The 70,611-nt window shown below is 48.6% G+C and overlaps 2 protein-coding genes, 1 long non-coding RNA gene and 1 pseudogene across 5 annotated transcripts; 1 reads left to right on the plus strand and 3 right to left on the minus strand.

Annotated features, from left to right (window-relative positions):
- Positions 1-9,597: 9,597 nt before the first annotated feature.
- Positions 9,598-9,693, minus strand: LOC118726197 (annotated as a pseudogene).
- Positions 9,694-13,955: 4,262 nt separating this feature from the next.
- On the minus strand, positions 13,956-41,621 carry CERS4 (ceramide synthase 4). 3 transcript variants are annotated; one of them, XM_036450294.2, is made up of 11 exons: positions 21,988-22,079; positions 21,734-21,907; positions 18,914-19,031; positions 18,075-18,193; positions 17,879-17,936; positions 17,350-17,400; positions 16,966-17,058; positions 16,657-16,785; positions 16,209-16,315; positions 14,489-14,645; positions 14,088-14,399 (listed from the first exon to the last, which is right to left on the minus strand). In XM_036450294.2, exons 2-11 carry the CDS (start codon positions 21,904-21,906, stop codon positions 14,232-14,234), a joined length of 1,173 nt encoding a protein of 390 aa, XP_036306187.1. In that variant the 5' UTR covers position 21,907; positions 21,988-22,079; the 3' UTR covers positions 14,088-14,231. The 3 variants fall into 3 exon arrangements, with proteins under 3 accessions (XP_045441894.1, XP_036306187.1, XP_036306190.1); XM_045585938.1 differs by lacking the exons at positions 14,489-14,645; positions 21,988-22,079 and adding an exon at positions 41,312-41,621 and having other exon boundaries at positions 13,956-14,399; XM_036450297.2 differs by lacking the exon at positions 16,657-16,785.
- A 19,236-nt stretch (positions 41,622-60,857) lies between these two features.
- On the plus strand, positions 60,858-61,958 carry LOC123652867. Its single transcript, XR_006742406.1, has 2 exons — positions 60,858-61,637; positions 61,724-61,958. It is a non-coding gene; the product is annotated as an uncharacterized LOC123652867 (long non-coding RNA).
- Positions 61,959-62,074: 116 nt separating this feature from the next.
- On the minus strand, positions 62,075-62,404 carry LOC118725980 (40S ribosomal protein S28-like). The gene has a single exon (XM_036450303.1). It carries the CDS (start codon positions 62,371-62,373, stop codon positions 62,164-62,166), a length of 210 nt encoding a protein of 69 aa, XP_036306196.1. The 5' UTR covers positions 62,374-62,404; the 3' UTR covers positions 62,075-62,163.
- Between the last annotated feature and the right edge of the window lie 8,207 nt (positions 62,405-70,611).

Consider the following 70,611-nt stretch of genomic DNA (forward strand, 5'->3'; position numbering starts at 1 on the left):
CTGTTACTAAGTTTGCTGCTAGTGGGGTGGTCACTATAACAGTCTTTCCCATTAATTTCTTCCCCAGTGGGGTGCCATTCATAAGATTTTTTTACATAATGGCTTAGTGGGGGGATGTCTTAGTAATGTTACATTTTCTGTACCTCTTGGGGTTTTGGTCTCCTCACAAATTCGCTCAGCTTTCTGGACCGTCTTCTTCACCATCCCCAGGTGATCTCTACACTGTCTGTTGTCCATCTCATTCTCCTCCCACTCCTTATCTTCAGCGTGTTGCTTGGGACTACTGCTATCTGTGGTTGGAGTAGTGGATTGTCTGCAGCCCCAGGTACAGGATGAGGCTCCAGGTGCAAACTCCTCGTTAGTCTGGTCAGTTCCTCTCTCAGATCCATGTTGAAGTTTAACATTCCTTACAAGAATCCACATGAGCTGGAAAGATTTTTCTGGAAATACACAGGCATATCTTCAATAAAATGTTAACAGAGGGTCAAGGTCCTTCCATAAACCAGACTTGGGATTTTTCCATTTAACCAGACCATTTTCCTTTGGCTTATTCCGACACCAGTGCAATTCCTTAGGTGTCTTGCCACCAGGGTTACAAGTGAAAAAATTTAAAGTAATTAATGCTTGGTGTAATCTACTTATAGGAGTTTTCATCACTATTCCCCCATTTTGGTTTTTCAAGTTGGGATTTTAGCCACTGATGTTGGCGTTTTATAATTGCCTGTCCTTGGGAATTGTATGGTATTCCCGTAATGTGTGGAATTTTCCACTTTTTTACAAAATTGCTGGAAATGACAGCTTGTGTATGCAGGTCCATTATCAGTTTTAATGATTTTTGGAATTCCCATGACAGCAAAAGCAGCTAAGCAATGATTAATGACCTGTTTCGCCATTTCCCCTGTAGATGCAGTGGCCCATAGGACCTTTGAAAAAGTGTCTACAGGGACATGCAATGCCCTAAGGCTTGCCAGATATGGTGCCTATTAATCCTCGAGGATTAATTCCTGTATTAGGCCTTTGAGGCAGATGTAACATATAAGTGAGACATTCCTTGATAATCTGTTTTGCAAGCCGCTGAGTGATTGAGACTTGTTTAGACAACATTTTGGTAGGCTGATGTAAAAGCTGATGAGATTCTGTGGCCTGTTTTAATAAAGCAACCAAATTGATCAGCTTATGCATTTCCTTTTGTTAAAAGGCCAGGTAGGGTGGTCTGAGTCCTGATATGAATAATATAAAAGGGGTATTGTCTTTGCTGTACAATTTTCTGTACCTGTTTAAATAGTATAAATAGACTTTGGTTACTGAGATATTTTAATGGAGCAGTCTCAATTCTATTTATCAGGCCAGCAGCATAGGCAGAATCAGAAATAATATTAAGAGGCTCTTGGAAATCCTGCAATGCATCCTTGATAACTTCTAATTCAGTTCTTTGCACAGAAGTATGACTGGTTTGGATGACTCTGTCTGAATTCATTGCATGATAAGTAGCTTTACCATTAGATGAACCATCAGTAAAAACAGTTAATGCCCTAGGAATAATTTCCTGTCTAGTATTTTTTGGTAAAATAATAGGATGTAATATAAAAATTGTAGTAATTTGCTTTTTAGTAGGTGACAGCTAAGTTCCCCTGAATATCTACTTAGTCCAATTTGCCAATTCAAATCAGTCTGAAATAATATTTCTAATTGCTTCCCAGTGAGGGGAAGCTAGATGCATTGGGGTTCTTCTCCTCTAAGCTGTCTGCAGGGCTTTCTGAGTTGAGATATTAATTGAGCCATGAGTTCTATATATGTAACCACAGTTTTAGAGGATTGATGCCCTAGGTCAGTGATCGACAAATTGCGGCTTGCAAGCCACACGAGGCTGGAGAGCCTCAGTTTGCCGCTCTGTTGACTAATGAGTTTGCTGACCACTGGGATAGGGGCTTAATCACAAGATCTAGGCCTGTGTTTCCTGGAGTGGCTCGGTGAGGGAATCTACTGTGGGCCTTGCAGGGCGTTTACCCCCTGCTGTTGACGGGGCTGGGGGAAGCCCCTCTGGCGGTTTCCCTGTGGCTGGCCATTTCCTAGGTCTTAATATAATGGCTTCCCATTTCTATTAAATTTATGTCTACATTGACCGGCCCAATGATTTCCTTTTTGACATCTTGGCCATAAGGAGGTTGAACCTGCATTGTTTGAATCCGGAGGCGGAATGCTCACACCTTCCTCTTGGGTGCCACCCGGAGTCCTTTTTGGTTGCTTACATTCTTTTTTGAAATGTCCTGGCTTTCCACAATTACAACATTTTTTACTCCCCACTGTAGTGGCAGCTAGTAAGTGTGCTTGAAGAATGCCTGATTCCACATCCTGACATGCTCGAATCATTTCTGTAATGGTACTATTTTTTTCTTAGAGGTGTCCGAGGTTTCTTACAATCAGCATTGGCATTTTCATAGGCTAATTCCTGAATTAAAGTGTCTTCTGCTGTTTCATGTTGTACTTATCATCTCACTACTCCAGTGAGGTGAGCCACGAAATCAGAAAATGATTCTGTGGCCCCTGCATACACTTACGGAAAGCTCCCTCAGGGTCCCCTTTAGCTGGTAAATCCACCACCAGGCTTTTCTCCCACAGAGTCTAATCTGCTCTTCAGCTTGTTGCACACACTAGCTGATTCTGCAAGTCACTGTATTGTCCCCGTCCTGCTAACACTTCAAAAGTTATTTGAATATTCTGCCTGCAAATTAGTATGAGTCTATCTTGACATAGCCCTAAAAATTCTCCCTTCCATAGTAAGTAATCTCCTCCATCCAGGGCTACACGAGCTAAAAAGTTCCAATCAAAAGGAGGCAGGAATGCTTCATAAATGTTAGTCATAATTTCTCCGTTAAATGGAGTGGTAGACCATTTTGCACTATGCTATCACGCAAGGCTTTTATCATCTTTAAGTCAAATTTGTCATTCGGTCTTATTATTTGATTTGGAAAATGTGGGTTAGCTACCTATATAATAGAAAAAGCAAGTCTCCTCCAGAATCATGTCCTTTAATCCTTCTTGGATAGCTCTTTGCACAGTTGATTCTATTAGCGGCAAATTAAATATTTCAGGATCGGGACACGGAGGTGGGGGGGACATGAAGGCCACTCCTTCAATTTTTCTTTCTGCTTCTCTTAGGAGCAGAGATGTAAGGGGAGGAGGTTTATCCTCTTTTGCTTCTCTAAAAGGTTCTGGAAAATGCAATGCCATGCTCCACAAGGAGAAACAATATGGAGGCAAGTTTTTCTCCTGCTGAGGAGCTTTTTTCAAGTCCTGACCTACTCTTTCCCAACATTTAATATCTAAGGTCAGGAAACCAAGGATTATGTTCTATAATAATATGTAAAAACTGTAAGAGAGGACCTTCTGACACCTTAATTCCTTTATGCTTGAGCATGCAAGCCGAAAGTTTACAATAATATTTTTTCCCCTTTACTTGAATTCTGCCCCATTATAACCTGGCTGAATCAAAACATTCCCGTCCACTTATGGCCTTGACTTCGAAGCTGGCACAGGCTTTGTGTGCGATGAAGTTCCCACCTTTCCTGTGAATTTCCACTTTTCCTTTTTCACTTTGGTTTTTGCTCCAGCAAATCTTCTTCTCCAGTATCTTGTTTGAGGTCCCAGATGCTGCAACCTGCACGACTAGGGTTCAGGATCTGAAGAAGGGGGGGTCGACACACAAATGTCTAAATTCAATGCCTTCTAAATTCATATTTCTTATCTTAATGGAAACATTAGACAAGAAATATGAATTTATTTTTTTGTTTCCTATTAATTTTTTTCTTATTTTTTTTATTAAATTATTATCTGTGTGCATACCTTACCATTGCCCCCCCCCCATACATGCCCTCCTTCCCCAGAGTTTTATGTCCATTGGTTGTACTTATAAGCATGTATACAAGTCCTTCGGTTGATCTCTTATCTCCCCCAGATCTCCCTAACCTCCATGCTGTAATTTGACAGTCTGCTTGTTGCTTTACTATCTTTATATCTATCTTTTGGTTCATCAGTTTATAATGTTCTTTATTATCCATAAATGAATGAGTTCATGTGGTGTTTCTTTCATTGACTGGCTTATTTCACTCAGCATGATGCTCTCCAATTCCATCCAGGTTGCTGCAAATGATGAGAATTCCTTCTTTTTTATGGCAGCATAGTATTCCATTGTGTAGATGTACCATAGTTTTTTTGATCCAATCATCTGCTGATGGGCACCTAGGCTGTTTCCAAATTCTAGCTATTGTAAATTGTGCTGCTATGAACATAGGGGTGCATATATCCTTTCTGATTGGTGTTTCTAGTTTTTTGGGATATATCCCTAGGAGTGGGATTACTGGGTCAAATGGGAGTTCCATTTTCAGTTTTTTGAGGAAACTCCATACTGTTCTCCACAGTGGTTGCACCAAAGAAATATGAATTGAGAAGGCATTGGGGGGCCAGGTGGAGACTTTTTCCTGAAGAGGCACACTGAAACCTGGCCTTATCCGCTTTTTATTCAGTTTTAGATACACATCTTGCCCCCAGTAAAGCACGGCAGACAGGTAGCAGACAGACCGTCTCTAAGGTCGATAAAGATCAGGAAAGATCAATAAGGTCCAGTAAACATTTACTTTGAGGCTACTAGGTCAGGAAATTGCTTCAAGCCACCGCTATCTCAACACGAACAGTGCTGCTTGGCGTCAGTCCTGCTAATCGTCCAAGGTCCATCGGCCTTCCGCGTTCCCTGGTGCACTCTCATGATAGTATTGGCGGGGGGTGGCTTCCCGCACATGGGTGAGTCCTTACTTTGCTGCAGTTCCAATTACCCCAACATAAGGAGAGACACCCTCATTATCAGGTAACACCATCGTGGTAAGACCCCCTGCTCAGCCTGCTGCAGCGGTTTTAAATAGGCCATGGGTCACCCTAGATAACTTGGCTCAGTGGACAGAGCCATGGCCTGCAGTATGAAGGGTCCTGGAAACAGCCTAGGTACGTGCCCTTGACTGGAATCGAACCTGGGACCTTTCAGTCAGCAGGCCGACCCTCTATCTACCGACCCAAACAGATTTCGGCTGAACTTCTATTTTTAAAGTTGGATTCCTATTCCCGTATTTATTTATTTGTACGCATGAGAAATGTGCTAGTATTTTCTCAAGCTCCTTTCTGCTTTTGTTGGTGCTCTGCTTACAGATGGCACGGGTTTTGAGTGGCTGCCCCTGCCATGTGTCTGGATGAACCCTTTCTCAGGTCTGATCGTGGCAACAAGTATCTATAGAAGGAGGGATCCTGCCAGCAGACACAAGTAAATAACCCTGATCTTCTGAGGTTGACTCTTCTGTGTTTTTCTGGCCCAGTTGTACTTGTCATGATGGAATCAACCCAATCTGCAAGATTTGGGTGGCAGCCCTTTATTTAGGGTTTTTGTGTCTACGAACATTGTTGCAAATTGGCCTGAGTTTTTCGATCTCCCTTCATGCTCTTAAAAAAAAAAAAAAAAAAAAAAATATATATATATATATATATATATATATATATATATATATATATTATTGATTTTTTACAGAGAGGAAGAGAAAGAGATAGAGAGCTAGAAACGTCGATGAGAGAGAAACATCGACCAGCTGCCTCTTGCACACCCCCTACCGGGGATGTGCCCGCAACCAATGTACATGCCCCTGACCGGAATCGAACCTGGGACCTTTCTAAAGGCTGACGCTTTATCCACTGAGCCAAACCAGTTTCGGCAAGATACATGCTCTTGACCAGAGTCAAACCTGGGACTCTTGAGTCCACAGGCTGGTCCTCTATCCACTGAGCCAAACCAATGAGGGCTGTTTTTGTTTTTATCGAGGTGAAATTACATAATGAAATGAGCCATTTGAAAGCGAACAATTCAGTGCCATTTAGAACATTCACAATGTGGTGCAACCCCATCTTCTCATTCCAAAACATTTCCTCACCCCTAAAGGAACCCACTCCCTCCGATTCATTAAGCATTGCTCCCTTTACCCCTTCTCCACCCCTGGCAGCTCTTCATCTTCCTGTCTGTGGGTTTGCCTGATCTGGACATTGCCTATAAATAGAAGTTTACACTGTGGCCTTGTGTGTCTGGCCTCTTTGGTTGAGAATCTGTTTTCACGGCTCAACCATGTTGTAATCCCATCTGGTTTTGGTTTGTAGGTTATATAGCAACCCCTTCAAAGAAGTTGGGTGTTCTCTGAACTCGATCCCTTTTTTTCTATTCTTGGTGTCAATCTGAATAAAACGGGAATTATCTGCTACTTGAGAATCTGGTAAAACTTGATGGCTAAATCGTCTAGGTTTTTGTTTTGTGTTTTGTTAATCCTTACCTGAGGATATTTACTCCATTGAGTTTTAGAGAGAGTGGGAAGGAGGAGAGAGAGAAAGAGAGAGAGAGAGAACATGATGTGAGACGCATCGATTGCCTCCTGCACATTTCCTGACCAGGGCTCATGACAATGCTTTTTACTCAACCATGTTCTTTGCGTGGCTCAGTGGTTGAGCATGGCCTATGAAGCAGAAGGTCAAGGTTCAATTCCTGGTCAGGGCACACGCCCCCCCCCCCCCTGCTCCTTCCCCCCGCCCCCCTGCCACGGGCTCAGCTGCCTGTCGCAATGTCTAATCGTGAAGGCAGGGTTGAATCATATAAGGCATTTATTGAGAAGGCCAGCCAACCAAGAAGACAGGGAGCTTACAAACATCCAAAACCTGTCTTGACAGCAAGGTGCAGGGAGCAGGATTATATAGGAGAAACGGGCTGGGGTGGTTGGGAACAGAATGCAATTGCACGCAGCCCTGGACGGCAACAGATGTCAACCGTTGCTCTTGGTTGTCAGGCAATGAGATGACGGCTTGGCTCCTGGTGGGGTCGGCTGGTCATGCCTAGCAGTTCTGCTGGCCTGTTGGGTGCAGTGTACATTGTCTGCAGTTGGATCGCCTCCTCCGTCACGTTGCTCAGGGTCAAAAGGAGTCCGCAGGTGCACTGGCCCAAGAAAGGAAACTTAGAAAAGAAACTTAACCCTCGGTTCCCACACCTATATGTATTTCAGAATTTCCAACTATGATGATTATCTCTTAGATTAACTCAGGTGCTCTACCTATTAGATTATGAGTCCCCCCAGTCACTAAGGCACCAGAGAAAAGGGGGCTCTGGGGCCCTAACTGGTTTGGCTCAGTGGATAGAGCGTCAGCCTGTGGACTGAAGGGTCCCAGGTTCGATTCTGGTCAAGGGCATGCACCTTGGTTGTGGGCACATCCCCAGTAGGGGGTCAACTGATGGATGTTTCTCTCTCATCGATGTTTCTAACTCTCTTCCCTCCCTCTTTCTCTATGTAAAAAATCATATAGATAGATAGATAGATAGATAGATAGATAGATAGATAGATAGGAAAGAAAAGGAAAAGAGGGCTCTGGGGACAAGGTCAGGGGGTTAGCCTGGGATGAGCTGCTGCTGTCCATTGCTCCCTGATTGTAAGCTTCATGGGGTCCCTTAGAATTTAGGAGACACATTCCTGTGGGGGGAGAAGCAGAGGGAGGGAAAGGCAAGGGAATGCTCCTGGGAGGGAGATCACGCGCTCAGGGACCTGTTTTTTGTTTTTTGTTGTTGTTTTTTTTTATGTATATTTTATTGATTTTTTTACAGAGAGGAAGGGAGAGGGATAGAGAGTTAAAAACATCGATGAGAGAGAAACACCGATCAGCTGCTTCTTGCACACCCCTACTGGGGATGTGCCTGCAACCAAGGTACATGCCCTTGACCGGAATCGAACCTGGGACCTTTCATTCTTCAGGCCAACACTCTATCCACTGAGCCAAACCGGTTAAGGCCAGGGACCTGGTTTCTGAGCGTTTGTAAAGGCTGGGGTTTTAGGGTGATTTGGGGGAGGATCTCGATAGAACATGCATTTGTTTTATGCTGATGTGCCAAAATGAGATTTACTCCCTTAGCTTCAGCTGTCTGTGGGTGTGGTTGGCAAATGGCACATATTGGTTTTCTGCCATCTACCCGAGTAGGGCGATTTAAGCTCCTCTGGTTGGGAAGAAGTATAAACCATTTACTTTCTTAGTTTATTTTTTTAGGACACAAGTTTCCTTTAATTATTCTTTGGGGAAGGGACACCACACTTCCATCCAATTAAGAGAAACATTTTCATCAGCACAGAAGTCTTTTTTATTTTTCTCACTTCTCACGCCATGAATCATGGGGAATGGGTCCCAGCAGCCCAGGCTCCTTTCCTCTGGTTCTCACTGTGTTTCTCTGGGTGGGGCAGGCTGGGCTTCAGTTGAACCAGGAACCTTTCTCTTTGGTCCCCTTCTTTCTCTGGTCATTGTCCTTCACATGTTTTCTTCACATGGGAAGAGATCTCAGCTCTTAATATTGCTCAATACGTACATTAATTCTCTTGGCAAGAATCTTGCTTGTTCACAATGCCCACTGCATGCTGGGTGACACGGTAGACTCAGTTTTGCCATGGTAACATTTGTGGGGCATTCCTTATTGAACAGCACCCATTCCCTTGATGTTCAAACATCGCCTTTCTTGTAGATTCGCGTGGATGTGGCCAAAGGAGCAGCTCCATGTTTTCTAAAAGGCCTCGAGCACATGTAGCGGTGCCTCTTCTCTTTCCCTTCTCGTTAGTCATTTTGGCGAATTAGCCCGTCGAACCACGGTCGCCTGGAGCCATGTTCAGGGCCCACCTGGAAGATGGCAGATCCAGCCGAAAGGAATCATGGATCTTTTAATTGTCTCCATAGTTTTGCCTTTTCCAGAATGTCATACAGTTGTATCCATATGTAGGCTTTTCAGATTGGCTTCCTTCACTAAATAATAGTCATTTAACTTTCCTCTGAATGTTTATGGTAACTTTACTAATAATTTTCTAAAGAAATAAGCTATCTAGCCATGGAAAGACACAGGTTTTTGTGTGGAGGTAAATTTTCACCGCCTTTGGGTAAATGCCAAGGAGCTTAGCTGCTGGATCATATCCTAAGAATATGTTTAGTTTTGTAAGAAATCACCAAACTAGGCCTGGTTGTGTAGCTCAGTTGGTTAGACCTTCATCCTAATATGCCAAGATTGTGAGTTCAATCCCTGGTCAGGCACATACAAGAATCAACCAATGAATGCATAAATAAGTGGAACAACAAATCGATGTCTCCTCTCTCTCTCTCTCTCTCTCTCTCTCTCTCTCTCTCTCTCTCTCTCTCTCTCTCCCTCTCCCTCTCCCTCTCCTTCTCCCTCTCTCTCTCTCTCTCCCTCTCTCTCTCTTTCTCTCCTCTCTCCTCTCTCCTCCTCTTTCTAGATTCAATAGGGGGGAAAAAAAAACTTAAAAAAGAGATATTAAAAAAAAGAAAGAAATCACCAACCTACCTCCCAAAATTGAACCTGCAACTCTTCGGTGTGGCCAATGCTCTAGCCACAGAGACACATCAGCCAGGGCCCCGATGCCCTTAAGGAGGGAATGTTCTCTTTTAGGGTCCACACACTCCTGTAACTTGCCTGTTCATATCCTGTTTGTCCCTTTACTTTTGGTTGGCTCTTTTTCTTGCTGATATTTGGGTTTATTATTATTTTTAATGGGATGGTTTGAGAATTTGAGTGTCATCCTTGTGCAGGGACCACACCAATCCTCTCTGTATTCCAATTTTAGTATGTGCTGCCAAAGCGAGTATGGGAATTCTTTCTTAAGGCTCACTCAAAAAAAAATAAAAAAAAATCTCCCTACTTGTTAGTTATTTCATGTAGTAGCACATGGTGCTTTTTTTTTTTTTTTAAATCCTCACCCACAGATATGTTATTTTTAAAAAAAATATATTTTATTGATTTTTTACAGAGAGGAAGGGAGAGAGAGAGAGAGCTAGAAACGTCGATGAGAGAGAAACATCGACCAGTTGCCTCCTGCACACTCCCCACTGGGGATGTGCCCGCAACCAAGGTACATGCCCTTGACTGGAATCGAACCCGGGACCCTTCAGTCCCCAAGCCGATGCTCTATCCATTGAGCCAAACTAGTCTTGGCATGTGTTATTTTTTTTATAGAGAGGGAGAGAGGGAGAAAGAGAGAGAGCGAGAGAGAGATCATTTCCTTCCATAGGCACCCTGACCTGGGATCGGCCCTGCCAACTCTAGGTGCATGGGATGACATTGCAACCAACCGAGCCACTAGGCCAGGGCTGCTTCTTTTTTTGTGGCTGAACACTGTTCCATTGTGTGGATGGACCACAATTTGTCCTCACCGGTTGATGGTTTCCATCTTTTGGCTGTTATGAATGGTGCTACTGTGAACATTCATGCAAAATATTTTGAGTCCCTGTTTTCAACTGACTCATAGGTAACTATTTAACTTTTTGAGGAGCTGCCAAATTGTGTTCCACAGTGTTAACCATTTTGTTCCCAGCAATGTAAGAGCGTTGCTCCAGTTTTTCCACATCTTCACCAACACCGGTTACTTCACTTTTTGCCACATTCATCCTGATGGATGCGAAGTGGTGTCTTGTGGTTGTGATTTACATTGAACATCATTTGATTTGTTGAACATCTTTTGTGTGCTTGTTAACTATTGGTTAACTATTGGTTATCTTTGGAGAAATGCCAATTCAAGTCCTTTGCCTATCTTTTCTGTTGTTCGTGAACTGTAAGAGTTCTTCGTATTCTGGATACTAGGCCCTTTTCAGGCATAAGGCTTTCAAGTACTTTCTCCTGGGTTGCGTGCTGTCTTTTTGCAAATAGCCTTTAAAATACTTTTAAAAAATTAAATGTATTGGGGTTTAATTGGTTAATACAACCATATAGGTTTCAAGTGCATAATTCTGTGACACATTATCTGTATATTGCATTGTGTCCACCACCCAAAGTCAAATCTTCTGTCACCATACACTCCACCCCCTCATCCCTCTTTCCTTCTGAAAACCACCATACTGTTGTGTCTGTGAGTTTTTATCTTATTTGTCCATTTGATGCTTTCAGTTTTATTTTTTAAATGTATCCTTTTTTTCAGAGAGGGCGAGAAACATCAATGATGATAATCATTGATTTGCTGCCTCCTGCACCCCATCTATTGGGGATCAAGCCCACAACCCAGGCATGTGCCCTTGATCAAAATTGAACCCAGGACCCTCAGTCCATAGGCTAACGCTCTATCCACTGAACCAAACCAGCTAGGGCATGCTTTTAGTTTTAGATCCCACATGAGTGAAATCTGCATATCCCTTTCAAATTGTATTTATTAACTAAAGGCCTGGTGCACAAAGTTCGTGTGTGCCCCTCAGCCCAGCCTGCCCCCTCTCCAATCTGGCACCCCTCATGGGATGTCTAACTTCGGTAGGATTGGACCTAAACGGGCAGTTGGATATCCCTCTCATAATCCAGGACTGCTGGCTCCCAACTGCTTGCCTGCCTGCCTTCCTGATTGCCCCTAACCTCTTCTGCCTGCCAGCCTGATCACCCCCTAACATTTTCCCCGCCAGCCTGATTGCCCCTAACTGCCCTCCCCTGCAGGCCTGGTCCTTCCCAACTGCCCTCTTCTGCAGGCCTAGTCACCCCCAACTTCCTTTCCCTGCAGGTGTGATCACACCAACTGCCCTCCCTTGCAGGCCTGGTCCCTCCCAACTGCCCATCTTGTGTTCACACGGGGGCAGCCATCTTGTGTTGGAGTGGCAGTCAATTTGCATATTACTTTTATTATTCAATAGAAAGGATATTTGTCACACTACACTTCAAAAACTAGAACAGTGACAGTAATTTATATCCACCGGAATCCCATTCCCCTGCTTCCCCAGATCAAAGGTAACATATCAGTCTACTGAATTGTCTGTCTATATTTTCTTAAATATAGTAGTATTCCCCTAACCATGGTTTTGCTTTCTGAGGTCTGTTACCCATGATCAATTGCTGTACAAAAACACTAAGTGGAAAACTCCAGAAATAAACAAAACAGTATACAGAGTATTCCACAAAAATGTACACACACTAACAGCTGACAGCTCAATTTTGAAAATGAAATGCATTTTAATAAACACAGCCTTTATAATTATTCCAAATGTGTGTATGTTTTTGGGAAATACTATAAACATAGGATTTGGTACAATCTGTGGCTTCAGGCTTCTGCTGGGGATCTTGGATAAGGGGGGACTACTGTAGTTCTATTAGACATTTATGCCTAAACAATACATCATTTTAAGATGCTCTTAACTTTATAAAATCGTCAACAATTTTACTTGATGGTTCTCCAAGTGATGTACCCGTTTACACTGTCCCCAGTAATATCTGATTCTTACCGATCCTCACTTCTCCAACACTTGCTTTGTCCAATGTCTTCTTTTTTGCCAATTAAATGGGTCTAAAATGGTATCTGTCTTGATTGGCATTATCCTGATCATGAATGAGATTGTCTTCATGTGTTTATTGGTCATAAATGTCTTCTCTTCTGTAAGTGTGCACTGTGTATTTTTCCCTATTTTCTCTTTAGGTTGGTTGTCCTTTCTTCACTGATTTGTAGGCGCACTAGGGAGCTCTTGATTCTCTTTAGAGATGAAGATGAAATGCACCTGTCCTGCCAGCGAAAGCCCAGCTCCCCTCAATGGCACGTGCCATAGCAGCTCCCTTCCCCTGCAAACATCACCACCAGAGGGCGCTGTCACTTTCTGCCAGGATAGCTGGTGAGAAACAATTTGTCATTTTCATCTGCACTTTAAAAAAAAAAGTTGAGCATCTTTTTTATTTGCTGCAAGGCTAAATTGCACCTCTCCCCTCTGAGTAACCTGTTCATCTTCCCATGCCTCCTCCTCTGAGGACCTGCTTTTCTCTCTCAATATTTACTGCAACATTCCTACTTGATAACCCTTTCACACCCCGGTTTTTCCCACTTTGCCATTTCTCAATTTTCTCTCTCCCCCACCCTCCCAATATACTTGCTCCTCACAAATCCTTCTGACACTTCATTCATCCTCTCTCCAATGCCTTTCCCTCCCATGACCCTGATGTCCCTTGTCCCCATACCCCTACCCCTCTGCTCTCTATCTGTTCCTCACCCTCCCATCTTTCTAGTCCCTCTTTCCATCATCTTAAACACCCTTTTTCTTGAGTCTCTTTCCTCTCCCTCCACCCTCATCTCTCAGTGGAGACAAAACAGAGACCTTCCTCCTCTCTGCCCCCTATCCACACTCCATTCTCTCCCGTTGGTTTGCACAGAGGACACGACCTGCATGCCTTCTCTTCTCGCCTCCCTGCTCCTGTCCCTCAGCCCAGTCTTGACAGGGTGTCTCCCCTGGCTTCTCCTGTCCCTCTCCCATGGCCGCCTCTCCTAGCCATTTCCTCTCTCACACCTGTTCCTCTTTGACCGTTTTCCTCCTCTCAATGACTTGTCCTCCATCTCTAACCCATCTCCTCTCCCCCTTGTCCCCATGCAGTGCCCTCCTCTTCCATTTCCTACTTCTTTAGTTTCTGCCACTCCTCCTCTTTGTTCTCCTGAGGGCAGCATGTTCTGGCCCTGCATGGGGCAGGCTGGCTATGATTTCGGGGTACGGGACACAGCCAGCCTGTGTCAGCAAGGGAAGAGGGAGCATCTTCCTGTACAGCTCCGAAGAGAAAGTGACCTTGCCCAGGCTGACCTGGGGAGGCCCATGGGGGCGGGGTTCTGCCCGCACTGAGCAAGAGCTGCAAGGACAGGTATGAACCTCCCTTTGCCCTTTTGCTTGGCCTCTGACCTCTGAGACCTCAGCTGTAAGCCGGGTAAGAGGCTGGCTGAGGCTGCTCTGGGTGGCGGGCGGTGGCTCACGCTCACGAGCTGCCTGTTGTCTGGGTCTCGTGGGGCTGGGCGTGTGTGTCTCGGGGTGGCAGTGAGTGTCCTGTCAGCGGGGTATGCAAACAGAGTCCGGGCCTCCTCGGGCCTCCTCGGAGCTGGGACAGGGACACAAACCGAGGCAGAGAATTTGGCTCTGTTCAAGTTTTATTGTCCCCCTTACTGCCCGGGGATGGCTCCGGCGGGCTGCAGCACCCCGCTGCTGCCCGCCCCCAGCTCTGTCTAGTGGCCTGAGGGGAGGCGGGAGGGGAGGCAGAAGGAAGGGGCTGGAGACAGATCATCAGCCCTCCTCCCGCCCTGGGTGGGGCCCTCTCTGTCTCCACAGAGCTGGCCCAAAGGCCACCAGTCCAGGCGCCCCACAAATCCAAGGCACTGGGGCGGCCCTCACAGCCAATCCTCGGCCAGCTACGAGGCCACCGTGTGCCCATTGGCCAGCCGCCCGGCCGCCCGGCTCCGAGGGCCGTCCGTGGGGGCTGCCTGGGGACCCTGAGCTGCTCCATTCTTGAGCTGCGGGTGCTCCTCCTCTTCGCTGGAGGCCGACTCCTCCGCGTCACTGCGGATGTCCTTCTCCATCTGGGGAACAAAGAGGGGGAACAAGGAGGGGGCTCAGGCTCGGCGGGCCCCGGGGTGGCGCACAGGAGCCCACCCTCGCGCGGCCCTACCTGGCCTTTCTTTACGAAGCTGCGGATCATACGGAGGATGAGGCAAGACCAGAACACGTGCAGCAGCTGCAGTATCGCCAGGAGCGTGTTGAAGAAGTAGTAGCCGAAGAAGGGGCCGGAGTTGGCAATGGACTCGTAGTACGTGGTATAGAGGATCCTGGGGCGGGCAGACGGGTGGGAGGGAGGGAGCAGCTCTCACTTGTGTGACCGTCCCTACTCCAGAACCTTCCATGGCTCCCCGTGGTCCCCAGACTGACGCCAATGCTTCAGCTGGGCATGGAAATGCCCCCTCACTGGGTGGTGAGCGGGTCACACAAGCTTACCGACTGGCCTGTGCACAACCACGAACCCCGAGGGAGCAGCACTTTGTATCCCCACTGCTCTGCTGGGGTCTTTCCACACCTTCCCTCCTCTTCTCAGGTCCCTCCCCCCTACCCCCTCCCCCCCCCAGCAGGCTTTCGCCTCCCGCCACCCTCCCCCAGACCAGCTTGTAGGGAGAGCTGCCTGGCTCATGCAGCGGGCCCAGCTGGCCCTCCCTTCTCCCCGGAACCCTTTCCTCCAATACCTCAGGGACCCACTCCCCCACCCCCACTTCATGCTGCTCCCTCTGCATCTCCCTTGCAGGCTCCCCTTGGCCAGCAAACACCAGAGGCTCCAGCACTGGGACCCTGTCCATACCTGGCCCCTGGATGACCCTGTCAGGTCCCATGGCTGCAAACACTCTCCAATTGGTGTGCCCACTGTTTCCTCACGTCTTTTCTGGGGGTCTCTGGAGGCCCCTCAACCCCAACACAGCCAGAGCCGAGCTCCTGATCCTGACATGACAACTCTGAGCTCATAACCATCTCCTGACCCTGAGTCATCTCTGAGTCCACCCACTTCACCTACGCTGGTCTGGTCCCATCACTGCTCCCCTGGACCAGGGCAGTGGCCTCTGCCCTGGCTCCCAGGCTCCTGGGCCAGGGTTGGGATGGGAGGTAAGGGTCAGGGTGTTGGTTCTGGGGCTCTCACCAGCTATTCACTCTGCAGCCACCAGAGGGCGCTTGTGAGCACCCGAGTCAGGTCCCCTCCCTCCTCTACTCAGAATTCTTCACTTCGCTTGGTGTAAAAACCCGCACGACCAGTCTGGCCCCTACCTGCCCTCACAACCTCCCTCCGGGTGTCTAGCTCACTCTGCTCCTGTCACGTGGGCCTCCTTGCTCTCAGGCCCAGTGCAGCCTCATCAGGGCTTTTGCCTGTGGTGTTCCCTCGGCTCTTCTGCTGTGATCAGCACTGCCCTCTCCCTCACCTCCCTCCAGGCTTCCTGGAGGAGCGCTGTCAGCGACACCCCTGACCGGCCAAGAATCCACACTTCCTGTGCCTGACTTCACTTCCTCTTTAACACGATCCCACTCCCTCACACGCTTTCTTTCCTACTTGCCTGCCTTATTTCATTCCCCCCGATGCCAGCTCCATGTGAGCAGAGACCTTTACATCGCTCCCTCTGCTGGGAGAGGCCCAGCAAGTGAACTGGGCAGACCTGAGCGAGCTGGGGTCCGACCTGCCATCTGCTCCACATTCTGGGCCCATAGGGGTGAGGACGGAGCCCGGCTTTCCGTCCCTTTGCCTCGGGCCCTTGGCACGTGCAATGCCCGGGGCTGGGAGCACAACACCCTCCCAGCAGCACCCCTGCGGCCCCGGTCTGGCTCCCAGCTGCGCCCACGCCCCCGGTCTGACTCACTGCGTGGGGAAGAGCACGAGGCGGGTGTAGAAGAAGACCACGGAGAAGAGCAGGAAGAGGGTGTTGCACACGCGCCGCCGGTGCGTGTAGTTGAACATCTTACAGGCCTGGCGGAGGGAGACAGCAGAGGGGGCTCAGGCGGGGTGAGGCGGTGGGGGTGGGGGAGAGCCAGGTAGGAAAAGGGGCCTGGGGCAGAGCCTCATGTCCAGGCACTGCCTGGAAAGGGACAATGTGGGTCTCTGAGTGAGAAGCTTCTGCTACCAGAATGAAGGGGGGGCCTCACCTCCTAGGAAGACGGAGGGTCAGGGACACAATTCCTAGAAGCCTGAGTAGGCGGGGCCTCCTGTCCCGGGAGGCTGAGGGGCAGGGCCCGCTCCGGGGGCACCGGGGACTCCAGGGGCACCGGGGAGGGTGGGGGTGCGGAGGGGGCGGGCTGGGGCTGGCCCACCTCCAGCAGGTAGTCCGCGGCGTCGTGCAGCAGCAGCACCAGCGAGCCGATGCGCAGCAGGTTGGCGCTGTAGGAGAAGGTGATGAGGATGATGGTCACGAGGTGGTGCGCCACCTGCTCCTTGAAATCCTGCGAGAGACAGCGGGTGACCCCCGGGACCAGGCCGGCCGGCCCTCTCGGGGGCTGGCTGCACCACGCTTCCCGCCCGGGGTAGCGGAGGGTCCCCAGTGGGGGCGAGGCCGTCCCTCCGCACCGCCCTGGATGCCGAGCCCCCGGACTCACTGCCCGCGGGAACCTGCCGGTCCTCACCTTGCGCCGGATGTCGAAGGGCAGCGTGATCAGCAGCGAGATGTAGAAACTCAGCTCCAGGAGGTACCAGCAGTACAGGGCCGGCTTCAGGGGCTGCGGTCGGGGGTGGACAGGGTTAGCTGAGGGAGGGGAACTCTCAGGCCCCTCCCCGATTCGCTCAACATCAGGACACGGAACCCCAGTGAGCGAAGAGGTGTGAGATCGTATCCCCGGAGGTGACCGAGGGCCCCTCCTGCTCCGTCTCCTGCCTGGAGCCCCTCTGCGTTCCGCCGGGGAGGCAGGACAGAAGCAGGCTGGGAGGGGGACGGACTGTCATGGCCAGGTGTGGTCCTGTGGACTCTGGCTGCCCCAATCCTCTCTCCAGCCCCGGCACCCGTCACTCACCTGGTTTGGGTAGTTTTCCCAGCACATTGCTGGCCTCCACAGCCATGACTCCTGCGGGGGGTGGAGGGGGGAGCACACAGACATCTGAAGCTGCCGGAAGATCAGACCCCAGGTCCCCATCCCAGGCCTGGGGGATGGGGAACTGGGGTCTGGGACCTCCTTGGCCCTTGAGGTGCTGCTGTCACTCATCTCTGATCTTTTTTTTTTTTTTTCTTTCTGCACACCTGCAGGGAATTGAGCCTGCGACCTAGGCATGTGCCCCGACGGCGACGGGAGTCAAACAACCACCTCTGGGTGCATGGAACGATGCCCAACCAGTGAGCAACAACAGCCAGGCCGCTCCGCTCTGATCTTTCCCGCCTGGTCACGTCTCTGCTCTCACCACGGTGTCTGCCAAGTTCTCCTCCCTCTGCTGTGCACAAGCTTCCCCCACGGCTCACCCCCTCCACCCGCTCGCCCCCAAGCCGGGCCCAGTGCCCGGCAGGTGCCTGTGGGGCAGGGGAGGGGCAGGAGCAGCCAGAACACTCACGTGGTGGAGGACAGAGAGGCCGCCGATGAAGGAGCACAGATAGAAGAGAAACCGCCAGCTGCGGACAGACAGGAGCCCTGAGGCGGCTGCTGACCCGGCGGACCGCCCCTCCCCGGGCCCTCCCCTCCCCCACACCTCCCGAGCCCTGCCCTCCACCCCCCGCCCCCCACCCCTCACCCCCTCACCCCGGGCTGACCTGGCCTCACAGAACTTCTTGGTCAGGCAAGGCCGGTCCTGGTTCCGGCGTCTTCGGAACCAGCGCTGGGTCTGCCGCAGCGTGAGGCCGCACTGCGTGGCCAGGACAGCTATCCGAGGCTGGGACAGGGGCGAAGGGGGCCGGGGTCAGAGAGGTGCGCCCCATCCTGTCCCAGGAAAGCGGGACCCAGCTCTGCTATTCCCTCCCCTGCAGCCCCAGACCTCACCGGCGATGCAGATGGGGGCCTTGTGGGGTGTGAGGTAGGGCCCCCCAATAAGCCAGGCCCCTGAGAACCCAGCCCTGCTCACAGGACAGGCAGATGACGGAGGGGGCTGGGATTAAGGAAGGGGCTGGGGCGTGGGGGCGGCTCCCCAGAGGTTTTCCTGAGCCCCCCACAGAAGAGAGCGCTCTCAGCCGCTCCAGGCGGGCAGCGGGGGCCTTGTGCGGACCCTGCCCCGCAGAGGGGGCTGGTCACAGGCTCTCTGTTCTGCAGGAGCTGAGCTCCCCTGCCCCCCCACCCCCCAGGGTAGGAAGACCTCTTCCCCTCTTCCCGCTCAGGACCCAGCCCGACCCTGGAAGTCACATGACTGCAGAACCCCCAGAACAGCCAGCCCTTCCACTCTTCCCCAAACGAGAGACCCCCTCCAATCCCCCTCTCCAGGCCCAGGAGCTGCCTGGTGGCCAGCCGAGCTCCCTGATAAGGGGCCGAGTGGAGTGGGCGTGGGGGGGGGGCTGCCCTGGGCTTTCTCTGTCCCCGGGAAGCGGGCCACATGCCCTCCGCAGCCCCCGCCCCCCAGCAGCCCCCAGGCAGACGGGACGGAGGGTTGCAGGGTGCTCACCCTGTCGGGTTTCCATCCTTCCAGGAGGAAGTACTTCTCCAGTGTGGCGTTGGGCTCCACCGGCCTCCTGGCCTGGTTCTGCACACCCAGCCACCGGCTCAGGGGCAGGCCGACGAGTCTGGGTGCAGGGACACAGGGCTTGTCAGCCAGGTGAGACATGCTAAGGCGGGGAAACTGAGGCCTGGAGGGGCCAGGACATACCTTGGGGCCCTGGAGGAGAGCTTGGCTGCTGCTTTAAACGGAACGTAAGAAAGGCAGCTGGGCCGAAACCGGTTTGGCTCAATGGATAGAGCGTCGGCTTGGGGACTGAAAGGTCCCGGGTTCGATTCCGGTCAAGGGCATGTACCTTGTTTGCGGGCACATCCCTAGTAGGGGGTGTGCAAGAGGCAGCCAATCGATGACTCTCATCGATGTTTCTCTCTATCTCTCTCCTTTCCTCTTTGTACAAAATCAATAAAATAGATTAAAAAAAAAAAAAAAAGGCAGCTGGACTGGTCTTCAGAATTGAGGTGTGGTGAGTTTTGGGGGTACCAAAGCACCTTCCTTCAATCTAATCCCAAACCAGGGGTCAGAGTCCTCTCACTGCCTGTCTCATGGTGGCCTACATCCTGGTCTGGCCCCCACCAGGCTGGGGCTATCCCCTCCCCCCGCCTGCCCTCCCTGACTCCAGGGTGGACGCTTGGAGGAACTGGACTCTGATCAATCCCCTCACTGCCCACTAGGGGGCTCCTCAGGCCGGGGAGTCAGGACTGAATTTCCCATCTATTGTTCTAGTATTGAGGCTTCATTTGGGGAAACTGAGGCTCAGAGCAGCCCTGCAAGGAATGCATCCCAGACTCAATCATGATGGGAGGACAGCACGCACTGACATATGTTGAGGGCTTACGATCTGTCAAGCACTTAACCCTATGCCATCCCCGAGTCCTGGGACAAAGGCTCAGGTCAGAAATGTGCCCGAGGTGACACTGTGGGTGGAAAACCTGGAATTCAAATTCGGGATTCACTTTCCCTTTAATGAAGGGGAAAACCCTGCCTTCTACCCACTGCCCTTGGCAGCCATCGGTGCCTTTGGGATGTGGTAACGCTTCCACATCAGTCGGGGCCATCAGTCAATGGGGCCATCAGTCAATGGGGCCATCTGTCAATGGGCCATCAGTCAATGGGGCCATCAGTCAATGGGGCCATCAGTCAATGGGGCCATCAGTCAATGGGGCCATCTGTCAATGGGCCATCAGTCAATGGGGCCATCAGTCAATGGGGCCATCTGTCAATGGGCCATCAGTCAATGGGGCCATCTGTCAATGGGGCCATCAGTCAATGGGGCCATCAGACAATGGGGCCATCTGTCAATGGGGCCATCAGTCAAATACGCAAGCCTCCCTTGGGGAGCCAGCAGTGAACCTGGGCACACCTCTCCAGCACGCCCCACCACTATGGAAAAGTAGACTTCCCATCAAGGACTGGCTAACGTGCCTCCCAGAATCCCACAGGCTCTCCTGGCCAACCCTCTGTGTGGCCTCACGCAGGCCCCCGGACCTCTCTGTGCCTCCCTTTCTTCTGTCCGATGGGGGTGGCAACAGCAGTGTCGCCTCTCAGGGCGGCAATGAGGGCAAAGTGGGTTAAGACACATCAACTGTCTTAGCGGCTGGCACAGAGGAAGTGCTCAAAGGGTGCCTGTGAGATAAATTCACCACTGGGTCCCCCGTGTCCGAGGAGCCCGTATCCAGGAAGCTCCTGATGCGGGAAGAGAGAAAGATGCTCCCACGTCCCTGTGGCTGGGGCTGGACTGGGGGGGGGGGGGACCCCAATGCGGCTGAAGGGGGTGAAGGGCTCTGTGGTGGGAGGGGCAGGGCAGGCTTCCCTGGGACCCAGCCTCAAAGGAGCCGCAAAGGAGGGTGTGCAAACCAGGGATGGGTGAGAAGCGGAGGAAGCGCATGTGGAGAAAGGAGAGGGAGAGGGATCCACACCTGGTAAGGCAGGTCTAGGAGTTGTGAGCACAGCACTGGTCCCAGGGGAAAGGGCGGGACTTCCCGGGACAGGGGGAGGGAGCCTCAGAGAGATGCCTAACCCAGGAGGACACCCAGGGAAAGAGGGAGAAGCCCAATTCTGAGCAGCGTCTGGGTCATCTGAGAGATGAATGAACATCTACAGTAGGGGTGTCGAACTCAATCAGAGAAGGGGCCAAAATCTAAAATCCAGCCTAAATCGCGGGCCGAATGGTTTACTGAACAGTCATAAACTGTCGTTGTGATGGAAACGCAGCGGAGTGCAGTGATGACAGCGCGGTGCGGGCCACATTGCAAGGCCTGGCGGGACGGATTTGGCCCGCGGGCCTTGTGTTTGACACATGTGGTCTACAGGGTTTGGCAATGGGGAGCGGCGGGTGCCAGGCTGAGGAGACGGGGTGAGGAGAGAGAATCCCAAAGGGAGGCCTAGGCTCCCTCCTTTGGCTGAAAGGGGCAGGAGGAGGAGGGGGGAGAGGAGCAATGGGGAACCAGAGAGGGTGAGGGACTGGCTTGCCCACAGAGGAAGAGGAGAAGGGAGTGGACCGGAGCTTCCCTGCTGACTGACGGACCAGCCTCTGCAGACCTGCCCTTGGCCAGCAAGTGGGGCACGTGCCCACCGTGTCCTGAGGACGCTAGCACAGCCGACTAGGGCTGCAGGCAGAGCTGCGATACGACAGCCACCAGAGACCAGAAGGAACGTGGGTGGTGGCAGCTGGGGGCAGGACGGAGGGAGGGGCAGTGTGGCCCAAAGCCAGAGGCGCCTCAGGACAGAGCCCGCAGCGGGTGGTCGCTCAGGACCGCAGCGGGCACTCACCTCTCGAAGGTGAAGCGCAGGGCGACCAGGGCCAGCGCCAGGGGCAGGGCTGCCAGCAGGTCCTGGGGGTGGGCGTAGACCAGGCCATCCCGGTCCTCCAGGTCAGCCCACGTGTAGTTGGGGGGCAGCCAGAAGCGGTCCTGCCACAGCCACTCGTTCAGACTGGACCACATCCTGCGGACAGACGGGGTGAGGGGAGTTCACCGTGCGGTGGGCGAGGCCGGGCGGCCCCCCACCCGGCCGTGCCCCCGCACCTGCTGCCTGGAGCTTATTCCAGCCAGTGTTAGCGGAGCTCGGTCCGGTGTCTTCAGACAGATGACCCGATCGCTCCGAACCTCAAGTTCATCTGTAAAACAGGGACAGCGATTCCCACCGCTCAGCGGGGCCTGGTCAGGCACACAGGCGCTCAGCCTGGTGCCCACCGACCTCTGGCAGCACGGCCGATGACAGCAGTGGCCACTCTGCACTTGGCAGACAAGACAACGATGGACGAAGTTAAGGAAGTAGGGTCACGACCTCAAGTTGTCAAATGTCGGGAAATGCAACCCAAATACCAAAAATGCAAGGAAACCTGTAACTGCCTTGCTGGTTACCCTTCCCAAGATGGACCCCCTATGCCTATGAGGAATGAATGTCGCCGTCTCCTGCGCTCCCCCAAACCATGGTGGCAGCTGGGCGAGAACCAACAGCAAGACGGAGCTCCCGGGAACGGAACAGGAGCTAAGGGGGACCAGCCCCCCCCCGCCGGGCTACATGGGACCAGCTCATCTGCAGACCCCCCTCCCCCTGCCGGGCTACACGGGACCAGCCCCATCTGCAGACCCCGAGTAGCTCAGTTTCTCTCTTTCTCCAGACCCTCCTGCCTACCCCCCCCCCCCCCCCCAGGTAGGGACCCCTGAGGTTACTTCGGGCCCCACAGGTAATCCAGATGAGGTTACTCCCATCTCAAGGTTAGCCTGTCAGTAACCTTAATTCCTTCCGTAAACCAACTCCCCTTGGCTATGTGAGGTAACATTTCCCAGGTCCGGGGTTAGGACATGGACATCGTTAAGGGGCGTTGTTCTGCCGGCCATGGGGACAGGGAGCGGCCGGAGGGGCCTGTGGAGGGCTGGAAGGCCCAGCCCTCCGTTAAGAAAATGCACTGAGCTGTGCATGTCTGATGTGGGCCCTTTTCTCTGCGCAAATGAAGACACCTGTATTTAAAAAGTCTCTACAGTTCTGCCACCTGCCGTGGCTCAATGGTTGAGAGTCAACCTATGAACCAGGAGGTCATGGTTTGTGTCCCAGCCAGGGCACAGGCCCAGGTTGCAGGGTTGATCCCCAGTAGGGGGCATGTGGGAGGCAGCCAGTCAATTATTCTCACCATTGATGTTTCTATCTCTCTCCCTCTCCCTTCATCTCTGAAATTAATATATATATATATATATATATATATATATATATATACACACACACACACACACACACACACACACCCCGTATTTTTCGGACCATACGATGCTCCGGACCATAAGACGCACCAGTTTTTAGAGAAGGGAAATGAAGAAAAAAAGATTCTAAAACAAATAGTGTCCTAAAATATTTTATGTGCATTAAAACCCAACATCACAGTCATAAACACATGTAATCAACCCTGTAAAGTAAACAGCAGCATTTAGAACCATTTTAGAGCCGGGCAAGCACACAAAGACCACACAGAGCCGGGCAAGTAAAAAAACTTTTTTTTTAAAGTATATGTGTAGGCTATATTTGGACCATAAGACGCAGGGACTTTTTCCCCCCACTTTTGGGGGGGAAAAAGTGCGTCTTATGGTCCGAAAAATACGGGGTGTGTGTGTGTGTGTGTGTGTGTGTGTGTGTGTATATATATATATATATATATATATATACTTTTTTTTTTTTTTAAGTTTATAAATCTGATTTTAGGTCTGACATGGGGGTTTTCTCCCGGCACCAGCAAGCAATGTGACACCAAACAGGAGACAATGTCAGATCCCACAGGATACGGACGCTGTCCTGCCAGACTGCCCCCCCACCCTCACCGGCTTCTGCCTGACAAGGGCTGCAGATCAGGTTGCCGCCATCCCGTTCTCGGGTCCGAGGCATTTGCTAGAGCGGCCCACAGAACTCGGAGAGAGTCCACCTGCAGGGTCACTGTTTGTAAAGGATGCAGCTCAGGAGCAGCGGAGGGAAGAGAGGCAGGGGGCCAGGATGGGGAAAGGGCAGAGCTCCATGCCCCCTCCAGGCACCACTCCCCCCAAACCCCGTGTGCTCACACCTGGAAGCTCTCCGAACCGTCCTATCGTCTATGGAACCTTCACTGCACAGGCATGACCGATTAACTCACTGGCTATTGGTGACTCATTCAACCTTAGCCCCTTCCCCTCCCGGGAGGTCCTGGGAGGGACGGGCACATAGATGGGTCCCCGGACAACCAGTCCCATCCCTAGGTGACTAAGGGGCTTTCCAAAAAGTCACCTCATTAAGAAGAGAACTCTATCCATCTCAGTTCCCAGAGTCAGGAGCTCTGTGCCAGGGCCGGTGACAAAGCCAGATTTGTATTTATTATTATTAATCACAAGTGAAATACAGAAAAAAATAAAAATTCTTAAGAGTCTGAGGAAGTGGGCGAACCAGGATGGGTGAGAGGATTTTGGGGTAGTTGGGTTCAGTGTGGAGAGACAAGCTGGGTGTGTGTGTGCGTGTGTGTGCGCGTGTGTGTGTCAGATGTCCCCGTGGACACACAAAGGAGGCAGAGCTCCTCAGGCTGGGAAGGCCAGGCAGGACTCATGGGCGTGGGTGGGCCTGCACGTGTGTGTGAGGCGGGGTGTGTGTGGCTGAGGAGCACTCCCGGTCACAGGGAGGACCAGCCTTGGGCTTCAGCAAGGGAGGAGTAGTGACCGTGGCACTGGACACTGGTGGGGGAGGGGCGCTAGCCGGCAGCAGCCTGGAAAGCAATCAAGGATGTGAGGCACTGACGAGTTCATTTTTTTTTTTTTACTATTATTGTTATTTTTTAGAATTACCTCCCTGAAACTTGCATTTTATTTGTTATTATTTTTTTTTAATTTTTAATATATATTTTTTTATTTCAGAGAGGAAGGGAGAGGGAGAGGGAGAAACATCAAAGATGAGAATCACTGGTTGGCTGCCACCTATTGAGGATGGCACCTGGGCACGTGCCCTGACCGGGAATCGAACCGCGACTTCCTGGTTCATAGGTCGATGCTCAATCACGGAGCCACGCGGGCTGGGTGCAGTGACAGTTTCGACCAGAAGGCTCAGATAACCCAGAGAGGAGAGACAGATGGGAAGGCACGTACGTGCGAGGACGTCTGTCTGGTGGCTGATCTCTGGCAAAGGAGCCTCCTTCACTAACAGGAAAGGCTGGCTTGACTCCATGTACCCACCGGGGCCGAGGGCACCCGCCCATCCTGGACTTCCGGCCCCGCACACCCACCGAGGGCATCTCCCGCCTCTTCCCGGCGCTGTCACAGCATCCGATAAGGCACCCCACCAAGAGCAGATGGGAGTGGGCTTGGGGTCCAGGCCTCCAGCCCCATGTTCTTCCCCCACCCCAGGGTGCCAGCTGGGTCCGCTGAAGCCACGGTGCCATTGAGTCCTAATCTCAGCCGCTGCTGATGTGTGCAGCCTCAAAGTCCACCATTCATCGCCTGACCCTTTGCTCCCATCACAACACACTGTTTCACACACCCATGCTGCCCCGGCCTGGGAGGCCCAGATAATGTTTATTGCCCCCGGTCTGGGTGCTGAGGGCACAGAATGGCGGGGAGAGAGGGCAAGGTCTCTGCCCTTGCAGGTAGTTTAGTTGTCACTTCCTCCTGGAGGCACCGTCCGAATGCCCCAGCCTTGGCTCCACTTGAAGAACCCCCCAAGCCCTGCCTGGCTCCCTGTGGTGCTGGGAGCCGGCCAGGCAGTCCTTCCGAGGCGGGAGAGGTGGGAAGGACAATCAGCCTCAAACCCGTCCGCCCCCTCAGGTGAAGCAGGCCCAGCCCTTTCTGGCCCGAGTCTTCCGACAGGTATACCTACCCTGACTGCAGAGGTCTTGGCCCTGGCAGCCCTTCCTCCCTCTAACCCCAATGTCTGTCACCCCCCCCCCCCCCTACCCTCTTGATAAAGAAGAGACATCGGTTTGGGAAGAGAACAGGGTCCGGAGCCCAGCAAGGTGGCCAAGTCCCAGGTCCAATGCTCCCAGCCCAGGGGCCTCAATTGCTTCACTCACCCAGAGAGGCCGGGAGCCTGACACCCAGGGGGCCGGGAGCCTGACACCCAGGGGGGCCGGGAGCCTGTCACCCAGGGGGGCCGGGAGCCTGACACCCAGGGGGGCCGGGGGCCTGTCACCCAGGGGGGCCGGGAGCCTGACACCCAGGGGGGCCGGGAGCCTGACGCCCAGGGGGGCCGGGAGCCTGACACCCAGGGGGGCCGGGAGCCTGACGCCCAGGGGGGCAGGGAGCCTGACGCCCAGGGGGCCGGTGGGGCTCAGGGGCAGCGTGAACAAGCAGCTACAGCCAGCAAGGCCTGGATTTCTCTTTCTCTCCTGGTCCCCCACCACATGCCCTCTTCCCAAAGGACGAGAGGAAGTGGGGTTCTGGGGGCCCTGCTCCTCAGTCTTCACTTTCTCTTTTGGACACCTCCACAGGGACACTCTGCCTCCTAGGGCGTCCGCTACTCTGTCTGAGGACGAGTCCAGACCGGTCTCCTGCCTTACCACACACCCTGCTCGCTGGCACTGCCACACACGGCGCTCCTGTCTCACGCATTTCCTCAGGCTGCTGACCTGGCTGCGCTGTGCTTCTGTTTCCTCATCTGCACACTGAGTGACCACAGCCCCTTCCACACCAGGTGGCTGGAAAGATGCCAGGAGAGGAGTGGGCGCGACTGTCAGCAGCGGGGAGGGGCGGGCTGGGGAGTGTTCTGGAAAGGAGGCACTGGGCGTTCCGGGTGGTTCTTCCCCAACAGGCCCTGGCCTCAGAGCGGTACCGAATGAACTCAGGCTGGGCTCAGCCAGGCCGCAGAGGGGCCACTGGGAGAATGACCACGTGGGCGGCTGGGCCAGCCTGAGCCTTCATCCCCATCACCATCAGTCCGGCTGCATTGTGAAGCCTCGTTGGCCTTATTCCCAGCCCTGCCTCTGCCACCTGGAGCTCAACTCTGATAATCCTTCTTAGAGGCTAAAAATATCCCCCGATTGGGGGGCAGAGAGATTAGGGCTTGTGCTGACGTGAGGAGGGGGCAGGGGAGCAGAGGGTCCCTGGCCCGCCTCAGGGGTCCCCATTAGTCCCCTGCACCCTCAAAGGTCCCACCAGAGAGGACTGTGCACACAAGTTTGTCTTATTTTCAATCTGGCTGGAAACAGGACTAGCCTGAGTTGTTTAATTGAAATAGGAAATCAATTCAGACTCCAGATGTCCAGGTCCAGCCCAGGGACAGACAGACAGACAGACAGACAGACATACACTCACACTCACCCGCCCCTACAGCCTGGCCTGCTGCCTGGAGTCACCTGACTCGTGCAGCTGGAGGCCTGGCAGAGAACACATGATGTGCTGAGTGGGGACTGTTTGTCGATAACCACAGTTGCCCCTGTCCTGGGCCCTGGCTGTCCCCTCCAGATGGTCCTGGCTCCCCCACTCTGGACCTCTCTGATAAGGGTGCCCAAGGGGTGCTAATAGCCAGTCCAGACACTACCATACTGCTCCCTGCAAAGATTCAAAGAAGAGCCAGTCCAGGGTTCTACCTTGCCCCAGCCTATTTTATTTTATTATTATTATTATTTTTTAAATTCTTTATTGATTAAGGTATCACATATCTGTCCTTAACACCCCCCATTCCATTCCCCCACCCCCACCCCACTCATGCCCCACCCCCCTATTGTCCTCGACCACTGGTTAGGCTCATATGTATGCACACAAGTCCTTTGGTTGATCTCTCCCTTTTAGCCCCACCCTCCCTCTGAGGTCCAACAGTCTGACCCATGGCTCCTTATCTCTAGGTTCTATTTTATTTAAAAAAAAAAAAATTGACTTTCAGAGAGAGAGGAAGGGAGAAGGAGAAAGGAAAACATGGATGTGAGAGCAGAACATGGATCAGCTGCATCCTACACGCCCCCTACACGGACAAAACCTTTTGGTGCCCAGAATGACGCCCAACCAGCCGAGCCACACCAGCCAGGGCTGCCTTCGCTCATCATTCTTCTCAGCTCACCCATCACGTCCTCAGAGAAGCCTTCTCAGATCGCTCACGACCCAAGAAGCCACGTTATTAGTCCATCTCTTTACCCCGTTTCGTTCCTTTAGCCCTGTCGTCTCCGTTGATCTGTTTTTTTTATTCACCTGTTTGTCTGCCTCACTACAAGGCACAAGCCTCATGAGGGCACGGATGCTGTTTTAGTCACTGCCCTGTCCTCAGACAACATTAGGCACCGACTAATGAGTAGATGAATGAGTGGATGGGACAGACACACTGACAAGGGGGTGGACATGAGGACTTCAGGTCACGTGGCCAAAGTTCCTAGAAAAATATGCCACTTTCTGTAACAGGCAAGGTCAGCTTGATCCCCACTAAGTGGGTGTACTGTCTTCCTGTAAACTGGGAAGCCTGAGGCTCAAAGCCAAAAGCTACTAGAAATAGGTCACTCAGCCAGCAAAGGGGAGAGTCAGGGTTGGCAACTCCCTCAGGGGGATTAGGACCCCGTGGAGGCCTCTCCAGGCCAGCTTCTGCCTATCAAGGTTTCCTGGCCAGCTAGGGGCCTGGTGCTCTGAGTCAGATACCCTGGTATCCCCAGCCCACTAGCCACCCTTCATGACCTCACCCACCCCACCCACTCCCCTGGAGCCCCCTCCCCCCACCAAACAACCAGCAGTGGGGCCATGAAGTTGCTGTTCTCCAGCTGCCTGGCCAGCCTGCTCTCCTAGCACCGCTCCCTCCCTCCCACAGCTCCATTCAAGTCTCCCCTACTCCTCTCCCACCAAAAAACACCCAGGTCCTAGGATGCTCAAGAGCTTCCCCCGGTGGTCCAGTCTCAGTCTCTATCAGCCCTTAAGGGTCTTTATCAGCCTTTTGCCAGAAATGCCTCCACTCCCTTTGCTAGTTCCTGCTAGCCTTCCGGACCTTGATCAGATTAACTTCCCTTCTCTGCCCTCAGCAGAGCCCCTCAAGCTTTTTTTTTTAGCCTCAGCTGAGGATATTTCTCCACTGATTTTTAGAGAGTGGAGGAGAGAGGGACAGAAACATCAATGTGAGAGAAACACTTGATTGCCTCCTGTACAAGCCCCAATTAGGGCCCAGGCCAGGGAGGAGCCTGCAACCTATGGGCCCTTGACTGAAATCAAACTCATCAAACCCGGGACCTTTGGCCCACAGGCCGATGCTCTAGCCACTGAGCCAAACCTGCTAGGGCCTCAAGCCTTTAAGATCTGTGTTTTGGCCTGGTCAGACCCCATGGAGCTTAGAGAGCTAGGTAGCTCTGAGTCTCCCTCAACAGTGAGCACCAAGCAAAGAGACCTCTGGGGTCCCAGCATCACCTAGTGTGGTGTGTGTTGGGGGTCAGTCAGGGGCTTTCCAGGACTGAGGGAGGAGGGAGGATCGGCCTCTGGGGTCTGAGGGGGGAATGAGCAGTCGCCAGCCTCAGAGGCAGGCAGAGGTGGGGCAGCAGGACCTGATGGATACTGCACAGGGTTGGGCCAGGAATACAGTGAGGTGTAAAAGCAGCTCTGCTGGACTACAATTCACACACAACACAGCTTCACCGAGGTTTCGCTGACAGGTGAGAAACGCATTTTAAAGCATGCGATTCGCTGTATTTTGACAAATATGCACAACCATGAAATCATCACTTCAACCAAGACACTGAATACAACTGACGCTTAAACAGCACACTACAACGGGTTTGACCTGCATTTGTGCACACTACCTGCAGATTTTTCACATCTTGCAAGCAGAGACAAACTTACATATTGATAAATATATACAGAACTAAAGATGCATTCTCTTCTTTTTTAAAAAAAAATATATTTTATGATTTTTTACAGAGAGGAAGGGAGAGAGGGATAGAGAGTCAGAAACATTGATGAGAGAGAGTCATCGATCAGCTGCCTCTTGCACACCCCCCACTGGGGATATGCCCGCAACCAAGGTACATGCCCTTGACTGGAATCGAACCCGGGACCTTTCAGTCCCCAAGCCGGTGCCGGCTGCATTCTCTTCTTAATGATTTTCTTCAGAACGTTATCTTTTATCTAGCTTAGTTTACTGTAAAAACACAGGATGCGTTTGTTGGCTATTTATGTTATCAGTAAGACTTCCAGTCAACAGTAGGCTATTAGTAGTTAAGTTTTGGGGAAGTCAAAAGTTAAAGACAGCCGAACTGGTTTGGTTCAGTGGATAGAGTGTCAGCCTGTGGACTGAAAGGTCCCAGGTTCGATTCCAGTCAGGGGCATGTGCCTTGGATGCGGGCACATCCCCAGTGGGGGGTGTGCAGGAGGTGGCTGATCAATGATTCTCATCAACGTTTCTAACTCTCTATCCCTCTCTCTTCCTCTCTGTAAAAAATCAATAAAATATATTTTTAAAAAAAGTTAGGTAGCCCTAGCTGGTTTGGCTCAATAAATAGAGCGTCAGCCTGCAGAAGGAAGGATCCCTGTTCAATTCCAGTCAAGGGTACATGCCCAGTAGGGGGCATGCAGGAGGCATCAGATCAATGATTCTCATCATTGTGATGTTTTCGTCCCTCTTTCCCTCTCCCTCATTCCTCTCTGAAATCAATAAAAAATATATACCTCTTATATAAAAGGCCCATGGCTGACCCGCCTTAACGTCGACATGACAAAACCAGCAGCGGCTCTCACAGCGAGCAGGGCGGGGCGTGAGCTACTGGCAGCAGAGAGCTACCAGCAGGGGCGGTGAGCAAAGCAATGAGCTGGGCAGGGCAGCCAGCTGAGGCAAGTGGAAGCAAGCTACCTGCCCAGGAAAGCTACCGGCCTCTAGTTTCCTATATAATAAAAGGGTAATATGCAAATTGACCCCAATAGCAGAACAACCTATGACACACACTGACCACTAGGGGGAGCACCACTCAGCCACAAGCTGGGCAGATGGCTGCAACTGCCTCTCCCACCTCCTCAGCGGTCCTAAGGGTGTCCAACTGATAGCGTAGGCCCCACACCCCAGGGACATCCCCTGAGAGCTCCTGGGCTGCAAGAGGACTCAGGCCAGGCTGAGGACTCCCCGTGAGTGCACAAATTTTCATGCACAGGGCCTCTAGTGAAATATATATATATATATATATATATATATATATATATATATATATATATATATATATATATAGAAGTTAAACGTTCATGAGGTGAGGATTCCTGACTACCCATTGTTCAAGGGTCACCATCACTTCCTTTAGTTTCCTCGTGCCCCTTCAGAGTCCTCCCTCTTGCCCTGCCAGGGAAAACTTTGATGTCCAATATCTGGGGATCAGGAGCCTCAGCGTTCCACACGATGAAATGTTAGGTATGCGTTTAAAAGGAGGAAGACACATGGATGAGCCTTGGGGACATTATGAGCCGTGAAATAAGCCAATCACAGAAGAACAAATAGGACAGGACACCATACAAAACGTCTCTAGGGGAGTCAGAGCGATGGAAAGTTATTGTTTCATGTGGTAAGAGCTGGTTTTGCAAGATGAAAAGCTGTGGAGATGGGTTGCACAACAATGTGAACCTTCTTAACACGGAACTGTGCCCTTAAACACAGCCGCGATGGTCAATTTTTGTTATGTGTACTTTACCACAATTAAAAACATTTTGTAACTTAAAAATTTATCAAAGGATGCCAAAACCGGCTTGGCTCAGTGGATAGAGTGTTGGCCTGCGGACTGAAAGGTCCCAGGTTCGATTCCGGTCAAGGGCATGTACATTGGTTGCGGGCACATCCCCAGTAGGGGGTGTGCAAGAGGCAGCTGGTCGATGATTCTCTCTCATCGATGTTTCTAACTCTCTATCCCTCTCTCTTCCTCTCTGTAAAAAATCAATAAAATATATTTAAAAATTATCAAAGGAGGAGGGAAGAAGAGGAAAAGCTATGCTCACTGACTTGGGAGGATCATCGAACTAAAAAAAATAAAAGCAGAGACAGAGAGACACACTAATGGCCTGACACGTAGATTACGAAATGGACAACTTCCAAGATTTCTGCTCTGGGAACAGCGGAGTTAGCCACATCAGACCAGTGCTCTCAGAGATTAACAAACGCTAAACTATAAATTACAAAACAACGATCGCTGCAATACTCTTTGGCTCAGTGGATAGAGCACCTGCGGAATGAAGGGTCCCAGGTTCGATTCCGGCCAAGGACACATGCTCAGGTTGTGGGCTGATCCCCAGTAGGGGATGTGCAGGGGACAGGCGATCAATGATTCTCTCTCATCATTGATGTTTCTATCTCTCTCCCTCTCCCTTCTTCTCTGAAATCAATAAAGAAATATATTATAAAAAAAAAAACAACTATAGCAAGTCCTCAAATAACGTCATTTCACTACAACATTGATGAAATGCTGTAGGAACTTAACTCTGTTTATTAGCCTTTGGTAAGTTGGCTTCGGTAGACGCCATTTCACTTAAAGTCACAGAACTGATCAATGCTAAGTGGGGACTTACTGTACCTGAGGCTCTGGTGCAGCAATGTCCCATGTGGGAGCCACTAGCCTAATATGTGACTATTGACATTGCAATTAATTACAATTACATATACAAATAAAATTACATATACAAATTAAAATTAAATATACAGTTTAAAATTCAGTTCCTCAGCTGCACCAGAAACATGTCTATGCTCAACAGCCTTTTGTGTCAACTGCACGGACTGTGCAAACAGGGAGCATGTCCATTGTGCACACAATCGCTGCTCGAGAACGACTCCAAACACGGGGAAGGCGGATGGGAGGCCATACCCGGGGTAAGGGGACAGCATGAGATGAGTTTCCCATTTTTTACTGTTATTCACTGAAAATAGAATCTGGCTTGAAAAATAAGAAGATGGAGACCACAGAGACCATCACAGCTCAACAGCAGATGCAACATAGACAAAAAAAAAAAAAAAAAAAAAGCAGCTCCAGGTCCTATACAAAGCCTGTACAAGCTGAGCCACACAGATCCCGGGCAGGCTCCAACCAGCCCAACTGAAGCTAAAAGAAAGAGTGAGATTTCACCTGTCACCCATGGCAGAACAGACTTGGGAGCTTGAATCCAGATAGGTTAATTGCCTGATAAAAAAAAAAAAAAAAAAAAAAAAAAATCAATGGTCTTCTGAGGAACAACAGAATCCAGAGTCTCGGCAACATATCTTTCACAATGCCCAGAATACAATCCAAAACACTTGGCATATGAAGAAACAGGAAAACATGACCCAGACTCAAGAAAGGAGGACACCGATGGGGACGGTCCTGAGGTAACCCAGATGTTGTAATGAGCAAATAAGGGCTTTGCAGCAGCTGTTATACTCAGTCTAGTCCAGGACGTGAGGAAAAACGACCTCCTCATGAATGAACAAACACGACACCTCAGCAGAGAAGCAGGAACTGTAAAGAGGAACCAACGGAAACCCTAAAACTGAAAGTACAATGTGTGAAACGGAGTAGAGTGTGGGCTTTCAGCTCTGCCACACTCCAGCCGCCCCCACCCACAGAACGTGCTTTCTTTCTCCAGAGGCTTCTTGGCCAAGATGCCACTTCCCATCCCAGGCCCTCCCCCCTGCCCCTGGACACTCAGCTACTCATCAAGTCCTGCCATGGTACCCACGTCCCTCGTTACTGTGCAGGAAGTCCCTGCTGATCGGCTCATCTCTCCATCTCAATCTCTGTGCCCTCTGCCCGGTCCCCCTGCCTGTGGGTTTTGCCTAGGCCACCACCCTCCATCAGCATCCAGGCCACCCTTCTCCCAGGCACATCAGACCCCCCCAACCCCCTCAGCTTTAAATCCTGTACGTGCTCCCACCGACCTGGCCTCACACACCCAGCACATCTTTAGGCCTTTGCACATTGTGAATGAATGTAGTTCTTCTTGTTGCCAAAGCTGCCATTCTGAATTTTGAAACTGTTGCCTTTTTTTACACCACAAAATTCACATGACTCTACAGAAGTATTCAGATGCTGGAGTAGTGTGGGTCCCCATCTCCTCCGCCCATAATGCCTTCCCTTTCTGCCTGCCAACCACCCTCTGGTTCTTCAAGAATGTTCTCCACACTTCTTCCAGGAAGCCTGCCAGGTGGCCTCACACTGGGTTGGGGGCCCTTACTATGGCTTCTCCTACCACCTTTCTCAGAAATTTTGGGGCAACTCTGTCTCTTCCCAGTAGCCTGGTGATGGGGCCTGGCCTCTCTGTGTCCCCAGCACCTGACACAGGCCTGGTGCCCAGAAGCTGGCCACCCAAGACGACTGAAAGAAAAAGGCTGAGCTGAGACGCTGATTGGTTGCTGACACCAGGGCCTCGGAAAACAACTTAGCTCCAGTCTCAATCCTCCCCACTTCTCCCACCCCTGTCCCACCCCTGTGGTTACACACTCACTTTTTTTTTTTTTTTTCTAATTCCATTTCTTTTTAGAGAGAGTGGAAGGGGGCAGGAGAGGCGGGGAGAGAGCCTCCCACATACCCTTACTGGGGTAGGGAGTCAAACCCACAACCCAGGCACATGCCCTTGACCGGGAATTGAACCTGCATCCCTTTGGTCCATGGCCCAATGCTCTAACCACTGAGTACACCAGCCAGGGCCCAAAAGGGTCACCTTTTTAAAAAAATATATTTTATTGATTTTTTACAGAGAGGGAGGGAGAGGGATAGAGAGCTAGAAACATCGATGAGAGAGAAACATCAATCAGCTGCCACATGCACACCCCCTACCAGGGATGTGCCCGCAATCAATGTACATGCCCTTGACCAGAATCGAACCTGGGACCTTTCAGTCCGCAGACCGACGCTCTATCCACTGAGCCAAACCGGTTTTGGCAAGGGTCACCTTTTTCCCCCAAGTACATTCATTTTCAGGTTGCTTTTCACCTGCTAAGAGAAAGCCAGCTGTAGCAGCATGTGCAGACAGTGGGCATAAAACAAAGTGAAAACAAGATGACACTCAATCCTGGCCAAATTCTGAAGGTCCTGAGGCATAATCTTTATACCTATTTCTGAAATTTCCATTGGCTGTGCTCGCTTGAGTCCTGGATGAGCATGGCCCAAGGTTGAAATAGGCCGACCCAGGTGAACAGGTACAGCCTTTTTGTCTCACTCCAGACGCCACTGCAAGCATCTCTCTTACTGCATCAACGCTCTTCCTGTAGCCCTGGAGAACGTTCTGGAAACCCTGAACCCTCAGAGCCAGGTTCAAATCTAGGAAGAGGTCTTCCGCAAGGAAGAGGTCTTCTCCCTTGTGTTATTGAGACGAGCTCTCAGCTTGAATAAACACATACCACTCCACCCATCTGAATGCTTCTGTGGAGTCATGTGAATTTTGCGGTGTAAAAAAGGCAACAGGTTCAAAATTCAGAATGGCGACTTTGGCATCGAGAAGAACTACATGAACCGGACCCCTCCTCCAAGAACCACCTTATAACCTTGCAGTCCAGAAGCACTCGGCGCCAGAGAAAACCTGGCACTCAGCAGTGGAGGGGAAATTGGACTCATCATCTTCTACACTAATAGAAGAGAAAGATGCAAACTGACCGTACCTTTGCGACACACACGAGCCAGTCAGGAGTGAGTATGCAAATTAACCCAACAAAGATGGCAGGAGCTGCTTGCCATGGTGATGACGCAGGCACCACCCCAGCAACTCCAGGCCTCTGGGCAGTATGGGAAGGCGGGAAGGCGGCTCTGGGTGGAGTGAAGGTGGTGCCGGCAGCCAGGGGAGGGAAGCCCATTCTTGCACTAATCTTTGTGCCTTGGGCCTCTAGTCAGAAATAAGCCATTTGGAAAAATGCTACTGCTAGCTCACATCCTAAAGGGTCATTGCATTTGTCCTGGAAAATGGTCTATGAAACGTTTTATTTGTATCCAAAAGAGAAAGATAAGCAACCTATTTAGAGAAAAACAACAACAACAACATATACATGACCTCCTCAGAGAGGTTCTGACTACCTCAAGTAAAGTACCCCACCCCCCCAACACATTTTTGAAAATTCTAGGACTATGTGGGGATATATTAAGTGTCCTCCCTCAGGGTCTGACTTGCCCCCAGCTTTTTCCAATTTCCAGCTAAGCCCCCAGGAGCCTACAGCAGGAGTCCAGTGCCAGGAGTTTCTGTAGTGTGTATTTCGCAGATGGAGAAACTGAGGCACGGGATAGAAAGTGGAAAGCTGGGATCTGAATCTAAGCCTGACATCCTATGCAACCCTCCCCCGCACCTCCCAGGTCCCTGCCCTTCCAAGCCAAGCCTCTTAGGACGTACCTGGGATGCCGTCATCCTTTCACAAACATGTATTGGGTGCTGGCTGTGTGCCAGATGCTGGCTATACACTGGGGTGCCAGCAGGATACCGACTACCACAGGATTCCCACCATATCCAGAACCTCAGCTCCATGAGGGTGGGAGTTGGAGATGGCAAACAACAGATATTTTATTAATATACTAGAGGCCCAGTGCACAAAATTCATGCACAGGTAGGTTACCTAGGCCTGGCCAGTAATCAGGGCCTATCAGATTCCCCACCTCCCCGCCTCCTCCTTCCCTCTCTCCCTCAGCACCCCGCCACCACCACTGGCTGCCTGCCATGTTCCACAGTGCCCACTGGTGGTCAGTGCACATCATAGCGAGCGATCGAACTCCTGGTCAAACTCCCAAGGGGACACTTTACATATTAGCCTTTTTACATATATAGATTTTGTTTCATGATGTCAGGTAGTAGAGTGAAAAATAGGGAAGGAAAAAGATTAGGAGTTGATCAATAAGGGCTGCAGTTTTAAACAGGAAGGCCTCTCTGACAAGATATTTGAACAAAAGAGTTGAGGAAGGAAGCCAAGGGGACAGAGCATTCTAGGCAGCTAGAACAGCTTGTGCAAAGGCTCAGATTGATGGGGCTGGAACAGAGGAGAGAACGGGGAGAGAAAACAACAGCGAGGAGAGGGTAGGGAAGTGACAGCCAATATCTAACCAGCATCTCAGATGGAGAATGAGACTCAGAGGCAGACATTTCCGAGCCTGTCCTGCCTGCTCTCTCCTGTCACTCAAGCTCCCTGGACCCTGCCATCTCCATAGTATAGCCTGACTCCTTTGCTCCAACTGTGGTCCCATGGCACCTGCCAGGATCACTGCCATGGCTGAGCCAGGGCCATAGGGAGCTGCTCTTCGGTGCACCCGCCCCCATTTTGGAGGGTGATGGGGGTGGTGGAGGGAACAGTCCCAACCAAGGCATGTCTTGGCTCCGATGAAGGTTCCAGGGCCCAAGTGTCCAAAGCCTCTGAAGACAGAGGGGTCTGGGGACATCTGGGTCAGTGATGGGTGTGTGGGGGGTCACCAGGCCCGGATGACTGGCCTTTACATAGGGTGGGGGGGGGGGGGTAAGGGGGGAGGAAGAGGTCGGGGGAGGGGCAAGTCCTTTTTCTCAACCGGAAACCGGGAAAGGGAGTGACAGTGGCTGGTGGCAGGGCCGTCACAGGGCCAGCCTGGGTTTTTGCTGCTTGTCCTGAGGCCTAGTCAGACCCCTGCCTGCCATCCCTGAGTCCCTTAGGGCTCCTACCACCTTTTGAGAGCATCCTACCTTAACACCAGCTCTGAGGCCTGTACAATCTGCCTGGCCCGCAGCCCAGCCACCAGTGCCGCCCCCCCCCCTCCCCACACACACACACACACACCCCGCGCTCCCCATCATTACCCTCCCTCTGGCTACTTTCCTCCACTCCCTCCAGCCCCTCCAGGGAGTCTCCCAGGTCAGCTGAGCCCCACAGTGCAGGCGGAAGGGGGTGGTCTTCCCTCCTTCCAGTCCCCTCAGGCTTCAAGGTCCCAGGACTTCAGAGCAAAATGACAGGTGCACACCAGGGGCAGAGCACCAGAGCAATACCCTCTCCCTGCAAACCGCAAGGCCGTCCCGGAGCAAGGACACTCCAGGGTCTGCTGCTGCACCTGAGAGGCGGTCTCCGCATCTGCTCCGCTCTCCGCCACGCTCACTCAGCTCCAGACACACCACCCCCTCTCTCTGCCTCTAACAGGCCGGCCTGGTCCTGCCTCAGGACCTTTGAACATGCTGGGCCTGCTGCCTGACTCTTCCTTCACATGCCACCCACCCCCAATCTGACTGGCTCCTTCTCATCCTTCAGGTCTCGATCCCCTTCCAGCTTCCCTCCTCCCAGAACAGCAGTTCAGGGGAGAGTGGGGAGGGGGGGATTTTGTTTTGTTCACTACTAGTCCCCACTGTCCCCCAGTGCAGGGACTGCCTAAGTATGGGCTGAATGAAGGCGGAAAGGAGATAAAGCCAGGCATGGCTGGCAGGAGACCTCTACTCAGATACACACAACAGGACCTGGGCCAAATAAGTTTTGAAAGCCCAGAAGATGGGGAGAAAGCCAAACCCCTGCTGGTGCAGGGCGGGAGCTGGTCTGAGGTGCAGCTTCAGGTGCAGCCTCAAGGCTGGCAATGAAAAGGGTGGCAGTTCTTAAAGACTTGGGGTGGGGGGTGGGGGTGGAAAAGGGCAAACATAGGGGAGGAAGACCCTGCCAAGGGGAGGCATGAGAAGTGGGGGATTGAGAAACATGGCTGAGGCTGACCTCTCCCTCCTTTAAAAAAATTCTTTTTTAGTGATTTCAGAGAGAGGAAGGGAGAGAGGGAGGGAGAGAAGGGGGGAGGAGAAAGAGAGAGAGAGATAGCAATGATGAGAGAGAACCACCAATTGGCTGCCTCCCACACGCCCCCATTGGATCCAGCCAGAAATTCCGGCAAGTGCCCTAAAAGGGAATCCAACTGTGACTTCCTAGTCAATGCTCAACCACTGAGCCACACCGGCCAGGCTCATCCTCCTTTTTGAAGCCCTTGCTCCTTTGGCTTTTAAAAATATATATTTTTATTGATTTCAGAGAAGAAGAGAGGGGGGGGGAGAGAGAGAAACATCAATGATGAGAATTATTGATTGGCTGCCTCCTGCATGCCCCTACTGAGAATCGAGTCTGCAACCCGGCCATGTACCCTTGGCTGGAATCCAACCTGGGACCCTTCAGTCCGCAGGCCGAGGCTCTATCCACTGAGCCAGACCAGCTAGGGCTCCTTCGGCTTTTGACTTGTCACCCACTCCTAGTTTCCTTCCGCCCTCTCTCCAAACCACAACCCCCCCCCCCCGTGGGTATGTGTTCCAGGCGCCAGGCTTGCTTCTCCAAAGCCTGCCCTGCGCCCAGCCGCACCTCACCGGCACCTGGGCCTCCAGCAGCACCACAGAAACATGGCTACTTGTACCCGAGCCTGCTTCCATTGCAGCAGCTTCTGCACCCCGTCCAACTGCACAGCTGTCCTGGACCCACCCACTTCTCACACATCCACTCTCCCACCTGGTCCAGCTCCCTCCTGCACCCACTTCTCACACATCCACTCTCCCACCTGGTCCAGCTCCCTCCTGCACCCACTCCTCACACATCCACTCTCCCACCTGGTCCAGCTCCCTCCTGCACCCACTTCTCACACATCCACTCTCCCACCTGGTCCAGCTCCCTCCTGATCTGGACCAGAGCAGGGCGCCTGCCTCCACGCTGGCTCCCGCAGGCAGCAGCTCCATGGACCCTGCAGCCCCTCCCTCCGCACCTCAGCTCACTGCTCTCTGCCCATTAACTCTTAGTCATCTTACTCATCATTACTCACCAGTCCAACAGCCGCCGCCTCCAAGCAGCCTTTCCTGACCCTTTCCCGCCGAACCAGGTGCCTCCTCTGGTCCCCTACCCCAGGCGTTCTATCTTACCACATGCTCATTGCCCAAGAGCTGGACAATGTGCTCACCACCGAAGCGATGATTGTTATTATTCCCATTTTGCAAGGAAGAAACTGAAGCACAAAGGAAGTGAGGTCACTCTCCTGAGGGCACTGACCTCAAACTGGCAGGACCTGGTCTGTGGCAACTTCCAGACAGCCACAGCAGGAAAGGGGACAGTCTGCAGCGCCCGGATAAGAGGGCCTCCCCTCCCCACCCCCACGCCTGCTTTTCTGTGGGTGTCCCCGGGGTAGTGGGGGTGGGAGGAGGGAACCAAGGCCTGCTCTCCCCTCTCCCCCCCGCAACTACAGTCATCCTAGCGGCTCCTGTGCCAGCGTTCACTCCATGCCAGGCACCAGGCCAACTAAACACTTTGCGCGCCTGGCTCAATCTGCAAATGGCCTGGGTGCAGTTACCCACTCCCATTTCTCAGAATAAGAAATGGGGGCTCATGGGGCTATGAGCGCTGGAGTCTGCCCCTCCCCCCCTCTCCACCCCAGTCATGAGGCTGCCACCCACTGGGATGGCCAAGCCCTTTCCTAGCCAAGGCTTCTTTGGACTCCCAACACTCCATCAAAATGGGTCAGATAGGAACTGCTGACCCATTTTGCAGATGGACAAACTGAAGCTCAGAAAACTTTCCCTGGGGCCATAAGGCCAGTTCAAGGACCAAGGCTCCCAGCTCATTTCCACCGCCTCTTCCCTCTCCTCTCAAGACTCCTTTGCCGGGAGCTGGGAGGGCAGGCAAGGAAGGTCTGAGAGCCTCCCCCCACACGTCTGGGAGCCGGCGGGACCCAGGTGTGCTGCCGGAGGCTCCACTCTAAGTCTAGAGTCTAGGCTTATTCGCAGCAGCTGCTCTTGGGAGGGGACTGAGTTGCGGTGAGGATGCCAGGAGTTTCAAAGACAGCCCCAAGCCCCGAATTTCTAACTCAGCCGGCCCCGAGCTACAGATCCAGGCGCCCCCCCCCCGCCCCCCCCACGGGGCCAGCTGGGGTTCAGCTGCTTGGGGCCTTGCCTGGGCTCCCTCACTCCCCCATCAGGTGGCATTCTCATGGGGTTTGCAAATCAGACTTGGCAAAACAGCGTTTCCCCCACTCCCGCTTCCTCCCCCCACTCCACCCCCATACGTTATCCCCTCAGGTTCCCTATGCAGCCATGACAGGCCCCTCCACACTCCCAGCTGCCCAACAACCATCTCCTCTGGGCACCTTCCTTCATGCCCCACTTCCGAGCAGGGAGGAGATAATGATGTTCTGACAAATTAACCCCCACCTCACCTAGTTTCCACCACCCCTGCCAGGCCGGCCCCGGGCAGCAGCCTCCTCCCATCTGCTCTGCGCACAGCAGCTGCTGGATCTCCTTTAGGCTACCTCACCCGCTTTGCCCTAAGCCCCTGTGGCCGCCGCGGGCTTGGGAATGGGAACCTCACACTCCTCGCCGTCCATCTTCGGGCCGGGCCAGCCTCTCCCACCTCCAAGCCCCGCGCTCCGGCCACGCCGGCCTCTGCTGACGCGCCCGGCTGGGCCCCACCTCGGAGAATCTGCTGTCTCCGGGGCCTGCACAGCCCTCGCCGGCTGGTCCCTCCGGCCCGGACGGACGGCGCCTCCTCCGAGCAGCCTTCCCCGCCTTCACTCACCCCGTCGCCCAGATGCACCGTCCTCCCCGCGCTCGGCGGGGGCTAGAACGACCGGTTCCTGTTTACGCGGCTCCTAGCGGTCTACGCGGCCCCGGCTGCACCCCCCGCCCCGGCACGTCTATGGCACCTCTTGGTCGCCCGGGATGGGTCACAGGTGCGGGACCGGCCCTCGCGCCCCGGGCTCCCTCGGTCCCGGTGCCAGGCCGGCCCCAGCCCCTCCGCCCGCCTCGCAGCCGCATCCCCGGGGGCGCGCGGCGCCGGGGCCCTCCGGGGAGCGGGGCTCCCGGGGAGGCAGCCCGGGCCGGGCCCGGGACCAGATGGGAAGCCCCGAGACGCCGACCGGGCAGGGCGCTGGGGGGTAGGAGGGGTTGGGGGGGCGAGCTCGGTCACGTGGGGCCGGGCCGGGGCGCCATGGCGGTGGAGGAGGGGTTGGGCCGCCGCGGGGGTGGCGATCGGACGGGCCCCGGGCGGGGGGCCCGCTTACCTGGGGGCGGGCGGCCGGGCGCGCCGGGCGGGGGTCCGCGGGCCGCGGGGAGCGCGGGAGCGCAGGCAGCCGGACTCGGCGGCGCGGGGCCGGGGCCGCGGGAAAAGGCTGGCGGCGCGGGGCGGGGCCCGGGAGGGCGGGGCGGGGGCGGGGGCGCGGGACGCTGGATCCCGGGCGCTCCGCTCCCTCCTGCCGCCGGCCGCTTCCCTCCGCCCGCGGGCACCGCGGACCCTCCCGCCGGCCCCGCCCCGAGGCCTCCTGGCCGCGCTCCAGCCTCAGATTTCTGCCGGAACCTCCCTGCTCGCCGCGGAGTACGGCCCTGTGGCTGCGCGATCGGTCTGCCCCCCGCCCCTGCTTCTCCTCCGTCAGCTGCTCGCACCCTGCCCCCCGCCGGAGTCCCCTCTTCTGGCCCGGCTCTGACCCGGCTCCGGCCCGGCTCCGGCCCGTGCATCTGCCAGCTCTCCGGAGGCGCCCGATCCCCTGCAGCGCACGCAGGGCGTCGCGGGGAAGGCCCGGCCGCCGCCCAGGCCTTGGGGGCGCCTCCCGCACCTGGAGTCTGGGTCCCTGTGGGTCCGGCGCGTGGTGCGGGGGCCCCGGCGCGCCCAGAGGCCGTTCCGGAGGCCGGGAGGCGGGGAGGGCCGCCGGGCAAAGTCTGCGGGCTGAGTCGCAGCAGGAGATTTAACACCCCACTGGCATCGGGGGAGAGATCTTCCAGACACACTCAAGCCAGGAACCGGCAGCCTGAAATGACACGCCAGACCAGATGGACCTCCTTGATGCCTGTAGAGCATTCCACCCCATAGCGGGAGAATACCCATTCTTTTCAGGTGCACACGGAACATTTGATAGGATAGACCACCTGTTAGGACACATAACAAGTGTCAATAAATTTAAGTTTGAGGGGGGAAAAAAAAAAGATCTGCGGTTGGGTGGGGTGTAAGGGTCAGGAAGCCCAGCCGAGGGCAACAGAGGAAGGTGCTGGGCCCCCTCTGGCAGCGGGAACCCTGACCCCAATCAGCGCGCAGGGGCATGAAGCCTGCGTCCGCTGTGTGTGGAGGACACCCCGGTCTTCTCTGCACACCTGAGGCCCACCGGACACTCGGGTCCAGCTGTTGCTGGCTGGAGGAAAGGGGGTTCCAGAACCGCTGTCCAGCCCGTGTCATCTGGGCAAGTAGCTCCACCTTTGGACAAAAAGCCTCTCCCTGAAGCAGATCCCTGGGAGGCAGGGGAAGTCCTGATGTTTTGGGCTGTGGGGCCGCTAGGCAAGTTCCGTTGGTCACTGATATTTGATTTCCACACAGAAAGTGTGGGGGGAGGGGGTGTGCAGAGGCCTTTGGTTGCAAGTTTGGAAGAAGCTGCCCCTGCCCCTCCAATCCAGCTTCTAGCCTAGCATTGGCTGTCCCCCTCCCTGTCTCCCTCAGGCCTCAGTCCCCTCCAAAGATCCCCCACCTCTGCCCCACTCTCCGGTCAAGAACTGATTTGCATATCAGAAAAGGAACCGGTAACTTTTCTCAGCCGTGAGGATTAGGAACTGTCTGGTATCACCAGCCTTGCACCTGGGGCTGCTCAGAACAAAACAGTCATGTGTGTGACTCCCCCTGAATGGGGACAAGTGGCAGATTCTTTTTTCTTTTTTCTTTTTTTTAAAATATATTTTATTGATATTTTACAGAGAGGAAGAGAGAGGGATAGAGTCAGAAACCAGAAACATTGATGAGAGAGAATCATCGATCAGCTGCCTCTTGCACACCCCCTACTGGGGATGTGCCCACAACTAAGGTACATGCCCTTGACCGGAACCGAACCTGGGACCTTTGTCTGCAGGCTGACGCTCTATCCATTGAACCAAACCGGTTTGGGCAAGTGTCAGATTCTTGGTGAAGTGCAGCGAGAGGCCCCCCAAAGGGAATGGGGTGAGCCAGGGCCAAGGAAAGACCAGGTGGGAGTACTGTCCTTTTCCTGGTCCCCCATTCCCCTTCCACGGAGGGGAATGCTTCCTGGAGGAGGAGGTGACCTCAGTGGGTAGGGATTAAGCTGAGTCAGGGTCTGGAAGTGAAGGAGGAGAGGACAGTGGGGTGGGGCCAGTGCCTAAAGACCCTCAAAGGCCCTCTCTGGAGAGGCACAGTTTATTTAGTTTTTTAGTTATTTAGTTATTTACTAGCGGCCGGGTGCATGAAATTCGTGCATGGGGAGGGGGGGCAGAACGCTCCTCAGCCCAGTCTGCACCCTCTCCAATCTGGGACCCCTCTGGGGATGTCCAACTGCTGGTTTAGGCCCAGTCTCAGGGATCGGGCCTAAACCGGCAGTCAGACACCCCTCTCACAATCCAGGGCCACTGACTCCTAACTGCTCACCTGCCTGCCAGCCTGATCACCCCTAACTGCCTCTGCCTGCTGACCTGGTTGCCTCTTACTGCCCGTCCCCCTGCCAACCTGGCCATCCCTTACAGCCTGCTGTTTAGTTGTTACTGTGATGGCATCCTGGACAATTTGCATATTCCTCTATTATTAGTATAGATTTATTTGTTTAACATGTTTTTATTGATTTCAGAGAGGAAGGAACAGGGAGAGAGATGGAAACATCAATGATGAGAGAATCATTGATTGGCTGCCTCCTGCACGCCCCCTACTGGGGATCAAGCCTGCAACCCAGACATGTGCCCTTGACTGGAATCAAACCCAGGACCTTTTTTCAGTCCACTCTAGCCACTGAGCCAAATTAGCTAGGGCGTGGCACAATTTAAAATTAGACCCAGGCAGGTCAGATTTAAAGTGAGTGGGCAGTGAGAGCAGCTGGGGCCTGATATGGAGGCTGCAGACGGAATGAAAGGAGGGACTCCAGAGGGATTTAAAGATAAAATTGTCAGGGGAGGGGTAGGAATCAGGGAAGGCCAGAGCCTGGTTAGTGGGAATGGGAAATGGGGCTGTTTCTAAGCTGGCCTGGCCAGTGCAGTGTGGGGTGTTTTGGGAGGAGACCCTAAAGCCCAGAGCTCAGACCTGAGGGGTGAGAAGGAGCTCCTTGCCTCCCCCTCCTCCCCTCCGGACCTCACAGAAACAAGGATCCAGGTGACTCCCCGAAGATCTTTTTGTCCCTACTGCTTGTCAGTCCGCTTGTCCCAGCCACATTGGCCATTTTCAGACCCTGGGGCCATCATGGCCAGGCCTGGAAGCTGGACCCTGGACTCTGAACCCTGTGACAGGTGGAGAATAGCTATCTGGTGCTGTCCATGGGGCCTAACGCCTGGAACCTGAGACTATGTGACCTTATATGGCAAACGGGACTTTGCAGATCTGATTTTGAGGATCTGGAGTTGGGGAGATGATCTTGGGTTATCCAGATGGGCCCAGTGTTCTTATGACAGGGAGACAAGAGGGTTAGAGAGATTGGAAGATGCTAAGCAGCTGACTGTGAAGATGGAGGAAGGGACCATGAGGCAATGCATGCAGGCAACTTCTCGAAGCTGGAAGAGTTACAGAACGTTCCCCTCTCGAGCCTCCAAAAGGACCACAGCCCTGCAGACACCTTGATTTTATCTCAGTGAGACCCATGTTGAACTCTGGCCTCTAGAACTGTTAGATAATACATGTGTGATGATTGTTATTGCAGCCATAGGAGACCCATACAGAATCCGAGCCCCCTATTCACAGCCCTGCTTCCACTATCAGAACTCCCTCCCTTCCCAAGTTGACTCATTTTCCAAATAATCACTGCTCTGGCTGGCCCCCTTTCCGGGGCTGATGCTCTCCTGTTCTGGAGGGTTGGGGACTGAGGTCCTGAATGTCTGTCTGTCTGTCTGTTACTGCCGCTCTGGGCCCGGCAGTATCCATCCAGTCACGTAGCTCTCTCTCCAGCGCATCCTGCAGGGCAGGTGTCTGCCGTCCCAGAGTCTGACTGTCCTGTCTGGCCCAGACTTTGCCAATCAAGATGTCTGCCCTTGGAATCTAAAGAGTAAAATAAATGAGCAAACGAATCAGAAACAAACTTATAGATACAGAAAACAGTTTGATGGTTGCCAGATGGGTGGGAGGCTGGGGGCTGGGTGAAAAAGGTGAAGAGATTAAAAAGTACAAATTAGTAGTTAAAAATACTCATAGGAATATAATATATAGCATAGGAAATAGAGTCAATAATATTGTAATAACTATTGATGGTGCCAGGTGGGTACTAGACTTACTGGGGGTCACCTTGTAAGTTATATAAATGTCTAACCACTATTGTGTACACCTGAAATTAATAAAATATTGAATGTCAACTGTAATTGAAAAAAACTCCTGCCCTCAATAGGGGTGAATCTACTCCCTGAAGACAGATGCCCCAATTCAGATAGACCTGGGCCCCCATTTGTGCTGTGTGACCTCAGGGGTGTTATACAGCCTCTCTGAGCCCTGAGATGTCCCCATCTGTGGAATGGAAGGTAACCAGGCCCAACAGGGGGCTGGTACCTGGAGGGACCACTTTCTCCGTGTGCCTGTCCTACCCGCTCCCCTCCAAGTGGCCTGAGTGGGAACTAGGGGAGGGGATTGGGGGGAAGGATGGGGAATGGAAAGGCCTCGGCACTGGCTGTTCCCTCTGCTGGAATGCTCTTCCTGCACGTCCGCAAAGCCCCTCGCCACCTCCTTGGGCCTTCAGAGACAGGCCCCCAGCTCCTCCGTCCTGCCATCCCATGATGGCTCCCCAGCCCACCTGCCTCTTGTTCAGTATTTTTTAAATTTGTTTTCTTAACCCTAACTCTCACCTGAGGATATTTTTCTTGATTTATTTACAGAGGGTAGAAGGGAGGGAAGGAGGGAGAGAGAAAGGAGAGAGAAACATCTATATGAGAGAGACACATTGACTGGTTGCCTCCCACATGCGTCCCCAACATGGGTCAGGGATCGAACCTGCAACCCAGGTACGTGCCCTTAACCAGGAATTGAACCCTCAGCTGTGACCACTGGGTAACACTGGCCAGGACCCTCTTCAGTATTGATCCTTGCACTGGCTGCCTCCCCGGACAGTGTCTGCTCCCCAGGCAGGGACTCCGCTTTGATTGCCCTGTGATGCTGACACCTGGAACAGGGCCCAGCAGGTGCTTCATAAATACCTATTAGGGGCAGAGACGATGAAATAGGCAAGACAAGAAATAGGGGTTGTTGCGAAAAATGTTTCAGAGAGGGGGCTTGCTGAGTGTCTATATGTCTGTCTGTCTGCTGGGTCTCTGTGTGTTTCTCTGTATTTCTGTGTCTTTATGTCTCTGTAATTGTCTGAGTGTGTATCTAGGTGCATGTGTGCCTGTGTATGAAGGTGTCTGTCTGATTCTGGGGTATCCCTGTGTGTCTGTCTGTAGGTCTCTGTTTTCTTTGTGTGTTTGTTGGCCTGTCTCTCGCCAATGTGACAGGAGTCCTATCTTGTCTTCTTCAGGCCCAGAAATAGGACTAGTGTCCAGATATTTTGCGCCATTGGTTCAGCAAGTGTCTCTGTTCTTTTTTTTTTTTTTTTTTTTAATCTTTATTGTTGAAAGTATTACATATGTCCTCTTTTCCCCCCCAAAAAAACCCTCTAGCCTGCCCCTGCACTCCTCTCCCTCCCCTGCCTTCCCACCCGGCCTCAGACCCTATTGTCTGTGGGTTATGCATATATGCATTCAAGTTCTCTGGTTGATTTCCTCCCTCCCACCTACCCTCCCCCCTTCCCTCTGAGACTCCTCTCTGTTCCATGCATCCATGTCTCTGGATCCACTCCCATCATCAGTTTATTTTGTTAATTAGATTCCACATTTGAGTGCAATCATGTAATAACTGTCTTTCTCTGACTGACTTATTTCACTTAGCATGATACTCTCCAAGTTCCTCCATTGTGTCTCAAAGGGTAATAAATTTTTCATTTTTACTGCTGCATAGTATCCCTTGGTAGAAATGTAGCGCAGCTCTTTTTTTTTATTTAAATATATATATATTTAAAAAATTCAGAAATATATTATATATAATTATATAATTATATTTCTGAATTATAAAAAATTCAGAAATATTTCTGAATTTTTACAGAAAGGAAGAGATGGATAGAGTATCAGAAACATCGATGAGAGGGAAACATCAATGAAAGGGAAACTTCGATCAGCTGCCTCCTGCACACCCCCTACTGAGGAAGTGCCCACATCCAAGGCACATGCCTTGACCGGAATCAAACATGGGACCCTTCAGTCTGCAGGCTGAAGCTCTATCCACTGAGCCAAACCGGTTAGGGCCGCAGTTCTTTTATTCACTCATCTACTGATGGGCACTTGGGCTGTTTACAGATCTTAGCTATTGTACATTGTGCTGCTTTGAACAAAGAGGTGCATACATTCGTTCTGACTGGTGTTTCAGGTTTCTTAGGAGATATTCCTAGAAGTATGATCACTGGGCCAAATGGCAGTTCTATATTTAGTTTTTTTAGGAAACTCCATACTGTTTCCCATAATGGCTACACCATTCTGTATTCCCACCAGCAGTGCACTAGAGTTCCCTTTTCTCCACATCCTGGCCAACACTTGCCATTTGTTGATGTATTGATGGTAGCCATTCTGATAGGTATGAAGTAACACCTCATTGTCATTTTTAAAAAATATATATTTTATTGATTTTTTATAGAGAGGAAGAGAGAGGGATAGAGAGCCAGAAACATCGATGAGAGAGAATCATTGATCAGCTTCCTCTTGCACTCCCCCCACTGGGGATGTGCCTGCAACCAAGGCACGTGCCCTTGACCGGAATCAAACCTGGGACCCTTCAGTCTGCAGGCTGATGCTCCATCCACTGAGCCTAACCGGTTTTGGCTGTCATTTTAATTTGCATCTCTCTGATGATCAGTGACTTTGAGGATGTCTCTTGGCCATCTGTATGTCCACTTCAGAGAAGTGTCTATTTAGGTCTTTAGCCCATTTTTTAATTGGATTGTTAGTCTTCCTTTGGTTAAGTTGTATGAGTTCCTTATATATTGGGTCGGCAACTAAGTACTTGCGGATTTTTTAAAGAAAATCAAAGACAATTTTTTCATGGAACTAAATAACTTTATTCTGTAATGTATTGCCCATTTTGATCAATGACCTTTTACCATCTTTCAGGCAGCATCATAATCCCACGTTCAAAAAACTTCTGGTTTTTATTAGCAAAAAACTGAATCAGGTACGATTTGACATCATCATCATTATTGAAATTTTTACCATTCAAGGAGTTTTGTAAAGATCGAAACAAAAAGTAATCAGATGGTGCAAGGTCAGTACTATATGGTGGATGTGGCAAAACATCCCAACCAAGCTCCATTAATTTTTGCCGAGTGACCAAAGATGTGTGTGGCCTTGCATTGTCATGATGGAATACAACACCTTTTCGATTTGTCAATTCGGGCCGCTTTTCTTCAACTGCATTGTTTAATTTCGTTAGTTGTTCAATGTAGACATCAGAATTGATCGTTCGGTTGGGTGGTAAGAGTTCAAAGTAGACAATTCCTTTGTAATCCCACCAAACTGATAACAAAACCTTCTTTTGATGAATATCAGCTTTTGATGTTGTTTGAGTTGGTTCACCTGGCCTGCTCCACGATCTTTTCCGCTTGATATTGTTGTAAACAACCCATTTTTCATCGCCAGTTATCAGTCGTTTTAAAAATGGATCATTTTCATTACGTTTCTTTAGCAAATCGCAGCTGGTAATGCGTTGCGTTAACTGTGATTCTTTCAGTTGGTGAGGAACCCATGTATCGAGTTTTTGAACATAGCCAAGTTGTTTTAAGTGATTTTCAATGCATGTATGTGATACATGAAGCTTCTCTGCAATCTCATGTGTTGTACTGTGACAGTCCGAATTGATTATTGCTTTGATTAGGGCGTCATCAACTTCAACTGGACGACCAGAGCGTTTTTCATCTTTGAGTGAAAAATCACCAGAACGAAATTTGGCAAACCAATTTTGACACTGCCGTTCTTTTAAGGCTTCGTCACCATAAACAGCACATAACTTTTTATGAGCTTGCAATGCGTTTTTCCCTTGTGGAAATAAAAAAGCAAAATATGACTAAAATGTTCCTTTTGATTTTCCATTTTTCAACGAATGCCAAACGAAAACTACAAAACAGATCAAAAAACTTTTTTCACTGATTAACAGCTGAATAGCCAACTACCAAATAACAAAATGTGTTTTACATTTGTACTACGTCTGCAAACCTAAAAATTCAACTGAAGCCATATGTGTGTGAAACCCGCAATTACTTAGCTGCCGACCCAATAGTATTTTGGATATTAACCCCTTATCAGATGGATCATTGCCAAGTATGTTTTCCCATATAGTGTCCTCATTTGTCATTTTTGTTGTTGTGCAGAAGCTTTTTATTTTGATACTAGAGGCCCGGTGCATGAAATTCAGGCACTCGGGGGAGGAGGCTCCTCAGCCTGGCCTGTACCCTCTTGCAGTCCGGGAACCCTTGGGAGATGTCTGACTGATGGCATAAGCCAATAGATAGACGTCCTTAGCGCTGCTGCTGCTGCAGAGGTAGGAGAGGCTCCTGCCACCACCTCTGCACTCACCAGCCATGAGCCTGTCTTCTGGCTGAGCAGTGCTCCCCCTGTGAGAGCACACTGATCACCAGGGGGCAGCTCCTGCATTGAACATCTGCCCCCTGGTGGTCAGTGTGCATCATAGCGATGGGTCATTCCACCATTTGGTCGATTTGCATATTAGCCTTTTATTATATAGGACTAGAGGCCTGGTGCATGAAATTTGTGCACAGAGGGGGGGTTCCCTAAGTTCAGCCTGCACCCACTCCAATTGGGGCCCCCTCTGTGGGATCAGGCCTAAACTGGTGGTCAGACACTCCTCTCATAATCTGGGACTACTGGTTCCTAACCACTCACCTGCCTGCATGATTGCCCCTAAACCCCTCTGCCTGCCTGCCTGATTGCCCTTAATGCCCTTCCCTGCTGGCCTGATTGAGCCCCAACTGCCCGCCCCTGCCATCCTAATCTCGCCTCCAACAGCCCAACCCTGCTGGCCTGATCTCACTCCTAACTGCTCTCCCCTGTTGGCCTAATCTTGTATCCAACTGCCCTCCTCTGCCGGCCAATTTAGTTCTGTTTGGTCAGTTTCTATGCCAGTCAGTGTCAAAAGCTCTGCCTCCTAGGCAGCCACTGACTCCTTACATTCACCCAGATTTGGTTCTGATTGGTCAGTTTCTATGCCAGTCAGTGTCTCGACCTATCAACAGGGCCTGATCAGAAAGGTGGAGCTTATCAGCAGCCCCAGTGGAGGCCTGGAGAGAAATGGAGGCTCAGCTATTGGCCAGGTTGGGAGAGAAAGAAAGGCAAGTTTTGATCAACAGCTGCCTCAGAAGCTGCAGATCAGACCCTGCCTCTCTCTCTGCAGGCCTCTCTCTAGGCCTGATCCCCAGATCCCTAGGCAGTCAGTGCTGGGTCACAGCACTGGCAGCAGCTCCAGTCAGTGCCACAGCAACCAGCCCTGCCTTCCAGTCTGGTGGAGCCTTCGGTCACAACAGTTGTTATGACCCCAGCTCTTTATTATATAGATAGTTCCATTTATTTATTTTCTTCTTAGTTTCCTGTGCCCTAGGATATGTATCCGTAAACATACTGCTACTAGAGATGCCTGAGATTTTACTGCCTATGGTTTCTTCTAGGATTTTAATGTTTTCCTGACTTACATTTAAGTCTTTTATCCATTTTGAGTTTATTCTTGTGTATGGTGTAAGTTGGTGGTCTAGTTTCATTTTTTTTTTTTTTTTGCATGTATCTGTCCAATTTTCCCAACACCATTCATTGAAGAAACTGTCTTGACTCCATTGTATGCTTTTGCCTCCTTTGTCAAATATTAATTGAGCATAATGGCTTGGGTCAATTTCTGGAGTCTCTGTTCTATTCCATTGATTTAGATGCCTATTCTTGTGCTAGTACCAGGCTGTTTTGATTACGGTGACTTTGTAGTATAACTTAAAATATGGTATTGTGATTCCTCCAACTTGATTCTCCTTTCTCAAAAATTGCTGCTGCTATTCGGAGTCTTTTTTTCCTTTTTTTTTTTTAATCCATATAAACTTTTAGAGTATTTGTTCTATGTCTGTGAAATATGCTGTTGGTATTAATAGAAATTACATTGAATCTGTAGATTGCCTTGGGTAGTATGAACATGTTAATGATGTTGATTCTACCAATCTATGAACATGGTATATTCTTCCTCTTGTTTATTTCCTTCTCTGTCTCTTTTTTTCAACATCCTGTAGTTTTCTGAGTACAGGTCTTCTACCTCCATGGTTAAGTTTATTCCTAAGTATCTTAATTTTTTTGTTGCTGCAATGGTCAGTGGGATTATTTGCTTAGTTCCTCTTTTTGAGAATTCATTATTGGTGTATAAAAAGAGCCATTGTTTTTTGGTTGTGGTTTTTATATCCTGTGCCAAATTCATTTATTTAATCTAGTAGTTTTTTTGGTGGAGTCTTTTTAAAAATATATATTTTATTGATTTTTGTACAGAGAGGAAGGGAGAGAGACAGAGTCATAGATCAGCTGCCTCTTGCACACCCCCTACTGGGGATATGCCTGCAACCATGGTACATGCCCTTGCCTGGAATCGAACCCGGGGGCCCTTCAGTCCCCAAGCCGACACTCTATTCATTGAGCCAAACTGGTCCCGGCATTGGTGGAGTCTTTAGGGTTTTCTATGTATAATATGTCATCGCAAATAATGAGATTTTTATTTCCTGCTTCCCAATTTGGATGTCTTTTATTTCTTCTTGTCTGATTGCTGTGGCTAGAACTTTCAGTACTGAGTTGAATAAGAGTGGTGAAGCAGAAATCCCTGTCTTGTTCCTATTCTTAGGGAAAATGGTTTTAGTTTTTGCCCATTGAGTATGATGTTGGCTGTAGTTTTATCATATATGGCCTTTATCATCTTGAGATATGCTTCCTCTATTCTAACTTTGCTGAGTGTTTTTATAAAAAATGGATGTTGGATTTTGTCAAACACTTTTTCTGTGTCTATTGATCATGTGATTTTTGTCTTTTAATTTGTTTATGTAATGTATCATGTTTATTGATTTGGGTATATTTTACCAGTATCTCACTTGGTCATGGTGAATAATATTTTTAATGTCTTGCTGGTTCCAATTTACTAATATTTTGTTGATGATTATAGCATCTATGTTCATCAGGAATATTGGTCTGTAATTTTTTTTTAAATAAGTTTCTATTGTTCATATTATTACAAATGTTCCTCCCCCCCACCACCATTGCTCTCCTCCACCAGGTTCCCACCCCACCCTCTGCCCTTTCCCCACTCCCCATTGTCCTCATCCATAGGTGCACAGTTTATGTTCAGTATTTTCCCACGCCCCCCTCTCCCCTTTTCCCCAAGAATCGTCATTTCACTCCCCTTCCATAACTCTGATTCTATTATATTCAACAGAACTATTGTTCATCAGATTTTTTTTAATTTCCTTGGTTTTTAGATTCACTTGTTGATAGTTACGTATTTGTTGTTCATAATTTTTTCTTTGTTTACTTTCTCTTCTGAAAGAACCACCTTCAGCAATTCATATAATTCTGGTTTGGTGGTGATGAACTCCTTTAGCTTTTTTTTATTATTGAAGCTCTTTATCTGACCTTCAGTTCTGAGTGATAGCTTTGCTGGATAGATTATCTTTGGCTGTAGGTTCTTACTATTCATCACCTTGAATATTTCTTGCCATTCCCTTCTGGCCTGCATGGTTTCTGTTGAGAAGTCAGCTGACAATCGTATAGGTGCTCCTTTATAGGTACTACTTCTTTGCTCTTGCTTCTTTTAATATTCTCTCTTTGTGTTTTGCTCTTGGAATTTTAATTATGATGTGTCTTGGTGTGGTCTTCTTTGGATTCCTTTTGTTTGGAGTTCTGTGTGCTTCCTGGACTTGTATTCAAAGAAGAACTAACACCTATATTAACACTTGTATTCAAAGAAGAACTAACACCAAATATTCAAAGAAGAACTAACACCTATACTCCTCAAACTATACATAAAATCCAAGAGGAAAGAACACTTCTAAGTTTTTTTTTTATGAGGCCAGCATTATCTTAATTACAAAAACAGATAAAGATACCACAGAGAAAGAAAATTACAGGAGATCCAAGATGGATCTTTCACCAGGTGGGGGAAGTTTTCTGTCACTATTTCTTTCAGTATGTTTTCGATATCTTGCTCTCTCTCATCTTCTGGGACCCCCATAATTCTGATGTTGGTTTGCTTGAAGTTGTCCCAGAGGTTTCTTACATTATCTTCAATTTTCTGGATTCTCTTGCCTTCTAGCTTCTGTGGAGGAGTGTCTTCTGGCTCTTTATGTTCCAAATCTTTGACTTGATTCTTGCGATCTTCCCTTCTGTTTTTAGGACGTTGTAAAATATTTTTTATTTCAGACAATTTTTTCTTTATTTCTTGTTGATCCCTTATTAATTCTTGATGACTCCTTATTAATTCTAGTTGATCTCTTTTCATATCCTCATAGGTCTTATCAATCTTTTCTAGAAAATTCTTGAAAAACCTTATAAGCGTAGATTTGAACTCTATATCCAGATGCTTTTTGTCCTCCATTTCTTTCATTTGTGATCTATTTTGTTGTCACATTTCGCAGCTACAGATGGGACGGGGTTTCAGGGTGGAGCCTGCAGCTTTGGCTTCCGTCAGCCCCGCCCTATGCAGGTCCTTCAGTGCTCACTGCCGGCGCCTCTGAGAGAAAGGTGCCCTCGATTTTCACCTGCTGCCAAACAGTCTATGCTCTCCCCCAATGAGCCCGGTATTGGGGTTCAGTTCAGTTGGAAGTGGAGTTGGAGGTGGCGTTCAGAGCAGTCTGGAGCCCCAGTCTCCTTCCCGCCAGGGCAATCCCGCGGCACAGCCAACCGTCCCTTCTCTGCTGCAGTGTGCGCGCCGCTGGGACCTCCTTTCGCCTCTCCCCGGGGTCCGCCTTACAGCCCGGCTCCCTATGGCTGAGCCTGAGTCCCCGGGGTCTGGCCTAGAACTGGGGTTCAGAGCAGTCGGGGGCCCAGCACAGTCGGAGTTTTATCTCCTTTCCGCTAGGGAACGCCCGCCAGGCACTCGGCCTCCCTCCTCTCCGGCTCCGTCCTCTCCGCGCGCCGCGTGTCTCTGTACCTTAGGCTTTTATAGCTCCTCCGCGCTTCCTTCTGGTTTTCTCCTTGCTTCTCGCTGTAGAATTTCCAGTCAGTCAACCTTCCTGTAGTTCTGGGCAATGTCCGTTTTATATTTTAGTTGTATTTTATTGAAATTGTTGTGTGCGGCTGCGGCTAGGTGTTTACCTGGGCGCAGCCATCTTGGATCTCCTGTAATTTTCTTTCTCTGTGGTATCTTTATCTGTTTTTGTAATTAAGATAATGCTGGCCTCATAAAAAAAAAAAAACTTAGAAGTGTTCTTTCCTCTTGGATTTTATGTATAGTTTGAGGAGTATAGGTGTTAGTTCTTCTTTGAATATTTGGTAAAACTCCCCTGGGAAGCCATCCAGACCCGAGCTTTTATTTGCTAGGAGTTTTTTTTGTGTGTTTGTTTGTTTTTGTTTTTATTTTAGTTATTGCTTCTATTTTCTCATTTGTTATAAACTTATTCAGGTTTTCTGATTCTAGTTTTGAGAGATTGTATTTTTCTAGGAATTTGTCCATTTCATTCACATTGTCCAGCTTGTTGGCATTTAGTTGTTCATTGTATTTTCTTACAATCTTTTGTATTTTTGTGGTGTCAGTGGTTATTTCTCTTCTTTTGTTTCTGATTTTATTTACTTGGGTCTTCTCACTTTGTTTCTTTGTCTTTCTTTTCTTTTTCTTTCTTTTCTTTTCTTTTCTTTTCTTTCTTTCTTTCTTTCTTTCTTTTTTATTTTTTTTTACTGCTCCAGTTGACAAAAGAGAAACTTTATTGAGGCCCCAGGTCACAAAGTTCAGGTAGGTTCAGCCTGCCCTGTGGACCCAAGGAGTTGGTGGAAGGGCCTTATTTAACATTCTCTTGGGGTGCAGATTGTTGGTGTGGCCTCACTTCTTGTGGCAGTTGACAGCATAGAGTGCAGGCAGGTGTAACACTTGCGGCAGATCATCTTGTTGCAGTTGTACTTTTGTATGAGTTGGCGGTGAGAAGGTTACAAAGGGCTAATTCCAATGTAACCCTAATATTTGGGGGGATAGCAATCTATGCCAACAAGCTCAGTGTATATTCTTAATAACCTATAATTAAGTCACTACTTCTTTATCAGAAACTGGTCTTGCAGAACCTGTTACAGAGGCCATAAAACTGTGAACAGTGCACTGCCCTGAGGGAGGGTTATTAATGCTGGTGCCAGGCCAGGCCATCAGATATGGCCAGGAGACCCCCAACACCTGGGAGCCTTCTTGCAAGGCCCGCAAAAAGGATCAGAAGCATAATCCATATTTACAGGACAAAGACCCCAGGAAGATATAAAAGAGAAGCCCCCTACATGTTACTTTACTCAGATTTGGAAAGTTATTCCCTGAGTCTGCAGGCATAAATAAAAAGTGTCCCTCCTTTTCTTTAAAGCATCGCTTGGTTTTTCTTTGGTCTTCTGCAACAGCAGAGGAGGGTTCGATGATGCCACCCCTCAGACGAAGCACCGAGTGTAGGGTGGATTCTTTCTGAATATTGTGGTCTGAGAGAGAGTCGCCATCCTTTTGCTGTTTACACACAAAAATCAGATGATACTGGTCAGGCGAGATGCTCTCCTTGTCTTGAATTTTAGCATTGACATTCTCAGTGGTGTCACTAAGCTCAACCTCAAGAATGATGGTCTTGCCAGTCAGGGTCTTCACAAAGATATGCATCTCTGTGTCTGCTGGGAGGCTGCTCCACTGCCTCATTGATGAGTCACTCTTAATGAGTATGGCTAATGGTTCATCAGTCTTGTTTGTCCTTTCAAAGAACCAGCTCTTGGTTTCTTCTTCTTCTATTTTTATTATTTATTTTATTTTATTATTATGATTTTAGTCTCTATGTCATTTATTTCTACTGTAATCTTTATTATTTCTTTCCTACTACTTACTCTGGGCTTTTCTTGTTCTCTTTCTAATTCTTTAAGTTGTAAGGTTAAATAGTTTATTATTGATTTTTCTTGATTTTTTTGAAGTAGGCTTGTAGTGCTATGAATTTCCCTCTGAGGATTGTTTTTGCTGTGTCTCGGAGATTTGAGGTTGTTGTGTGTTCATTTGTTTCTAGGAAGTTTTTATTTTTATTTTTTATTTTTATTTTTTTTTAAATATATTTTATTGATTTTTCACAGAGATGAAGAGAGAGGGATAGAAAGTTAGAAACATCGATGATAAAGAATCATCGATCAGCTGCCTCTTGCACACCCCCTACTGAGGATATGCCCACAACCAAGGCACATGCCCTTGACCGGAATCGAACCCAGGACCCTTCAGTTCGCAGGCTGACGCTCTATCCACTGAGCCAAACCGGTCCCGCTGTTTCTAGGAAGTTTTTATTTCTTTCTTGAGCTCATTGGTAACCCATTCATCATTTAATGACATACTACTGTGTTTCCCCAAAAATAAGACATCCTCCGAAAATAAGACCTACTTACAGGTTTCCTTCTGAGTGAAATATAAGGCATCCCCCCGAAAATAAGGCTCCATAGGTTAAACATGAGCGATTTGGTCCACTGATTCTGAAAGAAATGGAGTCACAAGAAATTCACCAGGAAATTCAGGAATTGGATTGTTATGATGATGTTCCAGAAGATTATGATATGATTGTCATTGAATAAATGAGTAAATTCTTGATACTGTAGGATTCACAGTTTGTCTGGTTTGTGTTGACAACTACCGTACTACCGTACCATATATAGATAATAAATTTCCTTTATTTTCATTTAACAATAAATGTGTACCGTATTCTTCTTCATGGAAAAATAAGACATCCCCTGAAAATAAGACCTAGCGCATCTTTGGGAGCAAAAATTAATATAAGACACTGTCTTATTTTCAGGGAAACACGGTATTTAGCTTCCAGGAATTCGAATGCTTTTGGGTATTTTTACTGTAGTTAATTTATAATTTCATTCTACTGTGATCTGAGAAGATGCTTGTTATGATTTCAATCCTCTTGAACTTGTAGAGACTTAGTCTGTGCCCTAACATGTGGTCTATTTTTGAGAATGACCCATGTGCATTTGAGAAGAATGTACATTCTGCTGCTTTGGGGTGAAATGTTCTATAAATGTCATCTAAATCTATCTAATCCAGTGTGTCTTTTAGAGTCACTGTTTACTTGTTAATTTATTTTAAATATGTATCTCTATTTATTTCAGAGGAAAGGAGAGAGAGAGAGAGAGAAAGATAGAAATATCAATGATAAGAGAGAATCATTGATCGGCTACCTCCTGCATGTCTCCCACTGGGGATCAAGCCTGCAATCCTAGCATATGCCCTTGGCCAGAATTGAACTTGGGACCCTTCAGTCTGCAGGCCAATGCTCTATCCACTGAGCCAAATTGGCTAGGACTACTTGTTAAATTTTTTTTGAAAGATCTATCTAGTGAAATTAGTGGAGTGTTAAAATCCCTTACTATGAGTGTATCATTGCTCTCCCCATTAAAGTCACTGGGAGTATTTTGTGTGTGACCTTTGTTGTCTCTTATGATGGCCTTCATTTTGAAGTCTATTTTGTCGGATATGAGTATTGCTAATCCAAAACTTTTTTTCTTTTCCATTTACATGGAAACATTTGTCATCCTTTCACTCTCATCCTATGTGTGTCTTTTGTTCTGAGGTGGATCTCTTGTAGACAGCATATAGGTGGGTCATGTTTTTGTATCCATTCAGCTACCCTGTCTTTTGATTGGAACATTTAATCCACTTACATTTAAGGTTATTATTGATAGATACTTGTTTATTGCCATTTTATTTTATTTTTAAACAGTAATTCTTTTTTTTTAAAATATATTTTATTTATTTATTTATTTATTTTAAAAATATATATATATTTCATTGATTTCCACAGAGAGGAAAGGAGAGAGACAGAGAGCCAGAAACATCGATGAGAGAGTCATCGATCAGCTGCCTCTTGCACACTCCCTACTGGGGATTTGCCCGCAACCAAGGTACATGCCCTTTACGGGAATCGAACCTGAAACCTTTCAGTCCCCAAGCCGACTCTCTATCCATTGAGCCAAACCGGTTTCGGCTGTTTATTGTCATTTTAATTCTGTATGCCTATATTTTTATCTCTATTTTTTCTTATAATTACAGCAGTCCCTTTAGCATTTCTTGTTGTGCTGGCTTGGTTGTGATAAACTCCTTCAGCCTTTTTTTTTTTGTCTGGGATGCTCTTATTTCACTGTCTATTTGAATGATAGTCTTGCTGGATATAGTAATATTGATCTCAGATCCTTGCTTTCCATTACCTTAAATACTTCATGCCATTCCCTCTGGCTTTTTGAGTTTCTGATGAGAAATCAGATGACAATCTTCTGGAAGCTCCTTTGTAATTAGCCATTTGCTGTTCTCTTGCTGCTCTTTGTCTTTAATTTTTGGAATTTTAATTATGATGTGTGTGGGAGTGGGCCTCTTTAGGCTTATCTTGCTTGGGGCTCTTTGTATATCTTGAACTTTTGTGACTTTTTATTTCACCAGGTGAGGGTAGTTTTCTGCAATAATTTCTTCAAGAACTTTCTCTATCTCTTTCTACCTTTCTTTCTCCTTTGGTACACTTACTATGCGAATATTGTTATATTTTATGTTGTCCCACAACTTTCTTAACCTGTCCTCCTGTCTTTTAATTGGTTTTTCTTTTTGGTTCTATGATTGAGTGATTTTTTTCTATCCTGTCTTCTAATTTACTGATTAAATCTTCTAATCTGCTATGTATTCAGTCTCCTAATCTGCTATGTATTCCTTCCAATATGCTATGTAATTCTTTATTTCTGACTGTTCTGTTTTCATAGTTACTATATATTTTCTCATGCTGTTGAACATGTTTACTATCATTATTCTGAACTCTATATCAGATAAATTTCATATCTCCATTTCATTTATCTTCTGGATAATTCTCTTGTTCTTTCATTTGGGGATTATTTTTTTGTCTCCTCATTTTGGCTGCCTGTTAGGGTTTGTGACTATGCATTAGATCTGCATCTCTCAATATTTAGTGAAGGATAGTGTCAAAAGATGTTTTGCACTAATTAGATCAGGCAAAGACTCCAAGTGTCCAGAGACCTGCCTCTGCCTGAAGACTAATTGGATCCAGTCTTTTTTTTTTTTTTTTTTTAATAAATTAATATTGATATCAGAAAGGAAGGAAGAAGGAGAGATAGAAATACCAATGATGAGAGAGAAGCACTGATCAGCTGCCTCTTGCATGCCTCACGTTGTGTATCTAGCCCACAACCCAGGCATGTGCCCTGACTGGGAATCGAACCATGACCTCCTGGTTCAGGGGTTGATGCTTAACTACTGTGCCATGTGGGCTGAGGTGGATTTAGTATTGAATAGCATTCAGGAAATTATTCACAGGTGTGGCGAGAGTTTTTTTGAACAGGGTGGGGCAGTTGCTTTTGCCTGGAGGCTTATTGTTATTGTCAGTCTCTTAGTTGGTGAGCCCCACCAACTCCACACCAAGATGCAAGGTGTTTTCCAATAGGGTGAGTCAACTGTCTTATCCCCAGGCAAATACCACCAGGATAGCAATTGTCTGCCTGAGCAAACTGTCCTTCACATTCTACCTTGGTTGCAGGCTCAAACCTCAACCTTGGTCCTTGGCCCTAGTCATGGAGCATGTGTGAGGCCACCCACCAATTGATGTGTGTCTCTCGCATCAATGTTTTTTCTCCTCCTCCTCCTCCTTCTTCTTCTTCTTCTTCTTCTTCTTCTTCTTCTTCTTCTTCTTCTTCTTTCTGTTCCTCCTCCTCCACCTCCTCCTCCTCCTCCTCCTCCTCCTCCTCCTCCTTCTTCTTCTTCTTCTTCTTCTTCTTCTTCTTCTTCTTCTTCTTCTTCTTCTTCTTCTTCTTCTTCTTCTTTCTGTTTCTCCTCCTCCCTACTGCTCCCTTTAAAAATCAATGGGAAAATATCCTTGGGTGAGGATTTACATAAGTAAATAAAAAGGCCCTATGAGATTGACCTGTAGCATTCCAGATGCTGCAGTAGACATGGGCATCTGTACTGAGTGTGCCAGTTTGAATAATGGATCTTAAGGTAAGACTTCTTGGGGAATGAAGAATAACCTGTAGTGCCAGCACCCTAGGACATACACCATGGAGCTATTGTATTAACCTGGCCTTGGGTAACTCCAACTTGTACCCTTTGGTGCACTCTCATAGCCCCATGGGGGGAGGGTCTTCCCTAAGACTTGCTTATACAACCTACCATAACTGGTAAATGGCAAACTACTATTCAAGTAAATAACCCTAAGAAACTTATTTGAGTAGGTACCTTAATTACTTCCACCTGGCAGATTCAGACTCTTCCTCTCACAGCTAGCATTCTAGGCTAGGGGGTGTCACCAGTAAAAGTTATGGTATAGGAGACCAGAGAGACCACCTGAACAAGGATAAACAGGACAGAGAAACAGTCTTTAAACTACCCACTGGTGCTGATGTGCCTCTGTTGATTCCTGCTAAACATTTGTCTTATTTTCTTTAGGTCAGTGCAGGCTGACAGCATTGTGAGATGAGTTGAAGAAGTGGATCTCCGGTCCAATGTTTTGGATTGTTGGGTATATTGAAAGGTTCCCTGCTCTGCTACTGCTGGGCTATTTTGGAACACAAATCCAGTCAACGATCCTATGTCAACATGGTTTGGAAACTTGTCTTGGGGCTGATGATCAGCTTTATATATTCTGATACTGGTATGTATACGTCTGTTCTTCTTTTGCTGTACATTGTTGCTGTGGTATATGAACACAATGCCTCACCCATTTTTCTCTCTCCCCAGGGTTTGCGAAGATGTAATGGGCAGATTACAGAGAGTGGAGAAGAAAGGTACCCATGTTGGGATGGAGCCTGTGAATTGATGTGTGAATGCAGCAGGTCCTCGGGTTACGTCGAAGATCTGCTCCTATGGCGCAACGTAACTCGATTTTCGACTTAAGTCAGAACCCACCTACATAAGCACCTACGTCACTCACATGGAGCACATACACAGCAGTAATGAAGTGAATTAGTAAAAATAATTTAAAAGAAAGATAACAATTTCTGACCTTTACTTGTGGTAAATAAATAATAAAAATCATAAAGCACATGTGTACACACGTCGAAATGACAGACTTCTTCCCCCCCCCTTCCCTCCGAATTTACACAAACACTTTATTAACAGTGGAAGATCTTCCCCGTGGGCTGTGTGTTCACCCAGCCAGCCAGGACCCAGACACAAGTTCAGCGCAGCCTACAGGCCTCTGGCTCGGACTCCAAGAGAGTGAGCACGTCGCCCCGGCGCACAGGGCCTTTCGCATTGCGGATGATGGAGCGGCTCCTGTCGTCCATGAACTCCACGCGGACCTCCGTGCACTGTCCCTGGGAGCCGGTCCTGCCTAGCACCTTGGTAACCAGGGCCAGCTTGATAGGCTGCACGCGACTCGTGCCCATGATGGCGGCAACAGTCAGGCGGAAAGGATTTTTTTTAAATAAATAAATGGGAGATGGCGACCAAAAAGAAACTGTTTCTGGATGTGAGCCTGAATTGCTCCGCTTGCTTTGTTTTTTGTACTCTATATAATCCTGTAGTGAGAAAGTCCGGGTTGCAGAGCCTTCACCTGTAGGCTGCCTGCCCCTTCTCCCCTCCTGCACGTGTGGGTCCTAATAAACGTATGTCTTTCACAGCCAGTCCTCTGGGTTTTATTTATTTATTCATTTTTTATTTTTAATCAGCAAGAGTTAACAGTCAAACCTCAGTTCTCAACTGTCTTCCATCTTGAATAATTCACTTCTCACCCTGACAGTCTTTTCATGCTGATACCTGTATGACCAGTCATGTGTCTCTCAGGCAACCGAGAAGAGGAAGTGCCAGTCTGAGTTAGTTTACCACCAAACTTCACATTGTTAACATTAGAAAATGGCGCTGTGTATATTCTTATTTTTTTTGTTTGTTTGTTTTTGGCTTTTGTTGCTGTTTATTATTATTACATTTTCATTTTTTACCGTATATTTCATTTCCTTTTTGTTAAATTTTTATTTCACATCCTTTATTTATTTATTTATTTATTTATTTCCAATGCATGAATCACTCACGGTTTATTTGCCGGAGTCCTGGTGGGTTCCGGAATCCTAGGCAGGCCACACGGACAGACACATACAGTTCATGGAGGACGTTGCAGCTGCAGCTCAGCTTGAGTTGAGGCCTCTCATGATGGCTCACAGTCCAAGGCTCAGGGTTCAGGGCTTGGGGCTCAGGCAGAGCTTTTGGCTGGTGCAGGCAGGCGGGGAGTGGAGAGAGACCTTCTGTGGAGGAGCAGAAGGATGTCTCTGATCTTCTGTGGAGTCTCCTCCTTTTATCACAACCTTTTTTTAAAAAAAGTGTTTATTTATAGATTAAACAGTACATTAGACATGTACTGTGTATACGAAAGGTTAAGACAGGGAATCATTTGAGGGTCTGGAATGGATTGATTAAATGTATGTTTCTCATGGGAAAAAAAAAGATTTGGTTTTTGAACAGCCTTCCAAACGAATTATGTTTGAGAACTGAGGTTCCACTATACACCGAAGCCTTTTGGACCTTGGCTGTTTGCATAACAGGATAACCAGCAGTGCTGGATTGTGAGAGGGATGTCCGACTGCCCGTTTAAAAAGGGTGGTTGGACATCCCTCTAGGGGTCCCAGATTGGAGAAGGTGAAAGCTGGGCTGAGGGACAACCCCCCACTTGCCCCTGTGCACGAATTTCATGCACCAGGCTTCTAGTTAAATATAAAACTTTAGGGGCAAAAATGCCCCTTCCAAAAAAAAAACACTCCAGTGAATTCATTTCTTCTTTGGTTTCAAGAATTAGCTTGTAATTTGTTATAGCCTTCATCTGGTGCACTAGAATGAATTCTTTGTCATAATTTGGACACTGTTTTGAAAGACACAGTTCCTTCCAACCGACCCTCTCATTTCCTCCTCTGGGTTTTGGTGCCCGTGTTTTGGAGGGCCTTTTCTCTGGGATTAGTGACCCAAAGGTCATAAGGAGGCCCGTGGGCCATTCCATGTCAGTGTGCTGGGTGAGTGATGGGGGGTGTAGGGAACAGAATGTTCCAGATGTGGGTATGAGGTAGGGGTGACCTTCTCAAGGGTGGAATGTTTCTCTGCTGAAGGGGCAGTTGGGCAGGGATGGGGGTGCCGGGGAGACAGGGCTCCATTGAAGCAGAAAGCCCAGTGTGACCGGAGGGGCAGTCTGAAGCAGACTGTTCACTCAGGCCTGTGGGATCCAGGCTCTGACCTCATGGGACCACTATCAGGTTCTTTTTAAAATTTTTATTTATTTTTAATTTTATTTTTAAAATATAATAAATCTTTATTGTTCAGATTATTACAGGTGTTTCCCCCCCCCCCACCTCAGTTCTCCTCCACCTGATTCCCCACCCCACCCCATGCCCTTACCCCCTGCCACTGTCTTCATCCATAGGTGTAAGATTTTTGTCCAGTCTCTTCCCGCACCCCTCAGACCCCCTTCCCCTTGAGAATTGTCAGTCCACTCCCTTTCTATGCCCCTGATTCTATTATATTCACCAGTCCATTCTGTTCTTCAGATTTTTTATTCACTTGATTTTTAGATTCACTTGTTGGTAGGTATGAATTTATGTCTTTTTGTTGCTATCAGGTTCTTATAGAGAATGCCGTGCTCTGGTTTGCAATCACAAGGGTCACGGGAGGTGGCAGGGGGAACAGAAAGGCCCAAGCCTTGTCTCCACAAGGGCCCTTGGCGCTGGCAGGACCAGGGGAAGGGAGGGGAGGGAGATGGGAGGGAGGTCTCCTGTGCAGGCTGGACTGTGCACCTAGCACGATGTCTCTCCGTGGCTGGGCTGACCGGTGGGCAGCACAGGGTGCCAGCAGATTTGGAGGGAGGTGCTAGGCTGGATGGGAGGGGTCCAGATGTCCTGGAAGGCATGAGCTGGAAGCCCACTGTGTCTGTTTGAGCTGGAGATGCAATGCCCAGGGGGGACAGCCTTTGTGGGTGAGGGCAAGAGGAAGGAGTGGGGGAGGCTCAGCCTAACTGCAGGGGGACATCTGGCTGGTGCTTGTTACCACTTCCCCCTCATGCCAGCTGCATGGCCACCCTCAGCACCCAGGCCGGGGAGGCCACTCAGCAGCTTTGCTGGGCAGATGAGGCTGAAAGACCAATTCGGACTGTTAGGGGCAGAAATAGAATGGCGGGAACTAGCTATAAGTATAGTCGGAAGGAAGCACCGAGGTTGGACCTGGGACTGAAGGTAGCCCAGGACAGTCTTCTGTGCTGATGGGTAGCCGGATAGAAATATTAATTATGCTCTGTTAACCAGGCTTATTCTGTTCGAATGAAAGAAAGCACATTTTAACTCGGCTGGGAGCTGTTTGGCCCCGGGACATGGGCGTTAACGCTGGAATGCAGTCCACTCTCCTTTTCTGAGAACTGCCTATCTTCATGGAAAGATTAACAACCTCATTGCTGAAATGATGTGGCTTTGGAGGTGCCTCTGAGACCTGCCCACCCAGCCCACATTGCCTGTCACCTGTAGCCATTATCCCGTGCCTACTTCCCCATGCCTGCAATTCCTGCTTTCCTGTGTGCTCTTTATCCTCCCACCCACTGTAAGCAGCTAGTTTATGGGCAGAGGCAGCGCTGCCGGCATTATTGGAGTAAATGCTCAGACGTGATTCACCTCTGTCTCTGCTTAATTGGCTCAGGTAGTGACAGGCAGCCCGGATCCCGAGGTTGTCTGGTTTCAAGACCTTGAACTCAAAACTCCAGACAACTGTGGGTCAGGTGCCGCATGGAGACAATCAGAAAAGGGGAGCAGGATGGGGGTGGGAGGGGAGGAGGGAAGAGATAGCACTTATTGCATTTACTGATCATTTACCAAACACAGGGCATATCCTAACCTCTTACCCAGTAAAAACAACAACAGTTGACCATTGTCACAGGATGCTCATGTGCCAGACACTATTTTATTTTTATTTATTTATTTCAAGAAAAACGATTTTAATCTACACAATGGAATACTATGCTTCCATAAAAAGAAGGAATTCTTACCATTTGCAGCAACCTGGATGGAATTGGAGAACATCATGCTAAGTGAAATAAGCCAGTCAATGAAAGAAAAATACCACATGATCTCACTCATTTATGGATAATAAAGATCATTATAAACTGATGAACAAAAAGATAAATACAGAGACAGTAAAGCAACAAATAGACTGTCAAATTACAGCAGGAAGGCTAGGGAGAGGTGGGGGAGATAAGAGATCAACCGAAGGACTTGTATGCATGCATATAAGCATAACCAATGGACACAAACCACTGGGGAGTGAGGGCATGTATGGGAGTGAGGGGGGCAGTGGTAAGATATGTACACATATAATACCTTAATAAAAAATGAAAAACTAAAATATAAAAAAAGAAAAATGATTTTAAATATAATAGTTACATGAAATAAACATTAATATTTCAAAAAAATCTTAAACATAATAATGTTACATGCAATAAATACCTATTATTCAAGAAAAACTATCTTAAATATAAAAAACTATCTTAAACATTAATATTTCAATAAGAAAGGATTTTAAGTATAATGATATCACCAAAACTGTACTAACATAGTATGATATCACAAAAGTTGTAGGAAATGTTAAAAATCTGCAAATAACAGGGTTACTTCTATTATAGTCTAAAATATTTTTTTCTTCTGGCTCTATTTTTGTTCATCAGTTTATGTTGTTTATTATATTCCACAAATGAGTGATATCATGTGATATTTATCTTTCTCTGACTGGCTTATTTCCCTTAGCACGATGCTCTCCAGGTCCATCCATGCTGTTGCAAATGGTAATAATCCCTTATTTTTTTACAGCAGCGTAATATTCCAATGTGTAGATGTACCATAGTTTCCTAATCCATTCATCTGCTGATGGGCATTTAGGCTGTTTCCAAATCATAGCTATTGTAAATTGAACATAGGGGTGCATATATCCTTTCTGATTGGGGTTTCTGCTTTCTTGGGATATATTCCCGGATGTGGGATCACTGGGTCAAATGGGAGTTCCATTTTAAATTTTTTGAGGAAACTCCAGACTGTTCTCCACAGTGGCTGCACCAGTCTGCATTCCCACCGGCAGTGCAAGAGGATCTCTTTTTCTCTGCATCCTCACCAGCACTTGTCATTTGTTGATTTGTTGATGATAGCCATTCTGACAGGTATGAGATGGTACCTCATTGTCATTTTGATTTGCATTTTGATATCTCAGATGATTGGTGACTTTGAGCATGTTTTCATACCTCTCTTGGCCTTCTGTACATCCTCTTTCGAAAAGTGTTTACGCCCTTTGCCCATTTTTTGATTGGATTGTTTATCTTTCTTTTGTTAAGTTGTATGAGATCCCTATAAATTTTGAAAATTAAACCCTTATTGGAGATAACATTGTCAAATATGTTCTCCCATGCAGTAGATTTCTTGTTGGTTTTATTGATGGTTTCTTTTGCTGGGCAGAAGCTTTTCATTTTGATGTAGTCCCATTTGTTTATTTTCTCTTTAGTTTCCATTGCCCTCGGAGCTGGATTGGTAAAGATAATGCTATGACATATGTCTGATATTTTGCTGCCTATGGCTTCTCCTAAGATTTTTATGATCTTTTGTCTACGTTTAAGTCCTTTATCCACTATTCTTGTATATGGTGTAAGTTGGTGATCTAGTTTCATTTTTTGGCATGTATCTGTCCAATAACACCATTTATTGAAGAGACTGTCTTGACTCCATTGTATGCTCTTGCCTCCTTTGTCAAACATGAATTGAGCATAATGGCTTGGGTCAATTTCTGGGTTCTCTGTTCTGTTCCATTGATCTATATGTCTGTTCTTGTGCCAGTACCAAGCAGTTTTGAGAACAGTGGCTTTTTAATATAGCTTTATATCTGGTATTGTGATCCCTCCAATTTTGTTCTTCTTTCTCAGGTTTTCTGCAGCTATTTGTTTTTTTTTTGTTTTGTTTGTTTGTTTGTTTGTTTGTTTTAATTCCAGATGAATTTTTGGAGAGTTTATTCTAGGTCTGTGAAATATTCCATTGGTATCATAATGGGGAAACATTGAATCTATAGATTGTTTTGTGTAATATGGACATTTTAGTGATGTTGATTCTACCAGTGCATGGACATGGTTATTCTTCCATTTGTTTATGTCTTCCTCTATCTCTTTTTTTTTTAACGTCCTGTAGTTTTCTGAGTATAGGTCTTAGATTTATTCCTAGGTATATTAATTTTTCTGGTGCAATGGTTATTGGGATTTTTTTTTTATTAGTTTCTCTTTCTGTGAGTTCATTATTGGTATATAAAAAGGCCATAGATTTCTGGGTGTTAATTTTGTATCCTGCTACATTGCCGAATTCATTTATTAAATCTGGTAGTTTTTTGGTGGGTCTTTGATGTTTTCTATGTACAGTATCATGTCATCTGTGAATAATGACAGTTTTACTTATTCTTTTCCAATTTGGATGCCTATTATTTCTTCTTGTTGTCTGATCACTGTGGCTAGCACTTCCAGTACTATGTTGAACAGGAGTGGTGAAAGTGGACATCCTTGGCTTTTTCCTGTTCTTAGGGAAAATGATTTTAGATTTTGCCCATTAAATATGTTGTTGACAGTAGGTTTGTCATATATGGCCTTTATCATTTTGAGATATGCTCTCTCTATTTCAACTTTGCTGAGAGTTTTTATCAAAAATGGGTGTTGGGTTTTGTTGAATGCTTTTTTTCTGTCTATTGATATGATCATATGATTTTTGTCTTTCAAATTGTTTATGTGATGTATCACATTTATTAATTTGAGAATATTGTACCAACCTTGCATCCCTGGAATAAATCCCACTTGATCATGGTGTATGATCTTTTTAATCAGCTTAATGATAACCCACAACCTTCGGACCAACTGTGTATGATCTTTTCAATATATTGCTGAATGCGATTTGTTAATATTTTGTTGAGGATTTTAGCATCTTTTCATCAGGGATATTGGCCTGTAATTCTCTTTCTTTGTTGTGTCTTTATCTGGTTTCAGAATTAGGGTAATGTTGGCCTCATAAAAAGAGTTTGGAACTGTTCTTTCCTCTTGTATTTTCTAAAATAGTTTGAGGAGTATAGGTGTTAGTTCTTTGAATGTTTGGAAAAACTCCCCTTGAAGCTGTCCAGATGTGGGCTTTTGTTTGTTGGAAATATTTTGATTATTGCTTCTATTTCATCAGTTATTATTGGCCCATTCGTGTTTTTATATTCTTTCTGATTTAGTTTTGGAGATTATATTTTTCTAGGAATTTGTCTATTTCATCCACATTGTCCAGCTTGTTGGCATATAGTTGTTCATAGTATTTTCTTACATCCTTTGTATTTCTGTGATGTTGGTGGTTATATCTCCACTTTTGTTTCTGATTTTATTTATTTGGGTTCTCTGTTTCTTAATGAGTCTGGCTAATGGTTTATCAATTTTGTTTTTCCTTTCAAAGAACCAGCTCTTGGTTTCATTAATTTTTTTGTATTTTTTTTAAAAGAATCTCTATGTTATTTATTTCTGCTCTAAATCTTTATTATTTTCTTCCTTCTATTTACTCTGGGTTTTTCTTCTTGTTCTCTTTCTAGTTCTTCAAGTTGTAGGGTTAAATAGTTTATTGGTGATTTTTCTTGTTTGTTTGCTTTGAGGTTGTTTTGAGGTATGAATTTCCCTCCCAGGACTGTTTTTGCTGTGTCCCAGGGGTTTTGGGTTGTTGTGTGTTCATTTTCATTTATTTCTTGATTTCATTGATAACCCATTGATTGTTTAATAGCATGCTATTTAGCCTCCATGTGTTTGAATGTTTTGGGGTGTTTTTACTATAGTTGATTTCTAATTTCATTCCACTGTGATCTGAGAAGATATTTGATATGATTTCAATGTTCTTGAACTTGTAGAGGCTTGTTTTGTTCTAATATGTGGTCTATCTTTGAGGATGACTCATGTACACTTGAGAAGAATGTATATTCTTCAGCTTTGGGGTGAAATGTTCTATAAATGTCTATTAAATCCATCTGATCCAGTGTGTTCTTTAGAGTCTGTGTTTTCTTGTTAAGTTTTTGTCTGGAAGATCTGTCCAGTGAAGTCAACGGGGTGTTAAAGTCCCCTACTATGACTGTATTGTTGTCACTCTCTCCATTAAACTCCTCTAGAATTTTTTTTTTATTTTTATTTTTTTTTTTTTTACATATTTAGGTGTACCTACCAGTATATTGGGTGCATACATGTTTACAAGGGTTTTATCTTCTTGTTGGATCAATCCCTTTAGTATTATGTTGTGACCTTTGTTGTCTCTTGTGATGGCCTTCATTTTAAAGTCTAATTTGTCAGATATGAGTATTGCTACCCCAATTTTTTTTCTATTCTATTTGCATGGAAATTTTTTTTCTATCCCTTCACTTTCATCCTGTGTGTGTCTTGTTTTGAGGTGGGTCTCTGATAGATAGCATATAGTTAATTCATGTTTTTTTTTTATCTTATTATGTCATTCTTTATCTCAGACTATTCTTTTTTCATAGTTACTATATCTTTTTTCATACTGTTTAGCATTTTTACCATTATTGCTCTGAACTCTGTTTCAGATAAATTTCTTATCTCTGCTTCATTTATCTCTTCTGGA

The sequence above is a fragment of the Pipistrellus kuhlii genome, unplaced genomic scaffold (genome assembly GCF_014108245.1).
Source record: "Pipistrellus kuhlii isolate mPipKuh1 unplaced genomic scaffold, mPipKuh1.p scaffold_m20_p_21, whole genome shotgun sequence".
Lineage (NCBI taxonomy): Eukaryota > Metazoa > Chordata > Mammalia > Chiroptera > Vespertilionidae > Pipistrellus > Pipistrellus kuhlii.

Excerpts from the sequence above, each read along its gene's own strand:
- CERS4 (XM_045585938.1), bottom strand. The coding sequence starts at position 21,906 with ATGTGGTCCAGTCTGAACGAGTGGCTGTGGCAGGACCGCTTCTGGCTG. Across the intron at positions 19,032-21,733 it reads CTGCGCTTCACCTTCGAGAG|ACTCGTCGGCCTGCCCCTGA; the intron begins GTGAGTGCCCGC and ends CCCTGCACCCAG. Across the intron at positions 16,316-16,656 it reads CCGCGGACTACCTGCTGGAG|GCCTGTAAGATGTTCAACTA; the intron begins GTGGGCCAGCCC and ends TCCCTCCGCCAG.
- LOC118725980 (XM_036450303.1), bottom strand. The coding sequence starts at position 62,373 with ATGGGCACGAGTCGCGTGCAGCCTATCAAGCTGGCCCTGGTTACCAAG.